General features: G+C 43.0%; 12 protein-coding genes, 1 long non-coding RNA gene and 1 other non-coding gene across 23 annotated transcripts in view; 6 read left to right on the top strand and 8 right to left on the bottom strand.

The window, feature by feature from the left end:
* Nucleotides 1–1921: 1921 nt before the first annotated feature.
* On the bottom strand, nucleotides 1922–3755 carry LOC135631920 (U-box domain-containing protein 30-like). The gene has a single exon (XM_065140044.1). The coding sequence runs from the start codon at nucleotides 3421–3423 to the stop codon at nucleotides 2071–2073; it is 1353 nt and encodes a 450-aa protein (XP_064996116.1). The 5' UTR covers nucleotides 3424–3755; the 3' UTR covers nucleotides 1922–2070.
* Nucleotides 3756–4694: 939 nt separating this feature from the next.
* On the top strand, nucleotides 4695–6958 carry LOC135638000 (uncharacterized). Of its 2 annotated transcripts, XR_010496460.1 has the most exons (4): nucleotides 4695–4828; nucleotides 4981–5266; nucleotides 6248–6724; nucleotides 6833–6958. It is a non-coding gene; the product is annotated as an uncharacterized LOC135638000 (long non-coding RNA). The 2 variants fall into 2 exon arrangements; XR_010496458.1 differs by having other exon boundaries at nucleotides 6248–6958.
* Nucleotides 6959–11508: 4550 nt separating this feature from the next.
* Nucleotides 11509–16108, top strand: LOC135631906 (serine carboxypeptidase-like 18). The gene is made up of 14 exons (XM_065140022.1): nucleotides 11509–11856; nucleotides 11937–12082; nucleotides 12164–12240; nucleotides 13127–13249; nucleotides 13333–13435; nucleotides 13492–13529; nucleotides 13670–13771; nucleotides 13848–13931; nucleotides 14006–14158; nucleotides 14337–14408; nucleotides 15233–15351; nucleotides 15434–15547; nucleotides 15619–15664; nucleotides 15752–16108. Exons 1-14 carry the CDS (start codon nucleotides 11711–11713, stop codon nucleotides 15833–15835), a joined length of 1407 nt encoding a protein of 468 aa, XP_064996094.1. The 5' UTR covers nucleotides 11509–11710; the 3' UTR covers nucleotides 15836–16108.
* Nucleotides 16109–16259: 151 nt separating this feature from the next.
* Nucleotides 16260–20435, top strand: LOC103978798 (glycosyltransferase BC10). Its single transcript, XM_009394730.3, has 2 exons — nucleotides 16260–17258; nucleotides 19500–20435. The coding sequence occupies exons 1-2, from the start codon at nucleotides 16740–16742 to the stop codon at nucleotides 20139–20141; spliced, it is 1161 nt and encodes a 386-aa protein (XP_009393005.2). The 5' UTR covers nucleotides 16260–16739; the 3' UTR covers nucleotides 20142–20435.
* Nucleotides 20436–23498: 3063 nt separating this feature from the next.
* Nucleotides 23499–24847, top strand: LOC103979534 (calcium uniporter protein 2, mitochondrial-like). Its single transcript, XM_009395708.3, has 2 exons — nucleotides 23499–24067; nucleotides 24236–24847. The coding sequence occupies exons 1-2, from the start codon at nucleotides 23609–23611 to the stop codon at nucleotides 24701–24703; spliced, it is 927 nt and encodes a 308-aa protein (XP_009393983.2). The 5' UTR covers nucleotides 23499–23608; the 3' UTR covers nucleotides 24704–24847.
* Nucleotides 24848–25289: 442 nt separating this feature from the next.
* TRNAV-CAC (transfer RNA valine (anticodon CAC)) lies at nucleotides 25290–25363 on the top strand. Its single transcript has one exon. It is a non-coding gene; the product is annotated as a tRNA-Val (tRNA).
* Nucleotides 25364–25680: 317 nt separating this feature from the next.
* LOC135580804 (4-hydroxy-3-methylbut-2-enyl diphosphate reductase, chloroplastic-like) lies at nucleotides 25681–30015 on the bottom strand. Its single transcript, XM_065139924.1, has 10 exons — nucleotides 29672–30015; nucleotides 29366–29562; nucleotides 28766–28945; nucleotides 28540–28671; nucleotides 28384–28458; nucleotides 28202–28307; nucleotides 28025–28119; nucleotides 27101–27286; nucleotides 26905–26991; nucleotides 25681–26023 (listed from the first exon to the last, which is right to left on the bottom strand). Exons 1-10 carry the CDS (start codon nucleotides 29919–29921, stop codon nucleotides 25958–25960), a joined length of 1374 nt encoding a protein of 457 aa, XP_064995996.1. The 5' UTR covers nucleotides 29922–30015; the 3' UTR covers nucleotides 25681–25957.
* Nucleotides 30016–30613: 598 nt separating this feature from the next.
* LOC103978800 (protein TIC 62, chloroplastic-like) lies at nucleotides 30614–39805 on the top strand. Of its 9 annotated transcripts, XM_065139960.1 has the most exons (14): nucleotides 30614–30953; nucleotides 31030–31116; nucleotides 31438–31567; nucleotides 31666–31738; nucleotides 31839–31890; nucleotides 32000–32065; nucleotides 32130–32177; nucleotides 33817–33890; nucleotides 33994–34058; nucleotides 34188–34432; nucleotides 34519–35337; nucleotides 36727–38745; nucleotides 38850–39593; nucleotides 39715–39805. In XM_065139960.1, the coding sequence occupies exons 3-7, from the start codon at nucleotides 31521–31523 to the stop codon at nucleotides 32138–32140; spliced, it is 249 nt and encodes an 82-aa protein (XP_064996032.1). In that variant the 5' UTR covers nucleotides 30614–30953; nucleotides 31030–31116; nucleotides 31438–31520; the 3' UTR covers nucleotides 32141–32177; nucleotides 33817–33890; nucleotides 33994–34058; nucleotides 34188–34432; nucleotides 34519–35337; nucleotides 36727–38745; nucleotides 38850–39593; nucleotides 39715–39805. The 9 variants fall into 9 exon arrangements, with proteins under 9 accessions (XP_064996032.1, XP_064996058.1, XP_064996085.1 ...); XM_065139986.1 differs by lacking the exon at nucleotides 31030–31116 and having other exon boundaries at nucleotides 32000–32044; XM_065139954.1 differs by lacking the exon at nucleotides 31030–31116 and having other exon boundaries at nucleotides 30618–30953.
* On the bottom strand, nucleotides 34429–35189 carry LOC135631880 (agamous-like MADS-box protein AGL62). Its single transcript, XM_065139942.1, has one exon. It carries the CDS (start codon nucleotides 35187–35189, stop codon nucleotides 34503–34505), a length of 687 nt encoding a protein of 228 aa, XP_064996014.1. The 3' UTR covers nucleotides 34429–34502.
* Nucleotides 36675–39299, bottom strand: LOC135631871 (BTB/POZ domain-containing protein At5g66560-like). Its single transcript, XM_065139914.1, has 4 exons — nucleotides 39162–39299; nucleotides 39002–39071; nucleotides 37540–38910; nucleotides 36675–37451 (listed from the first exon to the last, which is right to left on the bottom strand). The coding sequence occupies exons 1-4, from the start codon at nucleotides 39197–39199 to the stop codon at nucleotides 36936–36938; spliced, it is 1995 nt and encodes a 664-aa protein (XP_064995986.1). The 5' UTR covers nucleotides 39200–39299; the 3' UTR covers nucleotides 36675–36935.
* A 3404-nt stretch (nucleotides 39806–43209) lies between the features above and the next one.
* LOC103978804 (allene oxide synthase 2-like) lies at nucleotides 43210–44966 on the bottom strand. The gene has a single exon (XM_009394734.3). It carries the CDS (start codon nucleotides 44864–44866, stop codon nucleotides 43412–43414), a length of 1455 nt encoding a protein of 484 aa, XP_009393009.2. The 5' UTR covers nucleotides 44867–44966; the 3' UTR covers nucleotides 43210–43411.
* Nucleotides 44967–46174: 1208 nt separating this feature from the next.
* Nucleotides 46175–52222, bottom strand: LOC135631865 (uncharacterized membrane protein At3g27390-like). The gene is made up of 11 exons (XM_065139895.1): nucleotides 52007–52222; nucleotides 51829–51937; nucleotides 50519–50711; nucleotides 50306–50436; nucleotides 49048–49336; nucleotides 48782–48888; nucleotides 48042–48183; nucleotides 47770–47962; nucleotides 47434–47677; nucleotides 46550–46715; nucleotides 46175–46380 (listed from the first exon to the last, which is right to left on the bottom strand). Exons 1-10 carry the CDS (start codon nucleotides 52098–52100, stop codon nucleotides 46580–46582), a joined length of 1638 nt encoding a protein of 545 aa, XP_064995967.1. The 5' UTR covers nucleotides 52101–52222; the 3' UTR covers nucleotides 46175–46380; nucleotides 46550–46579.
* A 9492-nt stretch (nucleotides 52223–61714) lies between these two features.
* On the bottom strand, nucleotides 61715–63890 carry LOC135637995 (protein YABBY 2-like). Its single transcript, XM_065150915.1, has 6 exons — nucleotides 63822–63890; nucleotides 62714–62833; nucleotides 62524–62641; nucleotides 62277–62322; nucleotides 62070–62145; nucleotides 61715–61960 (listed from the first exon to the last, which is right to left on the bottom strand). Exons 1-6 carry the CDS (start codon nucleotides 63888–63890, stop codon nucleotides 61901–61903), a joined length of 489 nt encoding a protein of 162 aa, XP_065006987.1. The 3' UTR covers nucleotides 61715–61900.
* A 1857-nt stretch (nucleotides 63891–65747) lies between these two features.
* Nucleotides 65748–67062, bottom strand: part of LOC103978807 (nuclear pore complex protein NUP1) — a 15386-nt gene continuing 14071 nt past the window's right edge. The window contains exon 10 of the transcript XR_010494530.1: nucleotides 65748–66686. The gene's annotated coding sequence lies outside the window, so the exon portion shown is untranslated. The remainder of the gene's footprint in view (nucleotides 66687–67062) is intronic.

The following is a 67062-nucleotide window of genomic DNA, read 5'->3' as shown; positions in this document are numbered from 1 at the left end:
TGGAATGTTGAGGATGAGGAGGAGGAATAGTTGGTTTGGAGCTCATAGGTTCAGAAGGTGTCTTGGTCAAACCTTTGTTGACAATCTTGTTATACGAATTGCCCCTCCTTTTTTGAGTGACTTGAGCTGTGATGGATGGTCCTGGCGGTTTGTCCTCGCGCTTGAGATATATCTCAAAGTCAATCAGCTTGTCGAAAAGTTCTTCGAATGTGATTGGTGAATCACGCGCCCGTATTGCTGCTGCCAATTCCTTGTACTCGTCTCCGAGGCCATTGAGGATATGAACAGTAACTTCTTCATCACTGAGGGAATGACCTACCAAGGCCAAGTTATCGATGATAACCTTTATGTTATGTAGATAATCAGCAATATTACTTCCCTCTTGTTTTATCTTCATGAGGCTGGATAGAAGACTAAGCATGCGAGTGCGAGAACGATTGGCCAAGGTGGTTTGCAACTTGCGCCAAGCTTCGGCAGCAGTGTCACATGAAGAAATGAGTGGGGCAAGGGATCCAGCGACCGAGGCTTGAATTGCTTGAAGAATGAGGCGATCCTGGCGTAACCATAGTTTGTGATCCGGATTTGATACTGGATCGGATGCGCCTGGGATGTTGAGCATCGCCGGTGGACAACAAAGAGAGCCATCGACATAGCCTAGAAGATCATAGCCAAATAGTATATTAGAGAATTGAGCACGCCATGATGCGTAGTTACCACCGTTGGATAATTTGAAGGGGATGAGGGTTGCTGCATTTATGGAGATAAGGTTTGTATGTGGGAAGATACTATGGTTCCCTGCGGGAACAGTAATGGGAGCATCAGAGGTAGATGATGATGACATATGGAAGATATGATCAGGGAGAAAGAAGTGTTAGTATAGATCAATGTCACCTGAGGTTGTGGCAAATAAGATCTGTGAAAGAATAAGGTCTTCGTTGAAAGAAAAGACCTATGCAAGATGGTGTAAAGCTGTAGATTTCTATGCAGCAGTTCTATAGGAGGGACTCTGGGCAGTGATGCAGCCAGTGGTGTGATCAGCTTTGTGCAAGACAACTGCAGATCGAAGGCTGCTTGTCTCTGCGAAGGCAGAGCAGGATGCTGGCTGCTGGGAGGCCTGCACCTAGAAGGTCCTCTCGGAAGCAGTGAGGATAATGTTGCCGGAGTCGAGGATAGCGGTGGCGGAGGCGTTGGAGGGAGAAGGCCAGGAGCTGGTCGATGGACCAGCACGCGGAAGCAGAGCAGATCTGGAGCAGAGGGTCAGTGACGAGGCGCTGACAGCGATGAAAGGTGGGAAGATGATGATGCAGCAGCAGCTTCCATGGCCTGACGTGAAGCTGATGGGTGAGGTTGAAAGACTCAAAGAGGAGAACGCTGCTCTGATACCATGATAGAATGAGAGAATGAAGAATGAAATTATAAGGATAAAGCAAAAGGCACACTTCAAGTAGTATGAAGTCTATTTATACATAGTGAAAGAGGATATTTCTTTAACTGATAACAGAGAGATTTCCTCATGCAGTTGAGGAAATCTCATCTGCTATGCAGTTGAGAATATCTCTCTCTTATCAGAGAAAATCTCTCTGTTATCAGCATCCTCATGCCATTTGGTCGCCTCCTTCCTTGTACTACCAACACAGGCTCCAACTGCACAAGCTTTCAATGGCCTGCAGGGCCTGAAGGTCCACCGAGGCCACACGAATCAGCTTCTTCCTGCGGAATGTGATGGAATATGCCGTCTCAAGCCAGCCCACGCCTCTCAATCCCCAGTCATGGCTTTTTGGTCTCGTCAGCAGATACCTTGAAAGCAGAGGAAATGGCATATATGTCCGTGACTGCGTTGGCCAATGGCCATCAAGACCACACTGGGCTTTCAATTCGGTAAACACCAAGCAGTGGATCAATATCCGTGCCGGTTTCGCTCTTCGCCGGTAATCATCCGCATTCAGATGCTTCTTCATTTACGATTGATGAGGATTGCAAGTATCATCAATACTATACACCAGAGACGAGATTGTATCTCAATCTCAACTCGCAATGCAAGCTGCACAGAATCTTCAGCCGTGTACTCTGTCACTGGATCGTCCTGGTTAGCTTACACTTTGAAATGAATAGGGTGGTCGTGTAATTGAGACTGCAGAGCTTCAACAGCTCGGCAGCCCGTTGCTTCAGCTCCGGATTGCAACCGCTCTGGATGACAAGCAATAGATTTGCAGGCAACCCCGCCTCCACCGCAAGCGAAGCACATTCGTCGGGAGCAAGCTTACAGACAGCCCACAATATAGACAATGCGTACTGAACACCAGCTTCGGATGCTCTCATTAGAAGCCTCACTGTGTTGGGAATGGTTTGAGGGCAATCTTTCAGAGCCGACAGGCCTTCAGGTATCGTCGAGAGATCATCCAAGATGTGCAATGCTGGTACCGAGCCCTCGGGACTCAGGTTCGGCAGTAGCTCCACGAGCTGCGTCACTGCTCCAACGCTCACCAGCGAGCTCCGGACTTGCTCGTGAGAGCAGATCGCTTCCAGCAAGCTAAGCGCCGCCGCAATGCCGTTCGGGTGTCGCTTGTCCTTCGCCAATCTCAACAGCGCTACCAGAAGACTCAAACTCAACATGAACTCGCACCGGAAACTCTTCTCCGCCATCAGCATCTCGATGTACCTCGTGCAATTGATCTTAGTGTCGATGGTGCCTTCATTCAGCATGTCTACTACGAGTGAGATTCTTGCCGGTTGCATCAGACTTGCCTTTGTATCTGAATCCAAGCTAAGATTCACGAGGATGGCGATCACCTCGGAGCCAACGGCGTGGGAGGTGAACGGGCCGAGGAGAGAAGAAAGCAGTGCCACGACACCGGAGTCAGCCAAGGCGTTCCTGAGGGAGGGATGGGCCACGACCATCTTCTGGAGCTCCTTGAGGGCCTCGACTCTGGCCTGCCCCTTGACCTTCTTTAGGCTCTGGACGAGCTCGGCGGCGCGGCCCTGGACGTCCTCGGACCGCTTCTTCACTAGGAGGTAACGCTGCGAGAACCAGGCGCTGATCAGCTGGTGGAGGGTTCGGTTGGGGGTGACGGCGTCGTCCCACAGCTCCTGCATTGTGGTGGGGCAGGTGAGGTGCCCCAGGGATAACCACTTGAGGATGTTGGCGCGCTCGTAGGTCTGGCCGGTGCAGAGCGTGACGGGATCCACCATGGGCTCGAGGGAGATGGGGCAGATGAACACCGAGGGCACATCCTCCGCCGCCGAGTCGAGCTCCTCGATCGTCTTCTTGAGATCGAGCTTCTCAGCGGCGGCCCCCAAGGTCCCGTCCTTCCCCGTCGGGAGGCCTCCGCCGCCCAAGATCCCGTCTTTGACGGCGGTCTCCAGATCTATGACCTGCCCACCGCCCTCCAGCCTCCATGAAGCGTGCTGCTGGAACTGTGGCATCGTTCGGAGCCTCAAAGAACCCAACTTTAGATCCCAAGATTCGATCTTTAAGCGAGAAAAAGAGAGGAAACAGGGGGAAGAGGAGGTTAGAGTCGGACGCAGGATGAGAGCATAGGACCAGAGTTGAGAGCTTCTGATTCAGGCGGATTTGGGCGCTGTCCTCTGGAGGAGGCTTCGGTGGCGCCGGTCAAAAGGAAGCAACCCATCATCATAACCAGCATAATGGAGTTATGATCGATCTCCGCCCCTGCTCTGAAACCCGAAGCCTGCTCTGAAACCCGAAGGCCCCCCCCGTCCTGTCTCTCTCTCTCTCTCTCTCTCTCTCTCTCACACACACACACACACACGCTGCCATCACCAGAGCTTAGAAAAAGGCGAAATCATACGCGAGCAAAGGCCCAGATCAGGGGGTAAAATGGGGAGATCAAAAAAGAGCAAGCGGGAGGAGATCTACGCCAAACCTCACCCGCTCTTCTCCTCTCGAGGAGTGAGACAGCGCCGGTGGCCGCGGCAACGTGTCCACCCGATCACCGCACGTGTAGTCGCGTCATCGATCGTCGCCGTATTCGCTCGAACGATTCTTCGAAATGTCAATTTTACCCTTAAAAACCTGAGGAATTAATAGATTGCCACTGTGTGACTGACAGTATCAAGTGAATTATCTAAAATTACGTTAATAGAATCAATAGAAATCATTTTATATAATACATAACATCTTCAAGTTGAACTTTGGACTAAAAGTAGTGCACAGAGGACGGTCACTATTATTATTGCCACATCTTCTTCTTCTTCGCGACAGAGGGATTAAAGACGAAGACTTCGGTGTTTAGTGGCTGTGTCTACTGTTTCAGAAGTTCTCAGCTGAGCATCTGCCATTTACTTTTGACTGTACTTTGTTGCGTTGCATCTGCGCTCCGGCAGCCAGTGGCAGGTCGACACATCACCGTCGGAGCTCTGCCACCTTCGGCCATGGCAGAGACTATAAAGTCTCGGTCGACCAACCCTCGACAAGCTTGCCTTGATTCTGCACACGTTTCAAAGCACCAGCAGTTCCTATGGAGAGCGTCTCGTGAGCTCGGACGACTCCCGCAGTACCCGTGTCACGTGTTTGTGTCAGACTTGGGAAGCCAGAGAGGTGGAGGAGGAGGCGGAGGAGGCGGAGGGCATTGACCATGACCTCAGTCTCCGCAGAGGTGAAGAGGGTGGCACTGCTTTCCATGGGTCTCGCACATGGAGATCAGATTGCATTGTTTCCCACACACCCGCCCACAGGTGACGACGAAAGAAGAAGACAAGAAGAGACTTAATGTAACTCTCAACATGCCATGCTTGCTATAGCTGATGGAAGAAGGTCAATCCATGGCCTTCACTGGCATCACCGGCGGCAGCTGCACCATGAACAAAGGTGAGCGGCGAAAAGGGCCCTTTCCGCGTCTACGCTTATATTATACTTCTAATTTATATATTATGCTAATTCTACGAATTAAATAACAGTCGTCAACTAATTGATTAAATTTATTTATTTATTATTTATTTGGATAATATAAATTTCTTTAGGAGCATCGCAGCCGTTGGTCGAGGGGATGGGACAAGCCAGCGAGGTAATGAGTCCTTCCCGCCGCTTCGCGTCGGAAAAGAGAGGGAGAGCGGCAGCGCCGGCCTCAAGTAGAAGTTCCTTGGCGACAGAACGCGGACGCCTCACCGTCGATGATCTTTTGCTGTGTTTTCCCCTTTTCTTGGATATTTAGATCGGCAGTTCATTACGAGGGTCGATTGCTGGGCGGAAGCAAGTTCGATTTCAGTCGGGACCCAGGGAAACTTCCGGCTTTCAGTGCTGCCAGTGGTAGGATCGCAGTCCCGTGTCTTCTTTTCAAGGCTCGTCGACCTTTGGGGTTTCTTTGTTCGTCTTTTCGTGGATTCTTGTCATGAGATGATTCTTTAGCTGTTTTCTGGGTTTCCGGACCGTCAATTCGTTTGGAGTTTCTGGATTTCCTTTAGGGTTTCTTGATTCTGCCTTTTAGGAAATGGCTTTCGGGTTGTACGCAACGTTCGTGTTTTTGCTCAGTTCGCGTCAAAAACAATGTCAACAAGTATGTTGGTATATAATAAGCTGTCTCATTCTCAGAAATGACAACTAAGACGATGATTTCTCGTTTGGTTTCAAATCAATGATCGAGTACAAACACAGGTCCATATAAGACTGCAGTAAAGTTCAAAGAATTATGGGAATAGATTGATGGGATATAAACAGGAATAATTTATATATATATGAACAAATATTAACAGTAAATTAAATTAAATTATAATCAAATAGAACATCAAGATATATATGAAAAATCCTTTCAATGTAAAGGGTAAAAATCACGGGATAAACTAGAGATAATCCACTATGAGAATAATGAATATACAAATCTCAATCTTTTGTCCTAAATTTTTTCTGTCTAGTTTTCCTCCTTTTCTTTGGAATCTCGTGACTGTTTTCTTCTCCCACGTTGCTGTCATATTTATGCTTTTTTCTGTCTCTAATACGCAGCCATCACACCGCCTAATATTAATTAGGGTTATGTTAAGAGGGGTGAGTGGGCTATCCAAGCCTACTATATGCTGAATTTGTGGGCTGCCAGCCCAACATGGATAACTGAACATTAAGTTGAAGGAAATTTATCTCAATTAGAGGAAAAAGTTTTCAGTATTGCAAATCTATTCTCCTGAAAGTACTGTTAATTAGTGAAATTTATTGTTCTTCTGCTTACATCATCAACATTGATTTGCCTTGGATCAAGAAATGAGAATTGACACTCTTTACACTGCCATGTTCCTTCAGGACTGCTGTTCAAGGCATTTCTGATGCTGCTCTGAACTTTGAGGTGGAACTGATACCATGGCTGACAGTAATGGACATTTGCAAGGATGGTGGAATAGTTAAAGAAAGTTTTATCTAGCTTTCTAAAAGTCTGTTGGTTTGCCATTAAATAATATATGTATTTTTCCAATATTCTAACTGGTTCATTTTCCAAAGTGTACAGTCAAGCATCGTCTCATCTGACACTCTTAACTTGATGGAGCAACTGCTGCAGAAACTCCTAAATGATGGTTCTGAGTTTTGCATTAAACAGAGTATTTATTTACAAGTAGAAAATTAATTTTTGTTCATGATGTTTTATTTTAAGACCAAAGCTAACAAGTTGCACATCATCCAGGGCAATTTGTATCCAGCACTTACAAAGATTGTCAAAGCCATGAGAACAGGGGAGAAGGCTTCTGTCACCATTCGGCCACAATGTATGGTCAACCACCGAAGGTAGCCTGTGATGTTTTGGAGCTTTGGATATATGTATTGTCAATTTTCATAGCTACTACTAGTATACTTTTTTCTCACCTTACACCTCCATTAGCTTTTTCTTCCTAGATTGTTCCTGTTTGTGATCGAGAAGAAAATTGTGGATTGTGGATCCTATTAAATTATTGTGACAAAACCAAACCTGATGATCTGATTCACAAACTCAACTCTGATAAATATGGCCTATTTGGACAATGTACCAATGTGTTTTTGGGGCATTAGCACATCAGTGGATTTGATTTATTTATTTATTTATTTATTTGTAATATGATTAAATACACGTGTTAACCTCTCCTTACATAACATAAAGTTTAAATATAATTGACACTTTTTTCATTATTTAATTTTTGAACTTGAGCTGAGTATTAGTTGTTCTAAGTCAGAGTTGTCAAAAAGGTGCTTTTGATTTAAAAATTATGTATCATGATTAATAAAATAAATTAAAACTAAAATAACTCATCAAAAGTTTTATTTATTTAAAGTGTAAAATTATATTGTTCATATCTGATAACAAAAATAATAAAATAAAATAAAATAAAATAAATATAAAAAATCATTAAAATCTAGTCCATCATCTTCAATCTTGTCAGAATATCCTTTTCTTCCCCATAATAAATTTTGTTATCTTTCATAATTATGGGTAATGAGCTTAAAGCTTTTGTATTTGTTCTCGTGTATATGTTTATTTCTTCGATGTCTAAAGTTTTTACTTATATTTTTCTGTGTCAAATAATCATCATAAAAAGTAAGATTATATCTCGTATTTTTTAAAATTTATATTTGTTTCTCTGATTAGTCATTCATTTATTTAAATCATCCAATGAAATCGGGTCAATATTGTCTTGTAAATTATAAAAGAGCATTTAGTATTTGATTATACTTGATGTGCAGAAGGTCATGTAATAGTTGATATCCTAATCGATTTTTTTCTTTATATGTGAAGATCTATTTAGTTACATTAATATCTAAAAAAATAAATTAGCTAAAATTAAAATATTCTTGGATATTTATATTCTTGAAAACATTCTAATTTCACTCATAACTTACGATGGTAAGTTAAACTTAGAATTTTTATAACTAATGTATTACTTCCAAAAAAATCTCCACCACTCATTTATAAATTTGAGTTCAATTATTAATAATAATATACCTTAAGAACTTACATATATTAATTATATAAAATTACAAATACATAGGGACTTAGTAGGCAATACACTCGTATAGTCGAGATATAGCTTCTATATCAAATCAGTTGAGGATTCTTATAAAAGAATTTGAAGTTTAAATAGTATTCTATTATATGTGATAGATGATGAAGTTAACAGTCCATCCTCTATTAATGATTGAGGAGATATATTTATATATATTTTTATTTTTATTAAAAGATTTTTGAATTATTTCTTGGGCTCTATCTATAATCTTATAGATATATCTCGTTGCTTTTTCTCGTTATCTATGAATAGAAGAATTCTAACAAAAAAGCTCATTACTTTTAGTGTATAAATCATATGATTTCAAAATAATGACATTAAGATGATATCACTTGCTCGCTTATCATTTGCATTCTTTGTTCATTTACTTGTAACACGTTTCTCTAACGTAAATATATTTATAAGATTGTGTGTTTGCTTATGAATATTTTGTAATGTCAATAAAGTGATAAATCATATGATACAATATCTCACTAGTTCTTTGTTATCGATGAATCATTTCATCATGTTTAAAATACTGATTATATATAAAACCTATATCAAAGATTGTCTTCTCTAATATCTTCTTGATATCTCTAATATTTTTAATATTCTCAAACAAAAGATTACTATAATGTGCGTATGGAGTCCTGGGATATTTTTACTTATAATAAAATTATACTGGCTGAACATAATTGTTTTTCATTATTTATTATCACATGAACTATATTTTGCTGTTCAATTTTCTTAACAAACTTATCAAATAATTCAAATTATTTTTTCGATCTAGAATTCATACTGGATGCATCAATTGACTTAATAAACATTGTTCATAATAAATAATTGACCAAAAAATTAATTATATTTCTTGTCTCTTATTGATCCTTGCAACTGACACATAATTGAACAACCATATTTTACCCATACTTTCTTATGTCCATTGATTATGTTTTCTTGTGTATTCAAGAAAAAGCATCAATCGGTGACCACATTTTAAACTTCATGTGGGTGAACTATAATTTTTTAAAAATATAATCGATAATTCTTTCCTAATTTATATTTTCAAGTTGAGATGAGCAATTACTAGTCTAAGTGGTCTAATCAACAAAACCATGGATATGTTAACACATTTTGCTGCCTGTAGATTAAAAAAAAAAAAAACTTCTTGTGGGTGAACTATGATTTAAAAAACATATAATTGGTGCATTTCATAATTTATATTTTTAACTCGATGTGAGTAATAGCTAGTCTAAGTGCCTAATCAAGAAAATTATGGATATATATATATATATATATATATATATATATATATATATATATATATATTAATTATTGTGGGTGAACTATGATTTTTTTAATCATTTTGAAAACTAATTCGTAATTTTAAATTCTTGTTTATTATTTAAAAAATATATTTTTATATATTTTTTTAAAATTTTATTAAAAAAAAAAATAATGATTCGAACCTAAACAGAAACTAAAATCATCGATTCTGATATCGATTCCTAAATCAATTCTTACAAATTCAATCCAGTTTACAGTTTTGGAGAATCAAAATCGATCATTTCTAAATCAAAATAAGAAGCATATATATGAGGGCTGTGTGTGGAACCCAAGTGGAGCACAGGGACAGAGGAAGAGGTGACATGAGTGACGAGGAGAATGGAGACGTGTAAGTCTCTCTCACTCCCTCTTCACGATAAGTTCAAATTCAACGGTATTTTAATAGCATGTGTTTCGTCTGCAACCCCCCTTTTCTTTTGTTTTTGTTTTTGTTTTTGTTGGTTGCGAAAGCAGTTGCCGAGCACAGAATAGATTTCGTTCCGACGCTGATGGAATCAAAAAATTTGCATACAAACAAATACGAGGAGTTGTAACACGTAGCGAAAAAATTAAACGGAAATCATAATCGCATAGAACATTAAGATTTATGTAAAAAATCTTTCCAACATGAATTAAAAAAATCATGAAATAAATCAGAGAAATAGATTTACTATAAAAATAATAAATATATAAATCTTAAAATCTCTTACTTAAAAAATCCGCTCAATAATCATAAGAAAATAGATCTTCTTGTTTTGTTTCTATGCTCTCAACTATCACATTTCTCTTTTTCTGCTACCCTTTTTTTCTGCCGCTACAAGTATAGGTTTTAAAAAAAAGATTTAAGTTAAAAGATAAAAGGGGTTTAATAATTGATGTGGGTTATCCCATGATTCCTTAACGTGAAGTCATGTCGATCAATTGTTTGGCATATCTCTTATCTTTCTTTTGACAAGATCTTTGTTAATATGTTTGTCCGGTTATCATTGTGTGAATTTTCTAAAGTTGCAATTGCTTTTATTCAAATACATTTCAAATCTAATTATATTTGACGTCTATATGCTTTGATTTTGAATAAAAAATTAAGTTCTTACACAAATGGATGATGCTCTAGTTGTCATAATGCATTACATAATTTTTCTATTTCAACCTTAATTCTTATAAGAATTCTTTCATCTATAATATTTTTTTACAAACCTCTGTAGCAGTAATATATTCCAGAGATCGTATGTCCTAGAGATCTACCACTATCGAATAAACTCAATCATTTTTTGATCTAACTTCTTCTACTCATCATTTTTCATAGTTATTAGTTTTGCACTCTCCCCTTATAAAGGTCTATATAAATATTTGTAATAAAAGAAATTTTCTATTCTTGGTTTATATATCATCTAATTATTTTTATTCAAACTAACCATATGAGAAACACTATCGACCTCCATGTTCGGACACAAAAAATTAAATATTACCAAAATCCACGATGATACTCGTTAGGGTAAACACTTTTAAGCCGTGGCCTCGGGGCCGACGCGGCTCGGTTCGAGACTAAATGATGGGGAATCGCCCAGACTTCTCCTGGGAGCTCTTAGCCTGTGCGCTCGGTGTGAAGCGCCTCGTCTCCGTTCCTACACACGGGTCGGGTCGGAAGCTCGGCCCGACCTCTCCGACGATCGAGTTAGTGATGTGGAGTGAAATGATTTTTTCCATCCCCCTTTTGCTTAGAACACATGAGTATTTATACGGGAGCTTAGCGTTACCTGGAGCGCCTGTCCGCAGGGAGCAAGATCGTACATCTAATATCGTTTGTCATTGCGGTTGGCGTGTCGTGAGGAGGCGAGCCTGAGCAGTCGTTAATGGGCCTCGGTTGACGTTTTGGCTCATGCTGGCCAGGCTGTCAGAGGCTCGGGGCGTCAGCTGATGTTACGGGAGTCTTATCGTAATTACCACCCCTATCAATACTAAGATTTACATGAAAAATCACTCTAACGCGAAGGGAAAAAACCATGAGACAAGCAAAAAAATAGATTTATCATAAAAATAATGAACATATAAATCTTAGGATCTCTCACCAAAAACTCATTCAATAATCACAATAGAATAATAGGAATATAAGGATTAAGATCCAGCTGAATTAATTGGCCACCATGGCTGAATTAAGGACCACCCTCCCCTATTCACGATAAGTTCAAATTCGACCCCCTTATCGGGTTTTTTAATAGCGCGTGTTCCATCTGCAACCACATTTTCGTGTTTTTTTTGTTGGTTGCGAAAGCTGCTGTGGAGCTGGCAACTCATATATCGATGCGACGCAACCCTCGATCAAGCTTCTCACTTCAGCTGCAATTATCTCTGTTTGATCGCCTCAGCGCTCGCATGTATAGATCCCCTTCTTCCTCCTCAGCTGTTTCCCATCGCCATTACTTCCTCTCTCGATATGACCACTGCTTCGTCGTCGCTTCTTCCTTCCCTCGTCCTCTTCCTCGTCCTCCTCGTCGCTCGGTCTTCTCCCGCTCTCTCTGCGTCCGTCGTCGCCCGCCTCCCCGGCTACCCGGGGCCCCTCCCCTTCTATATGGAGACAGGGTTGGTGTCTCTACTCGAACAGAGTTACTCGCTTTAGGCACAGCTGCATCACGGTCGCTTATCGTTTGCTTGCTGTGCAGGTATGTGACGGTGGACGAGGTCAACGGCGCCGAGCTATTCTACTACTTCACAGCGTCGGAGGGTGACCCCAGCCAGGATCCTCTCCTGCTCTGGCTCACCGGCGGCGATCGCTGCTCTGTCTTCAGCGGCTTGGCCTTCGAACTAGGTGAGTCCTGACTCCTTCAGCATCCAATCGATTAACGTTGTATCTTCTTCCTCCAATTCTTTGCTCTGCTTTTGTCGGCAGGTCCCGTGAAGTTTGTGATTTCTGAGTACAATGGAAGCATACCAACTCTCACTTATAACCCTTATTCTTGGACTAAGGTTAGAAGCTCTGCTCCGGCTTCTTTTTATATTTTGATTCTTATATTTAGAATTATTTTTTGTTAGTATTCTGATTCTTAGACTTAAAAAATTTATATTGAAATCTTTATAGTTATAAAAGTGAAACACTCAAGTTAATTTACTCTAACGATATCTGTTTTACTATTGGAAATACGAAAATAATAGATAAAAAGATAATTTCAACATTTCGGTAGCGGATGGTGACATCATTGGGGGCCCCGGGTAACTGCTATGGATGAGGAGAATGACGACGAAAGATGAGGGTCGCTCTGTAATTGCATGATGCTGACACAAATTTAGAGCGATGAATAGGCCACTCACTGCGTCGACGTCAATGTAATTACCGAGTGGTGAAAGAATCACTTGGCATCTACATTAGTGCCAACACAAATGTAGAGCAATGTCGCTCTACGTTTGCGTCGGCGACAACTACACATTTGTCAAGAGGCACAACTCTGTATTTACGTCATTGCTCTATATCTACGTTGACAACTGATACAGATATCGAGCAATCCTTTTGTCGCTCGACAACTATATCGATGTCGATGCAAATGCAAATCAGCCTCACCTCTCGTCGGTGCTCTCCTCATCCACAATAGCCACCTGCGACCTCCAATTATGCCATCCACCATCACCAATTTGAACGTTGAAATTAATTTTTTCACTCAATATTTTTTGTTTGCATTGGTAAAATCGACGACGTTAGGATAAATAGAGTTAAATATTTCACTTTCATAACTATAGAGATTTTAATATAAATTTCTTAAATCTAGGGACTGAAATACTAAAAAGATCTAATTGACTACAAGAGAGTAATATATAATTAGTCCCTCTCTCTCTCTGGTTAACCATATGTGTGTCGTAGGTCTCTAGCATTATCTTTGTAGATTCTCCTGTTGGGGCTGGGTTCTCATTTTCAAGGGATGATGAAGGTTATGATATCGATGACACAGCTGCTTCCATGCAAGTACACAAGTTTCTGGTGAAGGTAGGCGTACATGTCTTTGAACGTGCATCAGATTAAAAGCAGAAGATGGTAATCCTATCCTGTTTCTTTCTCTGCTCCTGTAGTGGTTTATCGATCACCCACAATATCTTCCAAATCCACTGTACATCGCTGGTGATTCATATGCTGGCATATATGTGCCCTTGGTAGCTCAAGCCATATCACAAGGTAATAAAGTTTGGATAGTATTCTGCTCATGCACTACTAACTCTTTGGCAACACAGATAATGAAGCTGGGCTGCAGCCGCACCTTAATCTCAAGGTAATTATTAGTTTGCCTAATAGAAACCTGTTTTATTGATCGATAAAATATCAATTTTACATTTTAATTTCTTTGAACCAGTAACATTCCAGACTCATTTTTGGTTTCCATTGATGAATTGTGTGGGCTGATTGGCTCAGGGTTACATACTTGGCAACCCTGCAACAGGCGAAAAGATCGACCGTAACTCTCGGATCCCATATGCTCATGGAATGGGGATCATATCAGATGAAATGTTTGAAGTAATTACTCTCGCAGTAGCACCCTCAGTTTAGCTATGTATTTGTCATAGCTTCACACATACTTTCTCTTTTCCAGTCGACGCAGAGAAATTGTGATGGACAAGATTATCGTTATCCTACTACTACTCTATGTTCTAAATCTCTCGATGCTGTTGAGAAGGTGAGAGAAGGTCGTTCATTATCCTACTACATATCTACCAAAGAAAGTTTAGATATAATGTGCATCAAATGCAGTTCTTCTCGGAGATTATGAAGCCTTACATTCTGGACCCTAAGTGTGCCTTCGTATCTCCGAAGCCAGAGGCCACGGTTGCAGATAGAAGAACAATGGAGGAGTCAGACATAAAGCTCCTTAAGCCACCACCTCTGCCACCTCTCTATTGCAGAGTAAGTTGATCCATCTTTACAAGTGTTTGCGACCTGCTCTACAGATTTCACCATGCGGTTGGACATCTCGTCTTATGCAAACATCGTGCAACCAGTGATTTATGTTTACAGGGAATAATTCAAACTAGGATTTTTGATATTCTATGTTTTATTGATTTGATGACTTTGTTTACTGCAGACTTATGCTTATGTTCTATCCTATTACTGGGCAAATAACAAAGTCACTAGGGAGGCTCTTCACATAAAGAAGGTAATCAATTTTCCTTACTTTGAAATGTAATTCTTCATTGCCAAGGTCACAAGAGAATTTTGTCTAATTATAAATACAGATTGATACGCAATCTATAAAGGTTAGGCTAAAGAAAATCGATATAAAACAGACCACCAATAGATATAAATAGTAAATTATTGGGTCCAGCCTTTAGGTGAGTTTGGATGGGATGATTTGAGTCTAAATCTAATTTATTAAAAAAAAATAGAGACGAAGAGAGAGGAGAGAGAAAGTTAGGTTTTGAGGCTTTTGTTAGATGATCAAGCGGTTAAATTTCGTCAGTTTTGATTTAAATTTTAGGTGAAGAATCCTTGCATAACGGTGCCGATCTATAGTTTATTCTATTTGAGATGCTTTTCTGCTATACCCACTGTGTGAAATTTAAAATTTTCCTTTCATGAAATCCATATATGAAAATGATGATAATATGTTATTGTTGAGCTAACATCTACATTCTTGATGTTATTCTGGAGAAGACTTATTATAAACATGTTATCATTATTGGTGATAGTGGATTACAATCCTATGATTTTTTTCGTATTGGATTTTTCACGTAAAAATTCAGTGTCTTATTTTGTAATTGAATCATTGTTCTACTATTTATACTGCTGTGGTTAATATTTGTTTTTGGTAACAAGTTGATATTTTGATGAAGAACTATTTTGATACACAAAGAGGGAAAAGAATTATTCCGTTATAATAATTTTTTCAAACATAAATTATTATTAAATATCCACCTAAACTATCATTCACAAGTTGGTTTTGTTATGTACTCCTTACCTCACAAAAAGGGTTGAGTGCAGGGAACGAAGGAGGAGTGGAGGAGGTGCAATGAGGACTTACCCTTCAGAAAAGAGGTCAAAAGCACTATAAAGTATCATGCAAACCTCACTAGAAGAGGTTACCGTGCTTTAGTATACAGGTGAATCCTTGGGCATAAGTTCTTGTCATCTTCGTCTCCAAGAAATCGTGCTGAACATCGGTATCATGGCGTCTTCATGCAGCGGAGACCATGACCTGGTCGTACCATTTCTTGGAACGATGGCATGGATAAAATCTCTGAACTACTCCATTGTGGATGACTGGAGATCATGGCATGTCGACGGTCAAGTTGCTGGGTGAGATTGGATGTCAAATTTTCCTGCACACTCTCTATTGATCTGATGACGATCGTCTTTTGTTTCCTCAGATACACAATGACATACGTCAACAATCTGACATTTGCAACTGTTAAGGTTGAGATCTTGCAGAGTATCTTTAGAACTCTGTTTGCACTGAAAAATGAAATGTAAATAGCTCATAAGAACTGCCTGTTTGTACAGAATGGTGGCCACACAACTCCAGAGTACCGGCCGAAGGAATGTCTTGCCATGATTCGAAGGTGGATCTCTTACCAGCCTCTGTGATATGCTCGAATTGGATTCTGGCTCACATTTGAGCTGCAAAGAATGTTGTCTGGTTATTTGTTCCAGTATCTATCATTTATGGTGAAGTTGGAGCTTCATGTTGTTGCTGGTTGACTCGTGATGAACTTTCTGCTTTGTTTCTTGAACAGCTTTTGCAACTCAGCTCGATCATGCTGTGCCAAGTGATGTTGTTGTTGCTGGTTGATTTGTGATGAACTTTGTGCTTTGTTTATCGGACTACTTTTGCATCGCAGCTCAATCTTGATGTGCCAAGTGATGTAGTTGTTGCTGGTTGGTTTGCGATGAACTTTGTGCTTTGTTTCTCGGACTACTTTTGCATCGCAGCTCAATCTGGATGTGTCAGGTGATGTAATGCACTACAGTTCATGAGTGTTTCTGAGCATTGCATTCACAGTACTGGTGATCTCATGTTTCTCTGTGGATAATTGTGGAAGAAGAACATGAACCAGTCAAGACAGCTTCTATCAGTACTCCTCTTGCCTTTATTTTCCTCTCTTGTTCCTCCTTGCAGAATCTGGTTTGGGCATTTCTGCAAACACATTCCGTGCAGGCTATACGCGAGGGGGCCAGAAATGGCCCACGCTGTTTAATGGGCCAAGAAGACTCCATCACAGTTCTGGAGGCCCGATAAGAATACCGATACTTCGATTTCTATGCCTCTTTTTGCCCCCACTCTGTTTGGTATCTCTGTCGATCTCCCAACTCTTCCTATCCTGTGTGTGTATGGAAGAAGCAACCAACCAACTCATGATGCTCCGCTACCACCGTCCCACCTAACCCTCCCGTCTTCTTTGGGTTCAGATCTCAGCTCTGGAATTCTCCACCGGATCGACTGGGGTTCCTCTTGCCCTTGGATCTTGGTGTATGGTATGATTCTGCCACAATGCAGCTGAGGGTTTCCTCCTTCGAGGACGTCAAGGAGTCGGCGCAGCCGAGGGCCGCCCAGCCCCGGGTCTTTCTGCTGCCGCTGCTCAAGATCTTCCTCCCCTTATTCGCCCTCGTCGCCGTCGGCTTCTCGGTCTTCGGCGTGTACGTGACCCGGCGCATCGGCGTCCTCCCGGCGGCGGCCGTGGGCGGCCTCTTCCGGCCCCTTTGCGTCGAGGAGCGGCCCAGCCTCGACCGCTGGGTCCGGCCTCCGGCCGACCTGATGCACTCGATGAACGACGAGGAGCTCTTCTGGCGCGCGTCGTGGGTGCCGCAGGTGAAGAAGTACCCCTTCAAGAGGGTTCCCAAGGTCGCGTTCATGTTCTTGACCAGGGGGCCTCTGCCTCTCTCTCCTCTCTGGGAGAAGTTCTTCAGAGGGCACGAGGGCCGGTACTCCATCTACGTCCACGCGCTTCCGTCTTACCAGGCCAACTTCACCTCGGCCTCCGTCTTCTACGAGAGGCAGATCCCTAGTAAGGTATCCTATCCTATACATTTAGCCATGAAAAGAATTGGAGCTTTTGTCACACGACACTTTTATGGCTCCCATTGGTTTGTCTTGTGCACCTCATCCTTCATTGCATTGTCGATCATCCATAATAATGCATTGAACTCGGAGAATTTGATTATGAGGTTGGATTTGCACAATATCCACCTACATTTAACCACATTTCGATGAAATTTAGGTAAGTTTACTTGTTCTTCAGACCATCTTTCGATCCATTTGGAGTTAAGCATAGATCCTACATGTAAGGTTGCCTTGTGCTAATGGTTCTCTTGGACTATGCTATACAAGGATGAATTGTGCTAGTGGTCTATCCGACATGGTTCTGATTATGATCTTCTAAAGATGCGTCCATGTCCAACAATGTCTGCTTCATGTATATCGTGCCTACGTTCTGGTGCTGTTTGAGTTAAACTATGGTTACATGTTCAGGTATAAGTTTCCATTACTTATATGATTTGTGAGGTTGGCTTTCTAATTTAAGGGTCTTTTGTGCTCGTTATGAGATTTTGGTTCTTATGTTAGGCGACCACCTAAGTAGACCTTAAAGTGTTAGGACTTATATAAGTCCAAGTCGGTGGGTTTTTTGTTTTCTTGTCTTTTATCCCTCATCAAAGAACTGTGATAGAATCCAAGCTTTTTCAGAAAGCCATTCGATGAAGGCTTTATTGTATGGTTCAGTCGGCTAATTTCTCTCTTTTGGTTGTCTACTTAGTTAAAAAAGTCATACCAATTACCAAGTTGAATTGCCCACAGGTTGTCAAGTGCTAACCTTCTCAAAACCAGATGTATGCAAACAGTAGGTTTGACCCTGTTCTTGTAGTCTCGGTTGTTACCAACGGAGTGTTCAACTTCTGTTTATTAGATATCAATTATTGTAGGGGCGTGTTAATAGCCTATTTGTTAATTGAGTTTAATAAAGAACTTGACAGTGGAAGAGAGAGCAAAAGAAAGGGACAAAAGAGGAAGAGGGAGGAAATAAAAAAAGAAATTGATTATAGCAATTGCTGCTTCCAACATAATGCAGATTTTCAATTTCTGATGTAACACACCCTTTCTATGTGACTTGTATTGGATTTCTGTTTTTGCTTTATCCTATGATTTTTCGAAAATTTCAGGAGGAAAAGAAGTAGCTGACTGTGCCCTATTTAATTGCACTAATTTCAAAACTCAAGGACTATAGAGTTCGAGATCTTAGAAATTGGGGTTGGAAGTAGGATCATCGATTAAAAAAGAAACTTGGGATCACATCAATCAAATCTGACTACATGGATCAAAGGAATGGGTTTTGTTAATTTTTTTGACTGTTTGGTTCAAATCTTTAAAATATTGATTTATTTTACATCTGTGAAGTTAAATTTCAAGTGAAGATAATATTTTAGATTTTTGTTTTTTTTTTATTCTGATGATATGATGGCTATGTAAAATTACAACTTCAGATATGTGCTATATCATGTTTTTATGATAGGCTCCATGCAATGCTTGCCTTTTATCATATATTTATATGGCTCCTACTAAATATTACATGCAATTTCATACTATGTATTTGTTACCTTCTATACAAAATATGTAATTGTATATGATATTTGTGTGATATATAGATTGTCTTGTACAGTATTAGGTATAATACCTAGCTATCTGACCAACAATTGGAGATCCCATCTCTTCTGCGACATATCAGGTCGACATGATCGATCCCGAGTTGAATCGGTTGATATTTGAAACCTTGTTTCAGTTCTTTTAAAAATCACAATGAAGGCCTAAGCATAGCCAAACACCTACTGGTCGTAGGGAGTGGTTGATCTTTAATTCGGCAAGCCTATTAGGTTAGATTTGAGCAATATTCAAAAAAGGTAGCCAGAGTTCAGTCAAACTTTCCAAATAATTGGAAAAATAAATATTTTGTATGACTAGATAAATTTGATTTAATCTAACCCTTATTCTCTTGTACCGCATTGTACAGACTCCTTATACTTTGACACTTGGTACAATGTAGAGTGATCAACTTATACATTGTTGTTACGGTCAGTCTTCAAAAGACAGCAACTTTTATTGATTAGTTGTATGTAATAAGATTGCATGTATGAGATGGCAGGAAGTCAACATCATTTACCTAGATATCCATTATACCAGACAAATGGATCTATGAATTATCATTGAATCCAATCCGATCTCCATGCTCTTTTTGTATTAACGTAAACATCTGATCGACAGGTGTCTGAGTGGGGACAGATGAGCATGTGCGATGCTGAAAGAAGGCTCCTTGCAAATGCACTACTTGATATATCAAACGAATGGTTTGTCCTGTTGTCAGAGTCGTGCGTTCCGTTGTTGAGTTTCAACATTACCTACCAGTACTTGATAAGATCAAGGTATAGCTTTGTGGGGGTGACTGATGATCGAGGTCCATATGGAAGGGGAAGATATAATGCGAGTATGGCACCAGAAGTGACCATCGAACAATGGCGCAAGGGGTCTCAGTGGTTCCAAGTTAAGAGGAAACTGGCTGTGAGCATAATCAAGGACACCACTTACTATCCAAAATTTGAGAAGTTCTGCAGGCCACACTGTTATGTGGACGAACATTACTTCCCCACGATGCTCGCGATACAATCGCCTAATCTACTGGCAAACAGAAGCCTTAGTTGGGTAGACTGGTCAAGAGGCGGCGCTCACCCAGCGACCTTCGGCAAGGTCGATGTAACAGAAGCATTTCTTAAGAGAATTATTGGGGGCCGAAACTGTTCATACAATGACCAACCTTCACGGATCTGTTACCTTTTCGCAAGGAAGTTCGCTCCAAGTTCGCTGGGGCCTCTGTTACAATTGGCACCCATTCCGCTCGGACTTGGCTAGTGGCAGCAATGCCAAGGACAAGATGTTTCAGTTTCACAAATGCTTGTCGACTCCGATTTCAGGAGATCCGTTGACATCCAATCTGTTGGAGATTCAGAAAGCTTCTTTCGGTAGCGAAACCATGTATAGTGTTTTTCTTCTTTCTTTTGACACAGTCCTTGTCACAATTTTTCTCTGTATAGCAAAGAACCAATTATTCGTTTTACACTATGTAAGTCGCCGGGTTTCATGTGGATGAAACAATTTCTTTTGATATGTAACTTACTTTTTTCCTTAGCATATGCTTTTTGTCCAGTTTACAGTGAGCTTTTCAGGATTGTAAAATCGATCTGCCCCATGCCATCCGATACAGTGATTTCCAACTTCTCATCATCATAAACTATATTCTCGAGTGTTGAGCTCGATGCTTTTGCAAGGTGATTCACAAGACATCTTCCATACCCAACTAGTTTTGATCCAGTTTACTTGGCTCAACTTTGTGTATCAGAAGCAAAGCAAAAGCTATCTTTATTCCTTGGATTTGTCTCCAAGTGTGTTCCTTATAATACCTAAGAGACCAAAATTCCATTGCGGAGTCCTTTGTTGCACGCACGCATCTCTTTCCGAATTCTTTGGGCCCATTCATTGCTTGCACTGATTCTTTAAAGCATTCATGGTGGCTGTCAGATGTCAACTGGAAGAAAGGTGAGTTAGAAGACTCGACCATATTTCTACTTGGTTTTGTGTTCCTTCATGGCTTCCTAGTAGTATCTTGTTCGTCTTCCCGAGGATTCTTCCTCAGGTGTCTCATGCACTTCTGCAAATGAATTGCCGCCAGCTTATCGGGATTCGAGTCGGCATGCTCGGATTCCCAAATTGGCACCTAATCTCCACGGAGGAGACGGTCGTCATCGATCCCCACTTTGGGATGGATGGATGGATGCGTTTGCCCAACTCGCCTTCCAATAATAACCACAGGATGGAACCAATGGAGGAGTGCGAGCTTTGTCCTGCCCAAGGTGGAATCCAGCTTCCAAAGCGATTCCATCGACGGGATTTGGTTCTCTTCCCTACACTCAACCGGCGTGATGCATGGTGAGGACTTCCCCGCCGTCTCGGGATTCTTCTGGCACAGTGATGCAGGTAATCCTCCGCTGCACCCACCTTCCTCCCTCTCCCTCGATTCGACTGCTGGAAAGATGCATCGACCACAGCAAAAGGTGAAAGCGATGGCGGCCTGCAATTGGAAGACGATGTTTCCAAGACTTGGACTATCGGACAAGCACGTTAGCATCTTCGGATGGAGTAGTCATGCTGGCTCATTAACAATGGCTTCTCCTCACGTTTCTTCTGCTGAGCGCAGCCCCTTTCGGTGTTCGACAGCATGTGTTGCATGATTTGTTAGCTGGTTACATGCACGTCATGATCACTTGGCTACGTACGTCAATGGCAGGGCTGGAGGTCGCGCAACCAAACAGTTAGAAGGCGAAGGTTTAGCTTTGGTTATTGATAGAGAGTATATAATTAGTCAATCGTCATATTTAACATGAAAGAAGAAGAGGTAGCCACCTTCTACCCATTTATCCATGTGAATAAGGGTTCAAGACAGATAATTATAAATTATTATTTTTTTATTACCTGTATGGATAAAAAGATTATTAGAATCGATTAAAAAATATCTTTCACATAATATTTAATGAAATATTCTATCGTTTTACAATCAAATATAAAAGTTCGGGATCATCTTTTTAACTATTTATGTCCACACTTATATATTTCTAAGTGTGATTGGGTTGAAAAATCTCTCCAGACCTTAATCTCCGTACATATGACAATTCGGAAGTTTGACATTTCTATTTTAAAAACACTTTGAACAATCTTGCATTCGGAGTAATCAAGACGTCGATGACTTTTTCCTTCTAGCGGTTTGAAATGCTTAGTGTTATACTAATATTCTATTTAAACTCATTTAATAATATAACATATTTAATTTTTAAAAAAACTAGGTAAGCTATTTAAGATTTATATGCATATTTATTTCCTTTTGGCAACTATGAAACATAAAAGGAAGTCCCTATTTTTTTTCATAAATTTTTAATTATATAAAAGACATTGAAACTTTGGTCTCCTAACCCTTAGGGTTACGATATAGGAGATGTGATACACACTTTTATTTTATCAACGTTTTAATTTCATATGACGAACACCCTATTTCCATCTTACATACATGCCATCATCATTTGGTTGATGCGTCGTTTTCACTTGATCGACATGTTAATAGGGATCAATGAGGATATCAACATGAGAACAATTATGCAACCTTAATAGAAATATTAACTTGATAGATTGATACTCCATAGATCTTGGTTCGACGAAGGATCCTACTATGGACGAATGATGCACATAATTGTTTATGGATTGACTATGATCTCAACCCAACCATTAGCTACCATATTATAAAAAGATTTTTGATTATGGACGATTGAATATACTTATTTATTTCGATGATAAACCAAATCGCTTAAACTCTAACTAAATTAAACATCAAAGGGGTCTTTTTGGGTATGTCCCCAAAATAATTTTCCTTGAATCCCTTAATTTTTTGACACCTTAATTTAGAAATCTATCTTGATCGGCTTTCAGATAATCATAATCATAAAATCATTTAATAATTTAAATATCGGAGAAATTTCGTAATCATAAATTCACATTGACGGTAGAAAACAAAATACTAAAAAATATCACACTAATATGAATGAAATGATGATTAACTTAATTAATAAAAACTTTGACAGATTATATTAAGAGAAATACACGGCTATAGCCGCGTCTACTTCTACTGCGTCTCAAAACAATGAATCATTTAAAAAACGAGTTGACTTTCGATTTCCTGTGGTTGACCAACAAAAATCCTCCTTCACCCATCGATCGCTGCCGTATGGTTTGACTTTTCTACTTCTGTCGCATCTGTCATCTTTATTATTGTGATCATAGAAAACATGCTTCCATTAGATTTCTCTCCCAAAATTAATGCGAGGCTTTGCATGGCCATCGTGGGTCAGACTTCCTACGTGGCTTCCATTAGATTTCAATCGCGTCGCCGTCCACTGCAGTTTCCTTGTACGAGAGGAATCGATTCGATTTAGGGGGGTCAAAATAAACGAACCAAATTACTCTAATTTTAATTACATTATGCTTTGATTTTAAACTGTGAAAGCATAATTTTTCTTATAATTTTAAAAATTAAAAAATAAATATATTTGACAATAATTTTTGTGTGAGATGAAATCATCTCAATAGCCTTAAATTTCGCGGTCGGATGGATGCATTGTATGGCAATATCTCATGAGATGTGTCCATTAACGACACATGGAAAGCAAGTAATAAGGATTGAGACGACGGAGCCCCCATAAATATCGCGCTTCCTTCCCCTCCGACGATTCCCACTGCTGCCGTGAGCTCGGAGACGGAGCTCAACTGCAGTCGCCATGGCCTTGCGCAGAGCCCTTCCCCACCGCTTCCTCAACACCGCCAAGGCCTCCTCCTACACCCAGTCCGTAGCCCCACCTCTCCGCTCCTCTTCCTCCGACCCGGTCTTCCTGTACCATCGCCCGGTCTTCCGTACCCCCGTCGGCGTCGAGCTGGTCGACCGCGTCCAGGGCATCGGATCGGGCCGGATCCGCCTGGAGGGGCTGTCCCCGCCGCCTCCTACACCGCCGGATGTCGTCCCGGTGGCGGAGGCGAGGAAGGTTCTGCGGGCGGCGCAGATGGAGGCCGTCCGGACGAGGCTTAGGGGGCTCGGCCGGAGCTGCGTCTCCTACGCGGAGTTCTCCCGGGTCTGCGGCGAGGTCCCGGGCGTCGAGAGCGACGTGGGGCTCGCGAGCGCCTTGGACACGTCCGGCGCCGTCCTCGTCCGCGGGGACGTCGTCTTCCTCCGCCCCGAAACGGTGGGCTTTCTCCTTCCTTACGTCAGCTTTCGTCAAAATAAATAAATAAGCAAATAATAAAAAGCAGAAAAGAGGATGCATTTCATCAAACAGAATACCAGCATTCGTATGTATGTATCCCTCTTGACTCGCAATGCGCTCGACGTGTTCGACACCGATCTCTTCCAGGTAGCGCAGGCGATCGAGAGCATGATTCCGGCGCCGTTGGCCCAGCGGAGCGAGGCGCGGGCGAAGGAGCTGAACGAGATGGAAGCGAGGAAGGTGTCGATCGACGCCGAGGCGGCGGCGCTGGTGAAGCGGGAGATGCGGTGGGGTCTGGGCGTGCTGGCGCTGCAGACCGCCGGCTTCATGCGGCTCACCTTCTGGGAGCTGTCGTGGGATGTGATGGAACCCATTTGCTTCTACGTCACCTCCGTCTACTTCATGCTCGGATACGCCTTCTTCCTGAGGACGTCGAGGGACCCCTCCTTCGAGGGCTTCTTCCGCGCCCGCTTTGCCGCGAAGCAGAAGCGGCTCATGAAGACCCACAGCTTCGACATGGACAGGCTTAATGAACTCCGGCGAGGAGCGACGACGCCGGCCAAGGAGTCGTGTGACTGTCATCAGAGGATCGACTTCGTCGAGCCTGTGCATTAACTCTCAATCGTTGCGTCCTGTTCTTTCTATTGCACCGTACAGGTCGAGCAGGCAGTGCATCTCTCTCTTTGTCTCTGTGAAATCAATGTAAGCCGCAGCTTTGCCGCAGCAGCAGCATAACGTACTCGAGTGTTGTTCCCTTGACGCAACAGAAGCTGCCTGCCATTGACATGTGCATGAGCTCCGGAATTGGGAGCACCGAACGTACGCATCAAACATTTCAATGGTTCTCGGATCTTATTCTCGTGGCCTTGTGTGGGATATATGTCTCGACCACCGTCCACGAAACAGAGGCCAAAGAAAGTACTACTACTTACTGTTCGTTGGCCATCAAATTAGGCTGTCGAGCTTCTGCAAGAATAAATTCCTCATGTCCACGAGATCGTTCGAGAAGTACCAAAAGACAAGCAGGACAGGGAGATTACTGTTAGATTTTAAGCTCACTAGATGAGGAGACTCTCTTCTTAGAGAGAGATTCTGTGGAGAGAGAAACCAAGAGGAAGGAGAAAGAAGCAGAACGGCAAGGAAGTCGATTTCTCTCTCACCTTCTTCTCCATAGAAACTTTCACCGATGCATTACCAACTAGTCTGGGTGGTGTAGTTGGTCATCACGCTAGTCTCACACACTAGAGGTCCCCGGTTCGAACCCGGGCTCAGACATTGACATTTGATTTTGCATTTATATTATTATGCTTTGGTCAAATGTCACACTTGTATACCAATATTTTCTTCAATAAAATAATTATTGAATCAAAAGAATAAATCTGCTGTTAGTAGTCTGAATCACTTTGTAGTCATTGATGGAGGTATCCAAAGAGCCCGTCATTGTCTAAATATTGGACACAAAAAAATGATTTATACACAGCATTCATGCATATAATTTCAGGATCTAATAACTCATGAGGTTCTCAAAATAAAGCACTGCAGCACCCATGCAACTGCACTGCACTGTGGGGCTACAAGCCACCGAAACTCCATAAAACAAAACCACATCCATGTCTACTATGCAAAATGATCGATAGAATATAGGTTGCCATTGCCTACCTACTACATTCAACAATCACAACATGCAATATGGAAACAACTAGTGAAATGGGACAGCGATTGCCAAGGTCAGCAACAGAGGACCCACATACATCAGAGTTTAGAGGTACAACAGTTTACTAGCTTAACATTATTCTGTATAACGTAATGCAGTACATGCAGCGCAGCTTGCTTTGATGAACAACAAATCGCTCCAGGTTTTGTCTCGAGCTATACTAATTGCAAGGGTTCTTCGTGTTTGATGTCGAAGATCTTGACCAGTGTTTCCTCCACAGCCTGCTTACACCAGATGAGAATGTTACTAAAGGCACTCGAAAGATGTGTTTACAAGGTTTTCTAACAATGGTTTACAGTTTGGGGCAATTAACCGATGATAGACTGGAATATAAGGTCTCAGAAAATATTTCAACATGCAAAATGCTGAGAATTGCAGAAGCAGCATCTTAAGTTGGGAAGAAAGAAGGGCCCTTCAAGAAGGAAATATCATCAGAAGTGCTGGTGATTTTCTTGAAATATAACTTCCTTCCGGTACCCAAGACCATAACAAACTTGAGCAAGATTCTGAATTTTCATGGAGCTTTAACTATGGGGGATCATTTTGTTTCTTGTCCTTTTGGTTCTGCACCATGCCTATGAGTTTTCTGCATGCAATCATTTTAGCATGAATTGCCTCTCACGTTCGGAGCCATTTTCCATAATTATATGGAAGGGAAACCTATGTTGTTCTTATTAGAGACATTTAAGCATTAACAAGACAGTAGACTATGTTTAAGAATCCATTTTTTACCAAAATAAGGTAGGGAATATAAGTATGTAGATATTGATCATTTCACTCTATCAGGATGATAGTTCCTAAATGACTTCTGTGCAATTATTGCTTATTAAGAAGTCCCAAGTTTCAAAGTCTTCCATTTTGATGAGTTGGGTAAACCTCCTCACATCACCCAGAATAATGCCAATACTGACGAGAAATAAATCGCCATCATAGAGGCAAAGAAACTGGCAACTAAACTTTAGAAAATTCAACTAAATTTGTGACTTTATGCAATTGATGGATTCACCTCTAGCATGGTTAGACTCCAAGGCGAGGAAATCTCTTCATGACTAGTATACTAAAACAACTGTTTAACACCTGAGATATAATTCATCTAAATTACCTTGTCAGGAGTAGAAGCACCTGCGGTCACTCCAATTGTTATTGGACCGGAAGGTAACCAATTTTCTTTCTCAACAAGTTCTCCATGCTGCTGACACAGATAGACAAAGTCATAACGAATTATAGTAAAGAAGTCCCACAGCTAAAAGCGATACAGTAGAATAAATCTAATAAAAAAATGTAACTATAAAACTTACATTTAACTTATAACTTATCCTGTTTCCTGGTCCAATTCTCTGCTCACTGTCAATCCAATAAGATGGAATTCCCTTGAGCTCAGCAATCTCTTGTAGATGTGAAGTATTACTGGAGTTCCATCCACCAACTACTAGAATTAGATCAAGTTTCTCTTCCACCAGCTTGTACATAGCATCTTGTCTTTCCTGATACCTCACAGGTTATGTTGCAAGAGGGAAATAACATCAGTAATAAATAATTTCAAGAAAATCACATAAAGAGTTATTTATCATATCTAGCAACTTGCTTCCAAACAAATACAGAAGAGAACTAAGGTAAAATCCAACAAGAAAATCTGCACGCACGCACGCACCACGCATGCACCACGCGCGCGCGCGCGCACGCACGCACGCACGCACGCACGCACACACACACACACACATATTTGTGTGTGTGTGTGAGGAACAACAAGAAACTCACAAAGCAACTCAAAAGTGATTTGAGATATGGCACTCTCCATGATTTCTTGTTCAAATCATACAAGAAAGCAGTCAAAATTAAGTGGATTTTTGTTAAATAACTGGTGTAGGAATTCTCCACAAAATAGCCCAGCATATTTATTCGTGGTATTATATCTATGTAGCATCCAACTTTTTATCCTGGCTATGACATGCATATCTCATCCTTATCTCACCAATCAATTGTCTTTACTTGCAAAAAATTAGGCCAAGAACCCCAGCTTCCTTCACAAAACATAGTAAAAATTTGTCCATAAATCAATGAAAATGTTAGGTAATATTATAAAGCAGAGAACAAAATTCCTTATCACTGGAATAGTAGAGAACAAGTGAAAAGGAATGACTTTAACTATATGACAAGGGAAAATTGGCTTAGCAGATTCAGTAAAGTTCCCCCTTAAAAAAAAGGGAATTCAGTAAAGTTACCTGAGTGGCATCACAAATGGTTTTGAAGCTAACAAAGTGCTCATTGATGTTCTCCACTCCATATTTTCTCATCATGGTCTTCTCAACCAGTTTACCTGAAAACTCAAAAGTGTTACATTCGAGTGGAAACATGAAAAGGTAAATAAAATAATAAGCATCAGATGCATATTAGCTCACCAATTTCCTCTGTTTCACCTTTGAGCATGGTAGTTTGATTTGCAATACCTACTCTGACTAAGTCAACATCAGGATCAAATCCCGCAGAAACCACATACTTGAATTTCTAAAAGTTCAAATGTACATTTGTAAATTTGACCTTTCTTTTGCACCAATAAACTAAAAGAAAGAGCAAAATATACCTGAAGAAATGCTTCTTTTGTTGCGCTAGATCCATCCAACTCCCCACCAAAAATGTAATCACATACGTACAGTGCCTGTTTTGGCAGTTTGTTACATCCAATGTCTCATTTGTAAATACAATTAATATCAAGAAATTCAGTTAATGGAGCTAGTACCTCAGTCATGTTCTTCACAACAATATATTTTCCTGCAAATGAAGCGGTTGCAATGGTCTCTTCATGTGAATATTTGCCATGTATAATTGAAGTATAATCACCCTTCTTGTGCTTCTCAACAGTGTTCCAGACCTTTATGCAAAGTAAGACATAGTAAAAATGCACAACAAATTGAGAAGGGGGAATGAATCTTCGATCCTCTTTTTCTCTGCCAGAAGGAAATTACCTTCGACACCCATGGACAAGTAGCATCAACTAACTGGACCTTCTTTTGACTCAAGGTAAACATCTCATCAACAGCAGCTCCAAATGCTGGCAAAATCACGATGTCACCCTTATCAATGACATCAAATTGTTTCTTGCCATCATCAACGGGAATGTCTCTGACTTCCATCTCTTTCAACCTCTGCAGAGATAGAACAGAGAATAATATCAAGATACGGAAATTTCCTCTAAGCACCACTAATACAGAAATTTCAACATCGGAGCTTTCTTTTTATGTCGAAAGAATCATAATGTATCCAGGATTGAGCTGAAGGCACATTAGGTTATTTAATATTCGAGCTTAGCATGACTATTCTCATATTTAATCTTTCTTTAATGTTTCCACCAGTTTGCTTTTTCCATATACTTGAGCAAAGGAATATTGGGGGTAAATTGGACTTCCTATTCCTTCCAAATCGAAGGTCCCGTTAAAAAGACTAAAAGATTGATATAAAGCATAAGGAATTCTTCAAGATATAGGATATCAACAGAAAATGAATAGAGAATTCCAATACTCAAGCTCGAATCTTGGAACAAGATTCTCACTTTTATCATACCAAACCTTGTTGACCATCGGATTGTGGATGATTTCATTGGTGATCCAAATCCTCTCTTCAGGGAACTGCTTCCTCGCCTCGTAACCAATCTGAACCGCTCGCTCCACTCCCCAGCAGAATCCAAACGCCTCCGCCAGCTTCACCGTCACGTCGCCCCATGTGTACTCGTTGTTGTTCTCCTTCAGCGTCTTAATCACATCACCTGCAATACCGAAACCCTAATGCCGATCAGAAAGTTTTAACACAAGACAGCCCCAATTTCTTCACCCATTCACGACGCCAATTCACGTTCCAGCAAATTCTCATCTTACTAGTGTATTGCTGGTTCATGAGTTCGAGGGTCTCCTTCTTGTGGCCGAACCCGCGTCGGTTGTACTTCTCGCTGCGGGTGAGGTTGTGACGGAAGGCCTTCTTGTCGAAGTCCAAGTTCGCCTCGAGGGCGTCGCCTTCGGCCCCGCCGCATCGGATGGCGAGCGACGGCCTTGCGCCGACCGTCGATCGGACTCCGGAGGAAACAACGAGGCCGGGGAAGAACCGGCTGAGATGCATCGGCATGGCCATCACAGTAGGTGAGCAAGCTGACGAGGGCGGGCGACAAGAGGTACGCGCGGAGTGGAATGTGACGCCCGTCCGCAATTTATCGGCTCGCCTGCCACATCCCAATTCCTAAAGCATTCCCCAATCGTTTTAATAGATCCTTTTTTAACGGGCTATCGGGCGAGCGTGTTAACGGGCTAACTGAATGCTAGTGAACGGCTCCGATCACATTGAAGAATCATCTGGATTACGTGTCCTGATCCCAATAGCTCGAACGCTTCAATGTCCCATCGAAGGATTCGGGTTGGTCGCGTCGATGTCACCACCAAAGGCCGCGCAATTGATGCATCGGGTACAAATGTAGGGTCCTCATACTAACAATTATTTTCGAGTCGAATAAATAGGACATAATTTATTGTGATTTATTAATAATGATAGCATATTTGAATAATACGGTGGTCTGATTTACTTATAAGATTAAAAATTCAAAATTTTATTCGATATATTTTAAATTATTTGAACGTGTCCAACAGTGACACGTCTTGAGTTCGATGTATTTTGAACGTGTCCAACGTTGATATGCCTTGGTTTGAATCTTCTTTTCCATGTCATGTCTTGAGTTAAATGTATTTTGTACGTGTCCAGCGTTGATGGACATATCAGTACCGTCCCACGTTGGCATGTCGTGAGTTCCGTGTAGTTTGAAGGTGTCCCGACGTTGATAGATATATCGTGACCGTCCATCTAACAAGTAGAATGTGGGACCCATCATCGCTGCGGGTGACGGCCTGCGGCCACCTTCTCGGCTCCCACCGCCGTAACGCCTCTCTTCCGATCGGAAAGATAACGATAACCGATCGAACAACAACAAGAAGAGGGGAAGCGAGGAAGAAGAATGGAGGTCCCGTCGGCACGGTGTCCGTCTCGCGCAGCTCGACCCCCCTCGAGTTCTTGGGGGAGGGGTCTCCCGCCGATCCGTCCCCTTCCCGAGGAAACCCTGGAGGATCCCTTGCGATGGAACCCCTCGGTCCCTCCGTTTCGACCCTCGGGCTTCCGGTATCTGGCATTCTCTTCTTGCTAAGTTTCCCTTGTTGATTATATTTGGATGGGTTTCTGATTCTTGGTACTCAAGAGCTGCTGCTTTTGCGTGGGTTTCATGCCGACTCCTTCGTGAATGGGTCTTGATTGAGTCTTGGATCTCTTCTGGAAGCTTGAGAAGGTACACGAGCGGGAATTGGCGTGAAACATTTTGTTAGCTAGCTACAATGTTCTGTGTTTTCGCGTCTCGACTTCTTGAAACCCTCGGTTGGGTCCTGTTACCTAAGCATCTAAAGGTTAAGTAGTTGCTAGCTAGTGGAACCATCAACATGTTAAGAGGTTTTTCCAATTTGGTTGAGATTTCAATTATCTTGATGAGTTCTTGAGAGGTGATCTTCAACAAGAAGACTAGAATTGCAAACTACCAAGTAAAAAGGCAAAAAAGTGTTGATTGAGTAGCTATTTCTGTAAGCACTTTGTTTTGATCAATGTTATATCGTAGGATCCACTCAAGCTGCAACTTCATCTATTGCCAAGACAGAGGAGGCTAGTGAACAGGAACGAGTCTTCAAGGATAAAGATCTCATGTTTGCCGACGACTCAACTGGTAGAGTTGGTTCACTTCTTGTGAGGTAACGTCCTACTGCCTCTTTCACCATTGATACAACATAGACATAATATCTCTCATATACAATTTGGAAAGACAATAAATATTTCAAAATTTTGTCAGAGAGCTTCTGAAACTTGGATTTCGGGTGCATGCGGGAGTTAGGAGTGCTCAAACAGCAGAATCACTGAGGCAGGTAGGAGATGGGTGCTTCTAACTGTGCTAAATGATTTTTACTCTTTATGGTAAGACAAGCTTGAGAACCCTAACTTCTCTACTGCATCTGCATTCTGAAGAGTGTATGCCAAATGAAGCTTAATATTGGAACCGGAACCTCAGGAACTGAACGTAAGATACAAATACTCTAGATTTTTAAGTAAGCTTGAGATTCTTTCATCTTTTTATTTTCAGCTGCTATATAATGCCGGTAATAGATTTCCTTTGACTTGTGGACCAGCTACAGAGAAGCTTGAAATTGTTGAATGTGATCTTGAAAAACAAGGTGACATAGGACCAGTAATAGGTAATGCCTTCGTGGTTTTATGCTGCATAGAAGCCAGTGAAAAAGAGATTTTTTGATATAACAGGGCCATATTGAATCGACTTTAAAGCTACTGAGAACCTTATGAAAGGAGGTAAACCAGTAGACTCTTTCCGTTTGACTATACTTGTTATGTTGCAGCTATGTCAGATAGTTTGTCATGAATTATTGACCAGGCATGTTTTGCTTCTTAGTATCTACATCATATCCCATCTCGTTGTCCCATATTGTTCTTCCAATATTCACAGACTGACATGCATGTTTTGCAAAATCTGTTGCAATTTTGAGCACCTAGGTTGAAATGCATCTTGCTACCATGAATTAAATCTCGAGTTTTCTCTATCTAATGAAATTGCTACATATCTGTGGCTCTTAGTGCAATCATATATTGTGCAGCAGCTGTTGCAAAAGTTGACCACTTCATTCTGCTTACATCTTTGGGGACAAAAAAGATTGGGTTTCCAGTTGCAATTCTAAAGTGTCTTCATTTTTCTCTTCTCATGTCGATGGTCAGTGTAACAAATAATTATTTTGATCAATCCTCTAGTCATTAGTGACAACAATCCCATGCACTACCTGAAAAGCATTTATTAAACAATTTCATTGCTAAAAAATGCTCAGGTTAAATTTAATAATAGAAGACTTATCTAGCCCTGTAAATCAGCTCAATTCTCCTCTTATATCTAGTATCATTCACGAATATTTATTTCCTACTTGAACCCTTCACCATATGTTTAATAACTGTACCTAATATTAGATCTAGCCAGATATTATCAGGACCTAATCCGACCAAAAATTGATTATTATCTTGATATGCCTGAAGTACTGGCTAAAAATTGCTTAAACTCATCTGATCCTACAAATCAACTCAATTCACCTGGCACATTGGATGCAAAACTATGTTGGGATGACATAGAAGCTAAAGTAGGGTGCATTAGGCCTTTCTGTCTTATTGTCCATGCCTTAAGAGGATAGTAGTAGAGATATCCATGACATTGTATTTTAAGCCCTGCAAGAATTCTGGATAAGTGGTCAGCACAGTGATTTGTTGTGGACTTGTGTGAGTCAGATCTGTGGAAACCTTGAAATAAAAATTGTCAGAGAGGCAAGAAATAGGATTAAGTTGTGATCAATATATTTTCCTCAACAGTAATGTGAAATCCAGAATAACCATTTTGGATTTTCTAATTTCTGGATCTGCTTATTTATTAGTGTCTTAGTATTATATTTTCAGCAATGGCTTGTTGCTCAACCAATGGAAATTCCATAGTTACATGTTGCATTGTTCTCACAGGAATATATATATATATATATATATATATATAGCTGTGATTTCTGTGCATAAAAACTATGGCCATAATCCTGCATGCTGTCCGATATGAAGATCTCTTCATATTGGTTTCCACAATCATGTTTAGAAAATCTGCTATTGTTCTTATTCATGAATAACATTTAGTAGTGTAACTTAACACACACTCTGTTTAGATAAAAACAATGTCATTGTTCTGTTGCCTACACAATATCTTCTCTGAGTTTGTAAAAAACCCTTTTTGGCATTCTTATTTAAAATATCATATTTCACTCTCTCCAAGCGCACCTGTCACTGTGTCTTTGGATTTCTCCTATCACATCCACACTCCGATCAATCAGGGACTAATGGAATGTTAAGCAACCACAATAGAAGACCCTCCAGCAGTGTGATTTTGTTTTTAACCATGTTCTTGTATGTGCAGGTATGAAGATTTAAAGCCTCTGACTTCACCAACGCCATCCTTGTCAAAGTGTTATTGCAAAGACTAAAAACAAAGTATAATTCTGAATTAGGCAAAAGATCATAATCCATTTGTACAATTCTATCTGCAATTCTAGCTGGGTATCCACATGATCCCGATAGTCGAATTCACCACCAGGTCTGGCCAGTTTTCGGAAGACCAAAGTTTCTGGAGATGGGTGAGAATTAATTTCGTTGCAGAAGGTTAGCATTGTGTATGTTGTTATTTATTTCTTTACGTTTGTGCATGTATATCATCCATTGTGAGTACAATTTCGGCCAAACACAAACACATTCTGTCTCTTATCGCATCACTGTTTTCGTTTCTTGCAGTTGTTTGATTGGGAGAAAAGGAAAAAGGACAGAATGTGGAGATCGTCTTCCGTGGCATAGTTCATTTTTTAAGCAGCAAATTCCTCTAATATTGCGTGGTATATGCGTCAAACTAAAATGATTCTTATTTGTTTTCTCAGGTTAATACTGTGAGAAGGCAGGACTTTTATCACCTCACATATTCTCCGAGGACATTGCATCTTACAAATAGATGACGATCAAAGTATTATTAAGAACAAGATGGAGTATGTATGAACTTACTCCATTATTTATGATAATTCCTACGGGAAGCATAAGAAAGATCATTCAATTTCATTACATGGATCCAAAGAATCCATGTCCGTAGCCGAAGAATCCGGAGGGAAGAGAAGGGTGCACATCGACTTCGTGCTTGACGGCGAAGGCCCCCGGCACGCCGACGTCGTTCCCGATGACGGGGAGCTGCTGTTTGCGGGCCAGGGTCTCTTGCAGCACCTGGTCGGCCCTCCTCGCCACGCTGCTCCTGAGCTCCGCCAGCCTCCTCTCGAACTCCTGCAGCTCCTCCATGCCGAGGCTCTCCACGTCGGCGTCCCACAAGAAGGGCCTTCCCGCCCGCTCTTTCTTCACCGCCTTCTCCAGCGCGTCCCGCTTCTTCTTCTCCGCCTCGACCAGGTCGTGCAGCTCCATGCACTGGCGGTTGAGCTCGCGGACGTTCGCCTCGCGGCGGGACTCGACCGCGGTCGAGACGGCGGTGGCCGTCGTGCGCGGGCGCGGGGTGCCGACGAGGAAGCGGTCGACCACGGCGTCGACGGAAGGGTGGCCGAAGGAGAAGACCTTGCCGGCGGGGGAGAACACGACGACGCCGAGCTCCGCCCCGCAGAGGATGGAGAGCTCGCTCGCCTTCTTGAACAGCCCGCTGCGTCGCTTAGAGAAGCACACCTGACGAGCCTCCTCGTTCTGTATCCTCTTGATTTCTATCTTCTGGCGGCCCATGCTCGGCTTCCTCCTCACCATTAGAGACATCCACGGAAGCAGCAGCGAGCTGTGAAGCAGTGAGGCCAACACCACAAGCTTCGTCCGCGGTCAGTCACAGAGGGATTGCGACTGCACATATATATATATATGGCTCACAGAGAGGGCTTAGACGTCAAAGCTGGAGGATTCGAGGAAGGTAATCAACAGAGCTAGCTGGGCATATTTAAGCAGGAAGATAAAAGCTAGGATAATATTCTGCGGCCATAAATCCAACGTAAATTAGATTAAACACTTTCTATTCTAGTTTTGGTGCCTCGCTGGGTTGCCCGGGTTGACCTCCAGCAACTTAAAATCTTCCTCATTAACTCCACCCTATTTGTCCTTTCTTTTTCCTCTGCTTTATGATTCTTCTTCTTTAATCTCCTTGGCGTTGACACCTTCCACTGTGTTCCACGAACACTGTATCATAAACCGACCCAATCCTAACCCTAAATTTATAGGAAGCCTCTCGTATTCATCAACAAATCTAAAATTTGCATACACATTTTACAGTTTCCCTATATTTTTCGAATAAATATATAGACATCTATCTATATACACATTTCGTTATTTGTTTTCTATTTCTAACACTCAGTCGTTACTGCTTCTACACTTCTCATCTTACCATTTGTTGTTGTAAACAATTTTAAGCCGTGGCCTCGGGGCCGCCGTGGCTTAGTTCGGGTCCGGATGATGGGGGATCTTCCTGGGATGTTTCTCGGGACTACTGAGGTGGTCGATTGCGTTGGTCCGATTGGAACAGGATCGTCGTTTCCTCCGGGAAGGGACTGGTCGCCTGGGTGTTTAGTGGGAGACCTCCGCCTTCGCACCTGCACAAAGGTCGGGGAAGCTCGGCTCGACCCCTCCGATGATCCAGTTAGTGAGCCGTCGTAGGGGGTTTTTTATCTCTCTTTTTCCTCCTCTCCCTCGGAGCGCGAGGGTTTTTATAGTGAGAATTATCGTTACCCGATGTGCATACCCGTAGGGAGCAGGATCGTACTTCTGGTAGTGTCTGACATTGCCGTTAGCGTGACGTGAGGGATCAAGCCTGAACAGGATGTTAATGTGCCTTGATAGGCATTCCGGTCCGCGTTGACCAGGTGCCTCATTAGGTCAACAGATGTGTGAGGCATCATCTGGGGCAGCTGATGTCATGCGAGTCTTATCGTAATTATTATCCTCATCACCATTATTGATCCAATCTGTGACCCTTCGGGAAAGCTCTTATTAAGCAAATAATAATAATTTACCAAATGACCAAATCCAAAGCCCTCGACCTTCTTCCCTGCAAGTCTCCCCCTTATCCCTTCCTCCCATTCTTGATTTCCCCCTTCCTTCCTTGGATTCTTCTTCGATCCTTGGTTGATTTCCTCGGTCGCCTCTGCAATTAATGCACATCGTTAAAAGAACTCCATATGGCTTTAATGTGTAATTATGTCTGTGATCGTGTGTGATTAAGTGTTTCTTTGTGATTATGCTACGATGCTTTGCATGTTAATTTGTAGAATGCAATACGAAGCTGATTAATTGTTTGTGTTGCATACAGATCAACTGCACTCTGGTGCTTCCCTGCTTTTGCTCCGTTCCATCAAAAGGAGTGTTCGGTAAAGCAAAAGCGCAGATCTACAGAATAGCACATTTGTTGAACGAACACGGTTTGTCTCCGCCGTGCCACTGAGAGCACAGAACCATCGATGTTGATTGCTTTGTGCACGAGGGAAGAGAAACCCAAGGCTTTTGGTGTTCGATGGAAGGCTACGGGCTCAGTTCACGCCCGACACGCCTCGACTCCACCACATTGCGCTCGTGCGAGTCGCACACCTGCGTGCTAAACCGGCACCCGAACCTCCTCTCCTTCCTCCGCCGCGGCTCGCCTTCCTCCTCCCCTGCCGCCCCGCCACCCTCGCCGCCTTCGTCCAGCTTCGCCAAGGTCTTCTTCATGCTGGAACACTCCCGCTCCAGCTCCTGCACCCTACTCCGCATGCTGTCCATGTCCAGCCGCAGCACCTGGTTCTCCCGCATGGTCGCCCGCCACGCTCCGCCTCCGTCGCCGCCCGCGGCGGGGGCTGCCGCCTCCCCGTCCGCCGCCAGCAGCGTCCCTGTTATCACCCGCCGCAGCTGCAGCTGCTCGAAGAAGAGCACCTGCACCACCGCCCGCAGCGGCAGCCGTTCGTTCTGCGCCGCGTGCGTGCACGCCTCCAGCGTCAGCTTCCGGCAGTCCATCACCCCGCACACCGTCTCCTTCTCCTCCTCCGTCATTCGCGGGTGCGCCTGCTCGCTCCACGAGATCTCATCAGCTCAAGGTTATGAACTCCAGTTCGATCTATTAGCAACGACGACGGGGGCGCCTCTACTGTACCTTGAGATAGATGTCGACGGCTCGATAGAGGCCGTCGTGGTAGACGCGGGCGTCGTCCGGGAGTGCCACCGCCAAGCCATAGAACTTGTCTACCTTAAGATTCGCGTCGGACGAGATCTCCGCCAGGTACCCGTCCACCAGCTTCCCCACCAGCTTCAGCGAACCTGCGCGTGACGGCGTCCTCGCGGCCCCTCCCACCACCTCCCCCTCCGCTGCCAGTGCCGCTCGCTCCGCTTCCAGGCTGTCGAGGTAGTGGGCGACGATCCGCTCGACGCAGTCAACGTCGTAGAGCGTCTCGGAGAGGTACGAGTAGCTCGGGATCAGGAGATCGTCCAGCGTCGCCCGCTCCACCTGGAACGCGATCTTGCGCTCGAGGGCGGCCCGCGCGGCCTCCGAGGCGTGGAGGATGTGGGCAGTCCGCAAGAGGCCGAAAAGAAACTTGGTGGTGGCGGTAGCTGAGGCCGCGGAAGCCACGGAGCTCTTCTCCAGAGGGAGATTCGTGATCACCGTCTCCAGGAGCTCCCGCTGCTCCGGCTCCGACGCTATGGGCGCCGAGGAATGCTTCCGCCGGGACCGGGAGAGGCCCGGGATGGACTGCCGGGCGTAGGACATGAGGGATCCCTCGATGGCGTCGGAGCTCAGTTCCCGGGCTTTGAGGGCGGCGATCACGCGCTTGTACATCGGGAGGCTCAGGATCGCGAGGTCCTCGAGCCAAGAACCGGCGGCAGTGGCAGCGGCAGCGGCAGCGGCAGCAAACGAGGAGGAGCGGACGCCGGTCCTCCGGCGGAGCAGTCCTGTCTCGATCCCGTTCCAGAGGATCTGCTCGCTGCTGCCGCCGCCGCGGCCTTCGTTGACCGGCCAGCCGAAGAGGGAGTCCGGGTCGGAGGCGGACGCGCCGGCAGCGATCGCGTCGACGCACCGCTGGGCGATACCGAGGTCGTCAGCGAGCGGCAGCAGGTCCTCGCAGGACTTGAGGGTCTTGATGGACTGCTTGATGCTGGGGAGGACGGATCGGGCGAGGAACCGCTCGGCGCGGGCGACGAGGTTGTCCTCGCCGAATTCCTCGGTCATTTCGAGGTATTCCGCCACGCAGCGCAGGGGAGCCACGTTCCAAGCGTTGAGATCGATCTTGACGCCGTAGCAGAACTTGGCGGCCGTCTCGAACGCCTCGCAATTGCCTGGGAAGTCCGCAAGCGAGATGTGCGGGTAAGCCTCCACTTCTTTGATCTCTCCTACTCCCTCGTCCTCCCGTGGCTCCTTCTCCTCGTTTACCTCACCCTGCTCTCCTCTTCTTCCTGGGGCGTCGGTAGGGTGGTCTTCCAACTCCGTTATCAGCCGCTGAAGCCTCCCACTCTTGGCCATCAAAGGAAACTGTTCGACAGGACCAAAAAGATCAGCTTTTTTTGTGATTAATGGGTAGAAAACACAACGAATCTCGATGAGCAAGCGAGTTCCCAATCACCTTATGGAGATGGAAGCTCATCCCGTCCACTTCGAGTACGGTATCACTCGGCAACCCAGTGGTACAAAACCTACAGGGTGAGAGGGAGAAACAGATCGAACATCTCATCCAAGTTACAGAAGATGGTTAGCAGAAAACAAGAATCGAACAGAGAATTCACCAAGCTTGGCCCTTCGGCGCGAGCTTCTCCGCCGCCATCGCTGCTTCCTTGTGCAGAAATAGATCCTTGCTCCCGAAGCTCACCGAAGTACCTCGGACATCCCACTGCCGTCTTCAATCATTTGGCTCCCAAAGAACGGCAAGCGGCCACGACAGCCACCAGGCGGTAGACGCTGACTCCAGCACTCATCAGAACCGAAGGCCTGCTTCTCCGAGCAGCATCACTTTCCTTGCTTTGTTCTGTACCGCCATTGTACGCGGGACAGGCTGGTTCGACAGGGGAGAAAGAGATGGCTTTTAAAGCGGGAGGGAACAAAAAGATAAAGGCGAGCGAGCGAGGGAGCGAGCAAGCAATTAAAAGGCCTGCCTTCTCACAGCTCATTTAATGACTCCAAACCTTCATCACCACGACAAGCAGTGATAATAATAGCAGGTTGCAGTAATGAAGCAGTGGCAACAACGACTTCATCTCTCTCTCTCTCTCTCTCACATTTCACTGTTGTAATCTTTCTTTTTCTCACCCTGGGTCATGAGTCTTTTGATGCACTGTGCAGATCACTCAGAGCTCATCAATTACCCCCACCCACCACTCCAAAGTTCATGCTGCGCAATAAAGGGGAGGAGCCGGAGCTTTCAAACGATGAGGTACGCTTGTGTGTACCACCCATGATTTCAGAAATGTGTTCGACGTAATGCTTCTGATAACAGTGAATCGAAACTGGTCAGAAAAAGCCATAAAGCGGCGAGTCCGGGAGACAAGACCGATCGGGCTCACACGAGAATTCCAGAGGCTGTGGTCGGCGGTGGGGACGGCGCCGGCGCGTTGGGTCTCCATCGCAGATGGGATGACCTCATGAAGGTAACTACTCCCCCACTTGTTGTTAATCGCTGCTTTCGCTCGTCGGTGCGCCATGAGTAGGTTTGTGCGTGAGGGCGGAGTGACCTCATAATCATCACAGAGAGGGCAGGGCAAAGCGGCATGATCCTTCGGGCCCATGTCTCTTGACTGGTTCAGAGATCATTCCAGCTTCCTGTTTCGCTTGGCCCAGAGGACCACACCGGTGGGCGAGCATGCAAGCCATGCTCCCCCTTTGCCTCCGGCCTCCAACTCTCTCGTCATCCATGCTTAAACCGCACTTGATCCTTCCATACATCCCTCGCTTTAGATAGAGATGCTCTCGAAGGCCTCGCCGGCTGTGCCGGGACTGTACGGACACGATCAAAGGAAACGCGCTTCTAGATTCGTGCAATAAGCTATAACAGAGGAGGTGTATACTCACCCACCGATCGATGCCGTAATTGAAAGAAAATTATTGGTTTCGCGATCCGACAGTCGATGATGGAGTCATTCAGAATGATCCAAAGAGACGATGGAATATGATGCGATTCGAGCATTTATTGGGCTTATTTTTGTAGGGTTGTGAGGAGGAATTATTGTTTTGGGGTTGGCTCGAGTAGCGATCAAGACATGGATTTACGCAATGGCACATTGTTAAGGCTTGTAAGTATGTCACGTGGCAGTGCATGCGCAAACAAATCTAGTGCGAGCAATGGGACAAAGTGGGTCTTAAGAATGCCGTGTTAGGACCAAAGAAGCTGTGGATGGGTGGCCGTGGAATCTAGTCGTAGATCTGAGATGGTTAGGGTTTCTAGATAGGAATTAGGGTAAGCGGAAAGCAATGTGTCCTCAATACATTGGGTGTTTCATCTATACGCATAGTTGCCAATTGTATAGTCGGAGATGAGCGGCCTACTTAGAGGAGGTTTCGGAGCTAATCTTAATATAATGTTCGAACTTATCATATGTTCGATCTCGCAAAAATTATACCATGGATATGTTAAAACAAGATAGCCTTAAAAAAAAAGTATTATGTATTTAGATTGTTCGAGAGTCTTAAAAATGCACGTAAGACCTCTCTATAAGAGGCTTTGAAATCATTAGAGTTAAGTGGGGATTTATTACATGAGAGCATTTACATGGAATTGTCGATTATTGCTCGATCATGGAATGGTTTGTCGAATCGTTAAGCATCATAACGATCGTGTTAATAGGGACGAAGGGGCATCTACTAATGTCCGTCTTAGAATGAATGGACATCAAAGGCAACATCAAGTATTGTTACGAATGTGATGTTATCGTACTAACAAAGTATTTATGGGATCAAATATATCTTTGTCATATAATTTGTATATATTTGAATCTATCTAAAGATTATATAAAGAATACAACCCTTAAAAAAAAAGCCCACAAGTCCAATGAAGATATTAAGTCTCTATCTTGATTCATTTAATTTGATGATGATAAATTACAGTAATATTATTTTAAATGAAAGAATATGAGATAGAGAGATGAAAGTGCTATGTCAGAGAATTATGAGTCAATGTGCTTATCAATGCATATAGTTAGTTACATGTATTTTTGGTAGAGTTTAGATGGATTTTAAGTCTATTAGATTAATTATCATCTAACAATCAAAGTTGTCATGCAACTTATCATCTAATAAATTAGTCAAATATCAAGTTGAAGATCAAAAGAATCCAACAACTTCGTAAAACACGTCCGGCTTTTGACCGTCTCGTGCTCATATCCAACATTTGAGGGAAGAAAAAGACTTGAAGGTCTTAATCAATCTCAAATTGGTGAGTATGACAAACACAAATAGACTACTGAGGTGAGAGAATTCAACCTTTGCGCATACGTAGATGCAGTGTTGTGATACGTCTTTGAAACGTGTGCACTTTCTATTCCTCTTTACCAAAAGTCAAACTTGGACAACGCGTTACCGAGTCTGGTGCTGCATCTGTTCCGGTTTCTTCGAACTCTAATCTAATATTGCTGTACGTCTCTCACATCGATGCCTATCGCCTTGACGTTGCATTCAGCGTCACCGGTCACGGATGGCGAAGCTTTTGGAGATGATCTTAAGAACACGGAAGGCAGGCGGACGACTTTTCCTGCACGGCGGAGTTGACATAGAAAACATCGGTTATCATCTAAGACGTGATATTTAGATTGATTGAAAGAATAAATAAAGATTATTATTTTTTATTATCTATTCATTTGGATAAAAATTCAAGATAGACGATTTTAGATTGTCCTACGTTATTACTCGCAGATGAAGAAAATATTTTATAAAATATTTTATTTATTTACGAAAAGGTATAAAAATATGTACTAATCTATCTTGATTACTAACTTAGGCATCGAATGGATCAAATCAAGTAACTTTTTTCGACATCGGTCTTCATGCAGGTGATCCCCTAAGAGCTTTGCGTTTTTATCTTGGATGCATCTCAGATAATCCTACTGAGAGGGAATATAAAATTAGTAATGTATTATTTACCACGCTAACGCTTTATCAAGCCAACATCTTTCTGTCCACAAAGATAGAAGTCTAAAAGGCAGCTCGGGTTAGTTACTAAGTTGTCAAGCTACTGAGTTACTAAGCTACCTTCCTTGTGAAATATTTACAAGAATATTCTCGAAATGCTAAAAACCAGATAGGGTGATTATGAATCAACTCTTCTATGAAATATTTGTATAAATATTTCTGAAATATCATAAGGTAGTTCGGGTCAGTTACCCCCTTACAAAATATTCGTAGGAATATTCTCAGAATACTAGAACTACGTTCTTTATATCATCATTATCGTATATTCTTTTATAAAAATATGTTCTTAACTTTAGATCAAGGGAAAGAAAAAAAAATTAAACTCAATACTAATTAAAATGATAGAGGGACCAATTGAAAAAGATCCCTCGACCTGTCATCTTTATGCAATAAATGAGTCCGGACAAATTACTCTCTACCTCAGACAACTCGAAACAAAGTCATGTCTTATTGACATAGACATTAATAACATATTTTTTAATACCTCTATCACGTTAACCATGACCTCATCCACATATACTCGTAACAAATATATATATATATATATATATATATATATATATATATATATATATATATATATTATTGGTAGTTTCATATCTCTATTTGCTACATGCACTTACGACTGCTATACGTCAGCAGAATAGCAAGTAAATATAGGCTGATGGCGACATTGCATTGAAATGAACGGAAGCTTTGTTTTGATCTCCACACAGTTGGAACCACCGCATTGATTCCATTAGATAACTAAATAGATAATACGTAGATGTTGTCATCGAACCACTTAAACAACACACTCATTACAGAACTCGATCAACACGTAGCGAGACAGACGAGAGAAGAGCCTGTGGTCAACGAGCTACAAGTTGGTGGTGGTGGTGGACGAGGAGGAGGATGAGGACTTGGTCAACGAGGTGACGGTGACCTGAGAGCCAAGAAGTATGGTGCCCACGTCGGCGGTGAAGGTATCGTAGCGGAGGAAGAATTCCACCACCAGCAGCCGCCCGACGAGCACCACCAGCTCCTTCCCGGGGCACTGTTTGTTGGCCACCGACGGCGTCTCCGTCTCCGGCCCGTTCGACCACACCACGTACTTGATCAGCTTCTTACCCTCGTCCCCCAGGAAGCGGTCGCCGATGAACTGCTCCGCCTTGTCGAACACCTTGGGGTCCCTCGTCGCCAACGGCTGGTACCCGAAGATCATCTCCCCCTTCTTCACCTGGTAGGCCGCGTCGTGGCTCTCGATCACCAGGTCTTGCTTGGCCTTGCCGTACTGGTACTTTACCGGCGGGTCCATCCGCAGCGCCTCGTACACCACCGACCGGGTTAGCTCCATCTTCTCCACGGCGTTGAGCGTCACCTTGCCGCCCTCGCCCGCCACGGCCGCGCGGATCTCCTTGGCGAGCCGCGCGTGGAGGCTCTCCTCCGCCTTGGCCAACCAACCCAGGATCCCCGGGAGCAGCACCTTCATGCCGCCGTAGGAGTTGAAGACGGTGGCGAAGAGGAGGTTGTGGCATGCCTCCTCCCGCGAGAGGCCCAATTTCTCGGCGCTGTCGAGGGCGCTCCCGGCCGCGTCGCTGAAGTACTTGTACAGCGCCTTGTAGTCGCCCTTGGCGATGAGGGGCGGCAGGGGGAAGGTGTGGAGCAGCAGCTCCTCCAGGATCTTGGGGAGGCCGAGGGTCATCAGCGGGCACAGCTGCAGGAAGAGCCACTTGGTGGACTTGGTCGGGCCCGTGGCCCCGAGCTCCGTCGAGGAGGGGCGCACGCCGAAGTAGGCCTCGCCGAGGAATTCGAACGAGGTGTTATCGTTGAGCTTGTTGAAGTCGGACTTGCCGGCGGAGGCGAGCTGCGACTCCATGGTCTGGAATAGACCAGTAAAGTTGGTGCGGAAGGCCGGGACGACGGCGTCCTTGCGCGAGGCGAGGACGTTGAAGAGGAGCTGCTTCACCTTGGCGTGGCTGGGCTCGGAGGGGTCGAGGTAGGAGCACACGCGGTAGCCGCCGGTGAGGGAGGTGGAGGGCATGTAGGTGCCTGTAAAGACATCCTTCTTCTCCACCTTGGACACGTCGAACAAGACGGGGAAGCTCTTGGCGTCGAGCACCGCGACGACGCGGGGGTCAGAGGCCATGAACGGCCCCGGAGGCACGTTGAGGCGGATGACCGTGGAGTGGTACTTGTCGACCCGTGACTGGAAGTACTTGTCCGCCCCCTGGAAGTAGTAGAAGTCGAGGCGGTCCCTTATGGGAGAGACGAAGGGCACGCCGTAGCTTCCGGGGATCTCTTTGACGGTGGGAGCAGCATCGCTCTCGGCCATCGTTGGGACGTGCGTTGGTGGTGTCGTCGAGATGGTGGATGAACTCACTGGAGGTGGTGATGATGGATGGAGCACAGAAACTGGCACACGATATTATAAGGACAAGTCGGCATGCGTGCTCGTGTTGTGTTGCAGTGTGAATGGTCATTTTGCCCTTTGACAAGTCCCTACTTGAAGCCCTTCTTTGACTAAGTCAAGCCGCTGACAAATATCTAGAAGCAGAGGGGCACAAAAGTAATTCCGGTGACCTTTCCTTTTCTGCAATTACTCGCCGACTTATCATAGTACCTTTATATATATATATATATATATATATATATATATATATATATATATATATATATATATATATATATATATATATATATATTTATAAACACTATTTGACCAATCTACGAAGAGAAATGCTGTTTTAATCTCACATTTGTTGTGAGATTAAAGCAACGTTGTTGCACAAGAAAATGGATGCCTTCCTTGCGTGGTGAAACGGGGCGGGTCGGAGGAGCCTTGAGATCCGACCCGTAAATGTTATTTCGTGTTCATCGATTCTGACATCCAACCAACAACTGTACACACGATGAGTCCAATTAAAATTGGGCACGTACCATAATTGGAGTGGAGTTGGTTGGCCGACTACTGTACTGAATCGACCTCAGCCGCCTTCTTATCGCTCCAATTGATGTTGATGTTTCGTGCGTCGGATTGCTCGTTGACTCTGCAAATCTCCATTGATCGCATCTTATACCGATAGCTTTTTCCACTAATTGATTTTTATCGAATGATAACCTTTTATTGAGCAATTACTCGACGATATCTTTTTTTTTATTTCAACTTTCCTTTATATTCTAATCAATTTTTTTTCAAAATTCCTTTATATTCTAATCAACTTCTTCTTGAAAATAAAAGACAATGAAGGTGTCATATATCCATTCAGGAAAAAAAGAGATGTTCTCTAATAATTTCTCCAAAAATTATCCTTTCATCTATTCCACCATAAAAATCACATAATTCTCATATAAAACAATTAGTGAGAATTTTTCGCTTTAAATTACCTTTTTATCTACACCACAATCGCAACCTAAACCTAAACCTAAATCACATAATTCGACGAGGGAGGGGTTTGGGGGGAGGCTTATAAGGAAACCCAGAGAGGCAATCAGTGGGAGAACAGCCCATGGCTTCCGAGGAGCTTTCTGTGTGCTCTTTGGACTTTGTTGCGACTCAAAGAGCGCAGGTAAAGAAAGAAAAGGGCTGTTTCGCTTACCACCACAACATTATATATGTGACAAGCACATATGACTACAGATATCACAAACAAGGTAAAGGATTGTCCATTCCTCAAGTCCACACATGTTGATTGGTTCATACAGTCATTTAGTTTCTGCTAAGGAAAAGCTTGACATAGTGACATTATTCCAGGAGGACAGTCGATTAGGTTACAACAAAAAGGAGTTCTACCAAGCATCCTTTCCCCGCAACAGAGGCTATTCCATCATAAGATGCAAACGAGGTAACTGTATTGTTCAGGAAATAAAGGAAAATTCTCATTGCCAAAGATTATACGATGTAAACAAATTAATCAAAACCTTGTCAGAATTAGACCATTTGTTTGATTTCTGGAACTCGATTATATTGACATGGATTTCTATAGAAAATGGAGAAATTAAGATAAGCACGTTATACCTGAGATGCCGTTCATCTGATGGGAATCATCTATAGTGCTGGCTCAATGCCATGGCCATTTCTCTGCAGAACCTGCCTGGCTTCTTGCAGCAATGCCTTGACGACTTCCTCGAACCGTCGTCTGAAGGTTGGCATCCTCGAAATGGTCAAACTGAAACCCTGCGACCTGCACACAATTGCATGGAACAAGCACCCTCACAAACATGCACACAGACACATAGAGAGAAAGAACCCAGAACTGAACTAGTTGAAAAGTGATACCAGATAAGATTTTCCCAATTATACGAGGAAATCTCTCTACTCTGTTGAGGGAAATTCTCTATTCTGTTGAGGGAAATCCTCCCTCCTAATCCTAATTTGTATAAATAGGAGAGAGACATGTTAATGCATTCAAACTTCTTCAATAATTCTTCTTGTCTTTTATTCTTTTCAACAAAAAGAACTGAAAAGGAAAGAGCACATAATATACTTAATACTAATAATGGATCTGTGACACTGCTAGATGGCAGTGATAATAACAGTGGCAAAGAAAGAAATGATGAGCTCACGAAGAAAGAACTAAATGAACTCGGTCTCTGGTCTATCTTTATGGTGACCTTAGTCTCTGGTCTATCTTTATGGTGACCTTAGTCTCTGGTCTATCAGGCTAGTAAATGATTGAGGGTATTTGATCAAGCAGAAATGATATCTACGTAACAGTAATGTCATGAATATGAGTCAAACAGGGTAAGGTTAACATATATCAAGCTAGACTATGTTAAGTTTTTAGATTATGGGTCAAGCCTAATATTTGTAATCTCTTTCGATCTTTGGTCAGATTCCCTTTAGCCCATCTCTTCTCTTCTCACACATATATGAATATTTCAACCAGAATGTTGTTTTACCTTCTACTTAAACCTTCTAATTGGGCTCTTTTGACCTCTTCAGCTGGCGCGATCCCACCATTTTGCCAAGAAGAAAATCTTCGAGCATCAGAACAATAAAGAGCCAGCTTATAGAGATATTCCTCTTCTGTTGTCTCTAAATTTGCAGCCTTGATCTGCTCTTTCAGAACCAGCATGGGCTCGAAAAGCCAGTCAAAAATTCTTCCCTCGGGCCTATTTAAAGATGTGACTTCAACATTGTCACCTGCCAACAAAAGGAAATAACCATTTTTAGTTTCATGATAGATAGTCTCAGAAAGCAAATACACCGCAGAAGATCTAAGGGAGCTCTCATACGCAAGACAAAACCAACAGAACCGCTTTTTATTGAACGGACACAACACTGCAGAAAGACATATGAAGGAAGCCCAATGTTAACTATTTTGTTCTTTGAATTTTGCCATTCCTCCAAGTCTGATATATGAATAGCACCAGCTCGAACAAGCTCTTTACCAACACTCTCACATGACTTGAAGAAGTTATCCCATATCTAAGAAAACAATAGGTTAGCAAAAATTGGCAAAAACACAAAGAAAGGAGCAAGATCAAGACGATGTGTAGCTTTTTACCACTACTGCTTTCAGCTCCTGCACCTTCATTGATGCTGTCTTAATCAACGGACGTTTTGCAGGATAAGAATCATCTTGGATTGGATCCCTCTTTATCGGAAGTGATGGAGAGCGAGAAATAGCTGCCTTGCGATATTTAGGTCTGGCTGGCCACACAGATGTTTTAAAACACAAGAACCATGATGTATTCATTCACAGAAACACTAAGAAGCAACAAAAGCCAAAGAAGTCTCTATGTTGACACCCCAATTTTTTGATTCCTTGTGGTGGTTTCTCATAGGAATTTTTTGGATAACCACCCTTTTCAGCTTACTTTCAATAGCACCTTCATTGCTAGTTGCAACCTGATGGAAATAATGATCCATTACTTATGTTTTCCTTGATCATCTTCTCACGACTGACATTAATTTGATCATTAATGATTATGATGGCTATAATCACTGATAATGTGCCATGACACTTCCAACACTCAAGCAATAGAAGAGGTAGAGTACTTTGGCTTAAGGGTTTAACTCATCTAGTTACTTATCAGTATGGTTGACAAAGAATAAAGCAAAGATGGCTGCCATGAATGATCCTCCTCATCACCAGACACACCAAAAAAGGAACAAAAACACCCTATGCCAATAGGGAAAAAATACAAAAGACATGTTAAGTTTTGATACTTGAGTTTCCGTAGCACATGGATTAAGATGCAGATTTTGGAAAAGCAGTAGATAGACAAAAGAGATCATACATACCTCGGAAAGCATGAGCCTTCTCGCATGTACAAGAAGTCATTAGTGAACTCATCAAACATAGATATCACAGTTATGACATAGAGAATTCCACTCATTGTAGAATTTTCCTGTCAGAAAGAAACATAATGTCAATGAGAATCGATAAAGTTCATACGGTTGTCCAAAACAAGAAGTAAATTAAAAACTCGACATATGAGCTCAGAATGAAATTATTGAATTTCAAGAGGACTACAAATGCAGCACTAAGATATTTTGAGATTTGATACCTGATATGCAACAGCAGCAGCATAGCATCCAAGGCTAAAGCTCGAAAGAATCCCTGCTACGGCTGTCAACTCAACTGCTACAGGCCACAGTAAAATCAAAAGCCCAGCAAAAGGAACACAAACACTTTCCAAGAATGGACCTGACCGTCCAATAAGATCTTGAATCAACTGCTTCCATCCTTTAAACAGCATAACAGGAACTTTGTAAAGTACTATAAGGCTAATCATGGGCACATCAATGAGCACACCTAAGATTCCTGCCAGTAAGCATCCAGGTACTTGTGATATCCTACATGAGTAAAAGTAAATTGTTATGTATCACTAAGATGGAGAACAAAAACCTCAGTTGTTAAGTTTCATTGAACCAGACAAGGGTAAAAAAACATAAATAAGACTGAGAGCAAGCACAAGTATATGCAAGATCTTTCCAAAATTGTGGGTGTAGCCCTCAGTGGGAAGATCAATTAAGTAAAAAAACCAACTGCAAATGGCTGGTTCAAGGCATAACTTTCATGGTTACGAAAATGTAACGGTACCAGGTCATTGTGTATCGTTCTTCAATAATATGTACCATCTCCTCATGGATCAACATGTCAAAAGGTACAAGTAGTTATTCCGTTCTACCACAAGTACAATCTCCTAACATTAAGTTTATTGATTATTAATTTTGATCATTTTCTTTCTATCTCGTTTGAGCATTTAGCTTTGTTCTATATAGGATTGGATCAACTTTTCTAATTATATGCTGATATCATGCGGAAAGAAAAGGATGAAAATCCATTATACACTTCATGGTTTCATAGGTTCTATCACCATCACTCATTTTTCTGGTCAAAGGCTACTTTCAAATGGCAAGAAGTGAGAAAAATGGCAAGAAGGTATCCAGGTTTTCACTTTTAATTATCAGGTTGAAGAAATAGAAACTTTTCAGATCAATTCACTTGTAGGCTACAGAAGCTCTCGCAGCATTTTTCTCGATAAATTATCAGTTCAAATTCGTGCAAATGATTAATATCTTGATTAAGATGAAAGACTTTTGTGGTAATAAAAAATGGTAAAACTCACAGTGCAAGATTCCGAAAGAAAGCATGTATATAAATTCATTGAAGATTCGAGCAAATTTCTACGCAAAATTTGTGCAATCCCATCTACTGAAAGTACTTATTCTGCATGAACTAACCTAATCACATGTAATTCTTAGAGCAGCGCAAAATGTGAAAAGTATGTGGTATTTGTTTATGAGAACCAAGAAAGGCACCTCATGTCCATTATTGTCTCACCCGTTGCTTCGACCAATCCATCCATAATGGAGAAGTAGGAATGAAAGCAAATATCTTTGAAGTCACGCACAATAGTGAACCCTCCTTTAATTGAGCTCCAAGTACCAGCCTTCACAGCAAACCATCAGTTTTGAAGAAGTATTATGTGGGGAAAAAAGATGCAAAAGCATTAAGACATAATAGATTCGCACCGTGAAGCACCTAGAGAACTTATTTGGAACCCTTTCCCTAACAGCTTCAAATGTTGCCATTAGTGGCAATGCAATTCCAAATCCTAGTCCTGTCAAAATGGTACCAATCATCGATGCAAATGGCCACAGAAGGATTGGAACTGGCATCAACAGCAGTATGAGAACCTTGAACAAGGAACCAAATTTCTTTGTCCTGCCACCCCAAAATTTAATAAGAAATCTAGTGCAATTCCTCGGATTAATATGTCATAATAGTCAAGCAAAAAAGAAAAATGGGATAGCAAGATGAATTTTGATATCACAACAAATGACAATAGCGAAAAGTAAGAGATAAATTGTATTCATGGCAAGTTTCACATGCAGAATGTTAAAAGACTTTAACATTGCTATGATGGGTCAATCATGTTGGAAAACTATCAAATCTAGTAATGGAGAATGGGCTAATATCATCACTATCAGATATTACATAAGGTTGAAGGAAGAAGGTCTAGAGCTCAAGAATTCCAACAGAGAATACCGGGTTCGTGGTTAAATATCAATTGTGATAGTGGAGCATGGGCTGATATCATCACTATCAGATATTATATAAGGTAGAAGGTCTTTTTCCGATAATCTCAAGGATAGGAGTAATACCCACTACTGGAAGGATTATAGGGCTGATGTTCAGCCTTTTTCGGATTATAGCAAGTGACAGGGGACCAGCCTTCTGTTGGATCTGAGTGGACCATGGCTGTGGGAACATGAGGTTAGGAAGGCAACTTTCAGATCGATTGCAGATAGATTATGAGTCACTGTCACAAGTGCTGATGTCTTCTCTATTTCAGATGGAAAGGAAGCTAAAAAATGTTAATTTTGATGGGAGTAACCAGGATTTCTATGTCTTGCCTATCAAAATGTGGAGCTCCTTTAGAGCTGAGAGGCTTGATGTGGTTCGCAGTGAAGTGAATGGCATGATACCTACAAAAGACAGTCTTGCAAAAAGTGACTTGGTCCTGCCCAATGTGTGTTTTCTTCTGCTCTCATTCATAATTCTTCCGTCAAACTCATTTGGGTTACGGTGAAAGAGAGAATCAAAGGATCAAAACTCTGCTTCGCATGCCTTTCACTTGGTCTCGAACTCATCATGGTTTCTTTGGAGAACAGAAAACGAAAGAAACGGACAAACGCTGAGGATGTTGATGGAATCGTTTCCCAACATGAACCTGGAAGATGCTTCATCCCACGACTTAAGTCACGGAGGCGATCTTGGACGCCACCAAGGTAGGAGAGAAGAAAGGAAGGAGAAGGAAGAAGAAGAAGGAGACGCCGACCTCGCGATACAGTAGCAGGTCCAGACGGCGTGCACGGGGTAAAGCCCCACGATCAACGCGGTGTTCCCGACCAACACGGTGACGAACACGATCGGTGCAATGAAAGCCGCTGAAAGAAAGGAGAAGCGGAATTAGGAAGAAAATGAAGAGGAGGAGAAGCAGGAGAAGAGGCACCAACCCTTGAGTATCCCGAGGAGGAGAAGCAGCAGGAAGATGGGCAAGAAGGCGAGCAGATGGCCGAGCTTGGTGACGAAACCCTGGGCGGCGCCCATGTCGCCTCCCTCGCCGGTTCTCCACCAAATGGGGCTACAAGCAACACAACCGCTCTGCTCTCTGTCTCTTGTCGCCCTCGTCAATACGTTGGGTGGCCTCCACGTGAGTGGTGCGGGAAAAGCGCATCAAACTTAGTGCCTCCTCCTCACGGCCACCGCAAACAGTCCAATGGCAGAGCAGCACGGCGGACAGCGTCGTCTTGTGCAGTGTTGACCGGCTGTCAGTCCGAACGCCAACGAACTCGGTGTTGGCGGAAATTTTTTATTAAGTACAGAAAAAAAAACAATATTTGAAAATAACATATTGAATCCCTTCAAATATATATATATATATATATATATATATATATATATATATATATATATATATATATATATGTGGGAGACATAAAGATATATTAGGATGGATTCATGAAAAAGAAAAAGCATTTATGAGTTTTTCCCCGGTCGGAATTCCCAAACAGTTTTTTTTTTCCTTGAAATACCGTCAATCATTTATTTATTTTCTTTCTTTCTTTTTTTTTTTCTTATGGAGAGTGAACCAATCTAGTTATGATGTTTTTATACTATATTATAGTATTTTTTTTATAATACTAAAAAATATTATAACATAATATAAGAATACTATAATATAATATTTTTACACTATGTTACATGTTATAGTATTTTCTTAATTTTATTGAAATATAAATATTTTATTATAGTATTTGTTTAGTATTATTAAAAATTACTGTAACATAAGATTTAAATGATTATAAAAATAATATTTTTTATAAAATTATGTAAAAATATTATGTTATGATATTTCTATATTAAGTGTTTGTGTTATAATTTTTTGTAAAAATTGTAGTGTGTGTGGTATTACCAAAAACAATATAATATTGTGTAAAAATACTATAATAGAAGGAAAAAAAATGATATTTTAAGTATTATACTATATCGTTGGTTAGTCTTTCATCCGATCGTAACGATGTGCTTAGAGTAAAAAAAGATGATAATATTTGAAGTATACTGTCAGTCGATTTTCATGTGACATGATCGTAATATTATGTTCGAGATGAAAGAATAATACAAATGTGACTCTCCACCTACTCACGAGTAAAAATCCAATATAAGTGGTTATATGCTACCTCATTTTAGCCTATGTGGACAAGTGGTCAGTTGGAGGTGGTTAGAAATTATCTTGTCATATAATATCTCATTATATATTCTACCATTAGACGATCATGTATAAAAGTTCATCTTCAAAATAACAGGGTTCCCTTTTTTTTATATGTTTATATTCATATACATTGAGTTATTGACTTGATGTTAAAGGAATCAGATCAGAAAACCTTTCATAATCTCAATCTTCGTGTGGACGATACTACATAAGTTTAATGTTTCCATCCGATAAGCACATCAGACAACCTTGCATGTACAAGTCTAGAATGCCACATCAGACAGATTAAGACATCAATAACTTTTTTCCTTAATAAGACTAAAATGAAGATATTGTTTGAAAATTCTATAAATAGAAAGGGGGAAAAAATTACCTTTTTTTTAAAATTTTACCCTGTATATTACTAAATTCACTTATACAAATTTTGATTAATATAAGTAGATTTTAATTTTTTAAAAAATAATTTTCAGCTAATAATGCAAGCAAATTGGTGTCGTCGTGTCCACCACCAACTTCTAATTTGTACCCGAGACGAATAGATCTGAGCGAACGATACACAAATCTTTAGGTTTTACGTGGCAGAATCTACCGATCTTTCTTTTTTATTTTTTTTCCACGTGAATCGCGCCTTATTTTTTTATCCGAAGAAAATAATAAAATAAAAATACAATATAATAACAATCTGGCGATCTCTTCAAACTAAATAAATATTGGATTGAGCTTACAGCGCATTGTAAGTGGTCTTATTGTCATGACCCATTGAAATCGAATCAAATATATAATATCATCCATACCATTTCATATCATTTCCCATTGAAATCGAATCCCGTCTTCGTCACTTATCTTTTACAAAAATAAATAAATAAAATTAAAATTTATATTTGATGAAATTTTACACAAAAGAATATGCATGTGTTGTGATGCTTGGATTGTAACTCTCCATCAGTACACATAGGCAAAATCTATACTCGAAAAGTTGATACAACATGGAATATTAGCTTCGGACATTTGAAGCAGTGGATTGCATGAAACTTCAACAAATTTTTACCTCATGAGACCAAGCATCGATGCCTAAACTTCTTCTTTATCGAGTGTTCTTATAGACTTCGGGAGTTATTAGGCAACAGACTGTACTAGAAATGTTTATTAAAAATGATTCCTCGATATCTAATCTCCTCCTCCATTATCATCCACCACCACATATACTTCTTGTAAGCCTCTCTGAATGGTGTAGATTTGTAGATGACATTATTCTTTGTCATTAATTTAGATCTTTATCATAGTGAATTTTTTGCTCTATTGTACGAGTTTAAACTCATGTTCCCCCTCCTTTTAACATGAAGTACCTCATTCCAAAAAGAATAGTATGCATGAAATGTCAATGCCATCATGTAAATCAAGAATAAAAAGAAAAGGATAGAAAGCCAACACCAATCGAAAGACTAGAATAACTCAGAAACTACTGCTACTCTGTTGCTCCTGTCTTAATCCGACTTGATGATCTCATAGGAAGAGATTGCACACCTATTTATAGTGTAAACTCAGTACGATCGAGTGGATTAGGACTTAGATATCTTAGATTAATTACATTATTATCTTAATATCTCTTATTAGCTTAATTAAAGTCTATTAGCATTATTTTACCATTGTAAAGGACAATTAACATTCTCCTAGCAGAAAGTAAACCATGAAAAGTAAGACTTCATGGCGGACATTTGCCGGCATGAAGAATGAAGTGATGACATAAAAGCAATTACTAGGAAGTCAAATGATAATATTCATGCAGCTTTCTGTCGACTTGCAGTGAGAATGGGACGATTGGAGCTGAGAACCTCAACCGCAATCTGCCCAAACATGTGAAATAGAAATCTGTCCTTGTTTAGTGTACTTGGTACTAATAATGGATCTGTGACAGCATTATTCGAATGCTAGATGGCAGTGATTTTGTTGCCAATTAGTGTCTTTAATTGCTTTATCTATCTCTGATTTTGTTGCCAAGTAGCAAGTATCACAGAGTACAGAAGAAAGAGGGAAGAGATGAAGAAAAAAAAGCAAGCAAGCAATCAATCACATCATTTCTTTCTTTTCCACTGTTATTGTCACTGCCATCTAGCTTTCACATAATGGTGTCTCAGATCCATTATTAGTACAAGTTTATTACACAGGGGTGGATTTCTATTCACATGTTTAGGCAGCTCGCGGTTGGGCTTCTCAACTGAGATCGTCCCAGTCTCACCAACCTCAAGCATTTGTGCTTCCTCTTCCACGATGACCCATGGCTAATGCAGATAGGGGTGTCATCGGAACTGTGTTCCCAACCTTCCTCGAGGCGAGACGTTCCAATCCTGCCGACAAACCGAACAGCAATGGGAGCAGGAGGCGATTGAATGCCAGAGGAGGATCCACCATTTTTCGTGAGGGAGGCAGGCAGCATTGTGTTGGCCGCTGGAGTCGCTTCTTGGAGCTACAACAATGGCGAAATACCTGTTGTTGCGATTACTGTCTTTGACAAGAGTAGCAATGCCAATCAACCAGATTACTAGCACAAAGGTGAGCCATGATTAATTCTCCTACGAAAGTTTTCAGTATAGAGATAAAAAGTCATGATTTGCTCATCACGATGAGACTTTTATACATCCCTACTGATCTTAACGTGCATGCATCTTTCACTAGTTCATGTTCGCGATCTTAATGTGCATGCACCATTTCTATACACTCGATGCTTTTCATAGAAATACCAAACCAACACTTCTTTCATGCATGTGGCTTTTTGTCCATTAGAGAAGAAAAAGGAAGGAATAATTTCATTGCATCAAAATATGATTATATTGGATGTAAATTTGCTCCCTATATACAATAAACCTAACCATGGCTCCTCTCTCTCACGATCATTGCTCCATCTCTCTGTCTCTCTCTCTCTCTCTCTTATGAGCGCTGATTCATTTTCAGGGGATGCCTCAGTATAAGAAGAGTAGTGAGTCCTTGAAACAAAGACAAGAAAGTGGATTGCTTGGATTTAAGGTAGCATGTCTGTTGCTTGTTTCAGTTGTCGAGTCCATCACTGGTTGTCATGTCCCGCACCATTATGAGAAATCCAGAAAGAGGCAGCCATGCACTAACCAGGTTGATGGTGCAACCGCAAGACATCATCACAAGTGCGCACGACGGGAGACTGAGTGCTCTCCATGAGTCCCATCTGGCGAGAGATCGAGAAGCCATCGTGGGCGCTATCATTCATCAACATGGTAGGGTTTACTACCGTGCCACTGTTGAAGATGGATTCCAGTTTGAGGATCTGCTCGGGTGCGCGTGACGGTGCCGTCGGGCGCAGATCTCTGCAGGCTGGAGCTGTTTCTGCGGCCTCGGTTACTGTCTTCCATGGCCGAAGTGGCTTGTAGCTGGAGCGAAGAAGAGGAAACCGAAGTCACCGGAAGCAGTGATGCGAAGGAAAAGAGATGCGTCAAGTGTTCACATACACAAGATCTTACGGATGATGGTATACGATGATAACGTGCCGAGCATAAGTGGTATGATCTCAAATGTATCAATCAAATCTTCAAGCTTTGATAATGATTAATGTTTAAAGTGTATGATGTTATTACTTCATTCTGCTGTTTATATCCCGAAGGAGGAAGTCCTCAAGGAAGAAATAGTCAAAGAGGAAGGCTGATGCAAAGAAGAAGCACACAATATAATAACATGTCGGTGCGAGAGAGAGAGAGAGAGAGAGGGAAAAGGTTTGGCCATCTTTTGTGCCAGCAGAAACCGATGCAACGCGGAAGGAGGCTCGGCTCGGTTTGAATGCCTTTAATTTACCTCTGTCCCCTTCCATGGCAACTGTGCCATCTGTAGCTTCTCTTCGGCACAAACTCCAAATCTGTGCTTGTCTTGATCCGATTAATTCCTTGTAGCTTTTACATTTTGACGACTCATCTCAGATATAAATATAAATATAAATATATATGATACGGACAAAAATGGCAGTGTGACACGCCATCCCCCCGAGCAACATACTGCCCGAGGCTCGCCATACCCTGTAGCAGCTCGGCCTCCCACGCAACCAAAGGTACAGTCCTGCCCTGCGGACAGCTACATCAGGTAACATCAAACCTCCTCTATAAATACCCCCGAGCCCTTGGCAAAGGGGAGAGAGAGGAACTCACTCAGACACAAAACACTCAGAGGCTCTTCTTCTGCCTCATCCACAACCCCCTCCACGTCTTCCTCTAACTTGATCGTCGGAGGGGTCGGGCCGAGCTCCCGGCTCGACCTGTGTGCAGGTGCGAGACGGTGTCGCCACTTCCTGAAGCTGCGGTGGAGCTGCCTCCCGACCCGAACCACCGACCCGAACCGTCGCCCGTTGACCACCGCCTTCCGGACCCAGACCAAGCCGCGACGGCCCCAAGCCCACGGCTAAACAGTTACTGACCGTAACATTTTGGCGCTAGAAGGAGGGCCCGGAATGACGGTACGTTAGCTTTCTCCTTGGTTGCTCCGCTGCAGCCGACCTGCACCAGCAGCAGCAACTTCTGGGGCCGGTCTCGGCTCCTCGGCCCCGCGCGCCTCGGCCCCTCGGCCCCACGCGCGCGGCCAAACCCGCCCGCGTCGGCCCCACGCGCGCGACCAGCCCGCGCGTCTCAGCTCCTCGGCCACGCTCGCGGCTCGGCCCCACGCGTCGCGGCCACTCGGGCCCACGCGCGCGGCCAACCCGCGCGCCTCGGCCCCTCGGTCCCACGCGCGCGGCCAACCCGCGCGCCTCGGCCCCTCGGTCCCACGCGCGCGGCCAACCCGCGCGCCTCGGCCCCTCGGTCCCACGCGCGCGGCCAGCACGCCCGCGTCGGCCCCACGCGCACGACCAGCCCGCGCGTCTCGGCACCTCGGCCACGCGCGCGGCTCGGCCACAAGCGCCTCGACCCCGGTCCCACGCACGCGACCAGCCCGCGCGTCTCGGCTCCTCGGCCACGCCCGTGGCTCGGCCACAAGCGCCTCGAACCCTCGGTCCCACGCGCGCGACCAGCCTGCCCGCGCCGAACTCCTCGGCCACAGCCTACCCGAGACCTCCTCGGCCACAGTCTACCCGAGACCTCCTCGGCCATAGCATGCCCGAGACCTCCTCGGCCACAGCCTACCCGTGACCTCCTCGGCCATAGCATGCCCGAGAGCTCCTCGGCCACAGCCTACCCGAGACCTCCTCGGCCATAGCATGCCCGAGAGCTCCTCGGCCACAGCCTACCCGAGACATCCTCGGCCACGGCCTGCCCGAGACTTCCTCTATGCATGCACAAGTAGCTCCTCGGCCACAGCATGCATAAGGAGAGATATGGCGTCGCCTGAGAGACTTGGCTCATGCGCAGCCAACACGCAGCCTCGCTGCCTCGCTGCCTCGGCCGCTCGGCCTCATGCGCAGCCGGCAAGCAACACGCTGCCTCGGCCCTTCGGCCTCGTGCGCAGCCAGCACGCTGCCTCGCTGCCTCGGCCCCTCGGCCTCGTGCGCAGCCAGCACGCAGCCTTGCTGCCTCGCTGCCTCGGCCTCATGCGCAGCCAGCAAGCAGCCTCGCTGCCTCGGCCACTCGGCCTCATGCGCAGCCGGCAAGCAACACGCTGCGCACGAGGCCGAGGGGCCGAGGCAGCGAGGCAGCGTGCTGGCTGCGCATGAGCCAAGTCTCTCAGGCGACGCCATATCTCTCCTTATGCATGCTGTGGCCGAGGAGCTACTTGTGTATGCATAGAGGAAGTCTCGGGCAGGCCGTGGCCGAGGATGTCTCGGGTAGGCTGTGGCCGAGGAGCTCTCGGGCATGCTATGGCCGAGGAGGTCTCGGGTAGGCTGTGGCCGAGGAGCTCTCGGGCATGCTATGGCCGAGGAGGTCACGGGTAGGCTGTGGCCGAGGAGGTCTCGGGTAGGCTGTGGCCGAGGAGGTCTCGGGCATGCTATGGCCGAGGAGGTCTCGGGTAGACTGTGGCCGAGGAGGTCTCGGGTAGGCTGTGGCCGAGGAGTTCGGCGCGGGCAGGTTGGTCGCGCGCGTGGGACCGAGGGGTCGAGGCGCTTGTGGCCGAGCCACGGGCGTGGCCGAGGAGCCGAGACGCGCGGGCTGGTCGCGTGCGTGGGACCGGGGTCGAGGCGCTTGTGGCCGAGCCGCGCGCGTGGCCGAGGTGCCGAGACGCGCGGGCTGGTCGTGCGCGTGGGGCCGACGCGGGCGTGCTGGCCGCGCGCGTGGGACCGAGGGGCCGAGGCGCGTGGGTTGGCCGCGCGCGTGGGGCCGAGTGGCCGCGACGCGTGGCGCCGAGCCGCGAGCGTGGCCGAGGAGCCGAGACGCGCGGGCTGGTCGCGCGCGTGGGGCCGACGCGGGCGGGTTTGGCCGCGCGCGTGGGGCCGAGGGGCCGAGGCGCGCGGGGCCGAGGAGCCGAGACCGGCCCCAGAAGTTGCTGCTGCTGGTGCAGGTCGGCTGCAGCGGAGCAACCAAGGAGAAAGCTAACGTACCGTCATTCCGGCCCCTCCTTCTAGCGCCAATCTGTTACGGCAATTATCTTTTTTAGCCGTGGCCTCGGGGCCGACGCGGCTTGTTCGGGTCCGGATGACGGGGATCTTTCTAGGGGCGCTCCTCGGGGTCTCTCGGCAGCCGAGCTCGGTGGTTCGGGTCGGGAGGTCGGTTCGGCAGTTCGGGTCGGGAAGAAGCTCCGCCGCAGCGCCGGGAAGAGGCGACACCGTCTCGCACCTACACACAGGTCGGGTCGGGAGCTCGGCCCGACCCCTTCGACGATCCAATTAGCGAAAGGTGTGGAGGGGGTTTAGGAGGAGGAGAAACCTCCGTGTGGTGTGTTGAGTGTGTCCTCCCTCTCCCCTTTGCCAAGGGCTCAGGGGTATTTATAGAGGAGGTTTGATGTTACCTGATGTAGCTGTCTGCAGGGCAGGACTGTACCTTTGGTTGCGTGGGAGGCCGAGCTGCTGCAGGGTATGGCGAGCCTCGGGCAGTGTGTTGCTCAGGGGGATGGCGTGTCACACTGCCATTTTTGTCCATATCAATATATATGATCGAGTAATTGAAACTTAACCTTCCCTTATATCCATTCAAAAGAACTCTAAAGATAGATAGATAGTGATGCTTCTGCAAGTAGATTTTTGATGATAGATGATGATGATCATCACTTGTACAGCCTCAGCATGTATTCACCTTATGAAACAACTGTCTACTACCAAGGAAATGGATACTTCTGCATACTTGAGGAGAGTAGCAGAAAGGTAGGCAGACCCACCCAGTAATGGACATCTGAAGTAATAATAGTAGTGATGTGAATGGATGTCTTCCTTCACGAAGAAGCTGTGGTGATAGATTTCGTTCACCACTAAAGAGCTATCATTCACAATGTTGCCTTCAAAAACTAAAAGACCTCTGTCTACCCTTTTTAAGCTATCCAAAAGTGCTAAGCCTTCCGCCATCAGAGCGTTGGAGACCTTCCAAGAGTTGCATTCCATAACAATCACAACATTGTCAACACATATTTTGTACCTTCAAAAGCTTTAGCTGTTGTAAATGGGACATCACATTCCAATATACAGCAAAGAAAACTTGCACAAATATATTTTCTTGCAAGCAATATAAATTTCATCCATCAAAGCCAATTCCTTAGAACAATATAAACTCAAAACCAATGAGAAGGTCAACAGATTCTATGCTAGAAAAACAAGCTTTATCTACCTTAAACCAAACTCAGAGTTTAGATAGATATAGTTATATGCACAATACTCCCCTACATTAATTAATTACAGCCTATATATTTAGAACCATGATTTAATCCATAATTCTCCTACGAAAGTTTTCAGTATAGAGATAAAAGCCATGATTTGCTCATCACGATGAGACTTACATGCACCTCTGCTGGTTGGTTCATACACGTAATCTTAATCTGCATGCATCTCTCACTAGTTCACGTACACGATCCGATCTTAATGTGCATGCACCCACCCACCGTCTCCATACACTCGATGCTTATATTGGATGTAAATTAGAGTCTCAATGCTAAAGTTTCGTCAATCCACTCCTCTCTCTCATGATCACTGCTCCATCCCTCTCTAATGAGCTCTGATCATGGTGGGCTAGCTAGCCATCAGAGTTTACCCGAATAATTCATTTTCATGTTTAAGATTTGATCTCATCTTACCTATCATAACGCAAAAAAGGTAAGTTTTATATTATTTTCAGTTTAAACTCTTTATTCATAATCATTTTGTCTTGTTGATTCAGCTGAGCTACAGTGAGCAAAGCAATAAGAGGATGGTGCTGCAACATGACCATATGAATGTAATTGGCTTTGCCCACTGTAGCTAAGTTCATCTTTGATGTCAAAGAGGTAAGCGTGCCTAACTCTGGCTGTTCATCTTTTACTTGTCATGAGAGCACAATACAAAATATGCATACTGCATTGTATTCAGAAGCCATGAAGGTTAACTTGCTTATTGACAGGAGGCATCAGCCAAGTGTTTCTTCGACCCTACAAACCCTGACCACCGGTGGTACAACTACTTTCTTCACACCATCGTCCACAAGAACACTCCATAAAGAACTACAGACCATTAAACGTACACTGCTGCTGCAAAAAGCATGACAACCTCCGCTCGGTTTGGGCAGCATTGACCTCCAACCTAAACTTGTTTACTCCCCTTCACGGATGGCCCGAAATGGATTTCGGGGAAGTGTGCCCACTGCAAGTCGACAGAAAGCTGCATGAATTAGCATTTGACTTCCTAGTAGTTGCTTTCATGTCATCACTTCAGTCTTCATAAACATCTAATAAACAATGCAACTGCTTACGTTTTTGGCTGCAGTGCTGAAAGCTTCCTTGTGGCTGATGTCGGGATCTTTTGCCTTCAGCCGCCGTATCTCCTCCCTGAACAGAAAGAAATACCCAAACATTGTTACTAATACATATAACGAGAAATCCAATGGCAGGTTAGTAGTGCCTCTAAAACATTTAGAACAGCTACAATAGTTGGAGGCCATTGGATCTGAGGAACTCACTTGATGAACTTGTTATAGGCAGATGGAACACGTCGCTTCTCGGTTGCTGCTTACAGTAAGAAGATGCAGATATCAGTCAGATACAAAAAAGTTCTTTCTTGCACGAAACAGAAGAAGTAAAGATCAATGCATATAGAAGAAACTAATCTATACATGATATAAGTACGCCAACATTGAGAAGATTGACCTTAAAGAACTGAGAAGTAAATTTCGATGACAATAGTTAGGAAAACATAGAAAAGCGTACGTTGGATAGGGTGTGTTTGCTGTTGAACACAATCAACTGAGTTCATCGCTGATAGCCTGGTGCATCTCGAGGAAGATCCACAATCCATGTGGGGGTGGAGAGAACCAGGGTTGTGATTCTGCACTTGTGATTCCTCCATCATAAGTTAAAGAAGGGGAAATAAAGAAGAGTCAAAATTTTGGTACTGAACCTGAAAACTCTGATTTGGGAGTTCCCCAAGCAATGCTTCGAGATCCACAGACAGTAAATTAGCACAGAGCCCACATCTTACTGTGACAACATCGAGTAAATTGTTGCCTGGGACATTAACCTGCAGCAAACAATTAGAGGTTGAAGAACATCTTTTCATATTCTTGTAGCCTTCTTATGGGTTAGCACATCATGAAATTTCACAACCTTTCCTGGATTTACAATCTAAACACATACATGTGTTCTGCTTGATCTTCCAGCCAACAAAAGCAGTTAAACTTATTTTTAATTTCTGGTCAAAATATATCATTCCAATGATAAATTAAGAAGGATATATATTCACAGCAATCATCACTGCATGTTTAGATTCAAGCAAGTGATGAGAATAGCTAACAGCTATGAGGGGAATCACAACCTCATTGCACACCAGTTTGTGGCAGCAAGAGAGAGCTCTTAGTGAAAGGAACTTTGTGGCAGCCAAGTGCCAGGAATAGGTCTCAGAACATTTGGCACAAAAGAGAGAGACTGCACACACAAATAACCATGTAAGTCTGATCGATATATAGGTTTGCAGGTTCTGCAACAAATTAGGGTTTCAGATGACTGTGAAAGATGTGAGTTCATTTCTTTGTTGGCTAACGCAAATCAAAGAAGAATACCTAATCAGGTCTCGCAGATCTGTAAGTGAAGGACATGTAATATACCATGCAGTAGGTCGGCTGCGGTTCCAAATCTGTGAAGTATCTTTATCATATAGACATCTCACAAGATTTGGAATGCAGAAACCCTGCATGACGATGGTGGATCACCTTCTTCAAGGTCTTGATTGGCATATTAGATGAGCCATAAAGATCTCGATTCGTTTTCTGGAACACAGGCTCTTAAGTTTTTGTTGCTTAAGATATATTATAGGAGACTAACCCTAAAACTTGGTTTTAAGATGAAGGTAGTAAAACGAAATCAGATATAAGCTATTTTCTTCCATAAACACTTCAAGTCTACCGTAAACATGGCATCTGGTCGTCAACCGAACGATGAATTTGCCCATATGAATGAATGCGCAGAGAGAGAGAGAGAGAGAGAGAGAGAGAGAGAGAGAGAGAGTATACCACGAGAGGAGTGTTGCAGAAGTTGCAGTTGACGTAGCAAGCTTGCTCGGGGAAGACATGGTCCGACATCACCGGCGGCCGGCTTTCTGGTCTTTTGCATGAATCACGAAGATAAGAAAGCAATAGGCTACCCAAAGGTTGGATTCCAAACTGGTGCGGGTAAAAGAATAGGATGTTCTATGAGAGGAGTTGTGGAAAACAACAAGTCTCGAGGGTTATGAAGAATGATTACTCAGTGAATTGAGTGGGTGACAGTTCATTTGTTGCTTCCTCTTCCTGTAGCTCTGATATGTGGGGATGGCAATGGGGAGAAGAATGATTACTGAACTTACAAATCTACGGTGAAGAATCTTTCTTCACCGATCTTTGTTTTTTCTTTCTTTAATTATTCTTAACTAGAAAATTCAGCTCATCTGCTATGCTTCTTCTACCCATGCGGTGTCCCATCGGATTGGATGTTTAGGCTCCCCAAAGGTACTGTAACTATTGGGAGAATAGATGATGCCTTTGTTTTCTTCCATTATTTATGGAAACTTTAGGATCAGTCTTCGTTCTCCAAAACAGAAGCTTTCAGCATGATGATCGGAAGAGTCTCTCTAAAAACAGCTGTCGGGGAGAAGCATGCTTCCAATATTCAAAACCTAACTCGTTGTTTTAATCGGAAAACTCCGCAATGACATGACCTCAGAGATTCGTAGGGAAGGTATGCCGTGGACGCATTCCTATAGTTCTGCTCCTCCTTGCATCATCAACTTCGGTCTGGTCCTGCAATTCTTGTAGTAGTTTACCTGGCCATCAAGATATGTTGACGAACTGGGCACAAGAACAAACTGTATATAGTCAGTCCATCGAGGTAGAGAAGACTCAATAGATCATCTGATTTCAAAGAACAAGCCCGTGTTCATTCCTTCCCTCAAGAAAGACGGGTCGTGTCGACTGTCACGTCGATCACGATGCAATCGTACTCTGATCATGGGCCCATTACTGTCAGTGTAGAGATGCCTTGTTAGATACACAGCAGAAGCACAAAACAGGGGAGGTGATGAAGGTAATAGGACCAGGGAGCTCGCTCCTCAGACAATTCCATGTGAAGTTCCTGGATTCAAGCAAAACACATCAGGATGACAGTAGAGGACAAGGACTACGAGAAGAATGGTATAAGCAGAGTACCTCCACATGATTCATTCTGGCTGAGATGTGTGACCATCTCCAGCTAGGTTATCTGTTCTATATCACCTACTTCGTCATCTAAGGACTTGTATGAAGAGAAGTGGTTATTCTCATGGTGGTCTCTTGTATTGGGATAAACAACATTCCTAAACCTATGCCATCCCTATGGAATCTCCTCATCAACATTGCCTTGGATGATGAAATGACCGGGAACGCGATCGACCTCAAGGATGATGAAATGACCGGGTCAACAGGAGGAAGCGAGCTTCTTGATTCAAGAAGAAGACATCCAGGAGGTGGCTTTGCGATGAGGATTACGATCAAGATTAAATTATGTAAATAGAAAGAGGAATTCTGGAAGGGTTTTAGTTCGGAAAGAAAAAAAAAAGAAGAGGTTTTTTTCGTGTATATACATACATACATACATACATACATACATACATACATACATACATACATACATACATACATACATATATATATATATATACATATATATATATATATATGTATGTAGATACATACGTACATATATATATATATATACATACATATATACATATATATATATATATATACATATATATACATATATATATATATATATATACCATAAATCCACAACATAATTAACTAAATCCGTAACATAGATGACATAAATCGTCCATTTACTAAAATGATCCAAACACAAACACAATCATAAGATAAACACAAAAGACTATATGGATATCTTCTGGTTAGGAAATCACACGAACATGAACTGAAACTGAAGCTATTATCACTGCTTTTGTGCATCTCTTAGGACACAGGAAACTCTCATAGTACATGAATAAGTTCATGTTTGCAGAAATATTACCAGCTACTGAGTTCTCCACAATGAAAACAAAGCAAAGCAAAAAATGAAACATTAATAGCTAGAAAGAACACAGCATTCCAGAATCTAAACACCATTTCCAGCAAACTATCTGTTACATATGTTGAAAGCAGCAAAAACAACACCATATAACAGATCACCAGATATGGATGCTCTCTTGTACCAAGTTAAAACAAAGCCCACCATCTTCTAGCCAGCATTCCATTGATTACCTCCGTGTCTGGAACATGATTGATTACAGCTTTGCACACTTGACATTCTTGCAATATTGCCTTCATTTCTCACTTGAAACTGTTGTTGTTCCAACATACTATCAAAAACTTTGTAAAATGAAAACCACCAACATGATGCGACGAGTAGAACAGCTTTTCTGACTTTAGAGCCATACAAGACCTCAGGAAAAAGATCAGGTTACGTTAGGGCATAATACATCAACACATCTTGTATCAGGAGCAATTGCCATCATTAGATCAGTTTTCAGGTCCTTATATCAGGATGACATGCAATGAATAGTGTCGAGAGTTGCAATATCAGCTTTTTACATGGCAAAGAAACTTGAAACTCGGCCAATTTCACTTAAATTTGGAACTAGGAACCTGAACACGGTCATCGACCCTTTATAAACTGGTTCAAAGTGCAATTTGTCAAAGAACTCTTCCGACTTGTGATTGCAACAGCTGACTCCAGCAGACACATGTAGCTTCGCTAAAGCAAACAGAAATCAACCACACAGATCTTCTAAAGCAAAAAAACTAGGTTGCAGACATCTCATCAAACTGACTGATCCTGATGCAGCAGCACAGTTCCTCCGAGACATCATTCTTCAGGTCCACGGAACAGAACAATGACAGATCTAAGATTAACAATTCTTGCTATGATGATGAGGAAATACATAATACAACCCCACTTTCTGCAGTTGTTACACTATAGAGTAAAGACTACAGTTTCATAAATCAGCAAACAATGTCACTCAAAACCAGCATTTTTAATGTCGAAAAATTCAAGCCTTGACAACTACCTCATCAAAGTGTGCAATCGTTCACAAGCCAATCAGCATCAGCCCAATTAGGAAAGTAGACAAAAAAAAAAGAAGATAGATGAACATGAAAAAATGCTTGACTACTATCCACAGAACAGGTCTAGATGAATGTGAAATAAAAAAACCTTTTTTTCAAATTGAAATTACATAATTGTCTA

This window comes from Musa acuminata, chromosome BXJ1-3 (genome assembly GCF_036884655.1).
Source record: "Musa acuminata AAA Group cultivar baxijiao chromosome BXJ1-3, Cavendish_Baxijiao_AAA, whole genome shotgun sequence".
Taxonomy (NCBI): Eukaryota; Viridiplantae; Streptophyta; class Magnoliopsida; order Zingiberales; family Musaceae; genus Musa; species Musa acuminata.
This window is presented reverse-complemented; position numbering and strand designations above follow the sequence as displayed.

Coding starts and splice junctions, on each gene's coding strand:
- LOC135631920 (XM_065140044.1), bottom strand. CDS start 3,423: ATGCCACAGTTCCAGCAGCACGCTTCATGGAGGCTGGAGGGCGGTGGG.
- LOC135631906 (XM_065140022.1), top strand. CDS start 11,711: ATGACCACTGCTTCGTCGTCGCTTCTTCCTTCCCTCGTCCTCTTCCTC. Junction 11,857..11,936: donor CCCTTCTATATGGAGACAGG/GTTGGTGTCTCT, acceptor CTTGCTGTGCAG/GTATGTGACGGTGGACGAGG. Junction 15,352..15,433: donor TACCGTGCTTTAGTATACAG/GTGAATCCTTGG, acceptor GTCTTCATGCAG/CGGAGACCATGACCTGGTCG.
- LOC103978798 (XM_009394730.3), top strand. CDS start 16,740: ATGCAGCTGAGGGTTTCCTCCTTCGAGGACGTCAAGGAGTCGGCGCAG. Junction 17,259..19,499: donor AGAGGCAGATCCCTAGTAAG/GTATCCTATCCT, acceptor TCTGATCGACAG/GTGTCTGAGTGGGGACAGAT.
- LOC103979534 (XM_009395708.3), top strand. CDS start 23,609: ATGGCCTTGCGCAGAGCCCTTCCCCACCGCTTCCTCAACACCGCCAAG. Junction 24,068..24,235: donor TCTTCCTCCGCCCCGAAACG/GTGGGCTTTCTC, acceptor GATCTCTTCCAG/GTAGCGCAGGCGATCGAGAG.
- LOC135580804 (XM_065139924.1), bottom strand. CDS start 29,921: ATGGCCATGCCGATGCATCTCAGCCGGTTCTTCCCCGGCCTCGTTGTT. Junction 28,946..29,365: donor ACAATCCGATGGTCAACAAG/GTTTGGTATGAT, acceptor CTATCTCTGCAG/AGGTTGAAAGAGATGGAAGT. Junction 27,287..28,024: donor CCATTTGTGATGCCACTCAG/GTAACTTTACTG, acceptor GTGAGGTATCAG/GAAAGACAAGATGCTATGTA.
- LOC103978800 (XM_065139960.1), top strand. CDS start 31,521: ATGTTTGCCGACGACTCAACTGGTAGAGTTGGTTCACTTCTTGTGAG. Junction 31,739..31,838: donor CAGCAGAATCACTGAGGCAG/GTAGGAGATGGG, acceptor TGCATTCTGAAG/AGTGTATGCCAAATGAAGCT. Junction 31,891..31,999: donor CGGAACCTCAGGAACTGAAC/GTAAGATACAAA, acceptor CTTGTGGACCAG/CTACAGAGAAGCTTGAAATT.
- LOC135631880 (XM_065139942.1), bottom strand. CDS start 35,189: ATGTCTCTAATGGTGAGGAGGAAGCCGAGCATGGGCCGCCAGAAGATA.
- LOC135631871 (XM_065139914.1), bottom strand. CDS start 39,199: ATGGCGGCGGAGAAGCTCGCGCCGAAGGGCCAAGCTTG. Junction 38,911..39,001: donor TGAGCTTCCATCTCCATAAG/GTGATTGGGAAC, acceptor CCTGTCGAACAG/TTTCCTTTGATGGCCAAGAG. Junction 37,452..37,539: donor CCGTCGACATCTATCTCAAG/GTACAGTAGAGG, acceptor TGGAGCGAGCAG/GCGCACCCGCGAATGACGGA.
- LOC103978804 (XM_009394734.3), bottom strand. CDS start 44,866: ATGGCCGAGAGCGATGCTGCTCCCACCGTCAAAGAGATCCCCGGAAGC.
- LOC135631865 (XM_065139895.1), bottom strand. CDS start 52,100: ATGGGCGCCGCCCAGGGTTTCGTCACCAAGCTCGGCCATCTGCTCGCC. Junction 49,337..50,305: donor GAGACAATAATGGACATGAG/GTGCCTTTCTTG, acceptor TTACTCATGTAG/GATATCACAAGTACCTGGAT. Junction 46,716..47,433: donor TTAGAAGGTTTAAGTAGAAG/GTAAAACAACAT, acceptor AATTGTGTGCAG/GTCGCAGGGTTTCAGTTTGA.
- LOC135637995 (XM_065150915.1), bottom strand. CDS start 63,890: ATGTCGGACCATGTCTTCCCCGAGCAAGCTTGCTACGTCAACTGCAAC. Junction 62,642..62,713: donor TCCCAAATCAGAGTTTTCAG/GTTCAGTACCAA, acceptor TCACAAGTGCAG/AATCACAACCCTGGTTCTCT. Junction 62,323..62,523: donor GCAAACACACCCTATCCAAC/GTACGCTTTTCT, acceptor TACTGTAAGCAG/CAACCGAGAAGCGACGTGTT.